The sequence below is a fragment of the Gossypium arboreum genome, chromosome 10 (genome assembly GCF_025698485.1).
Source record: "Gossypium arboreum isolate Shixiya-1 chromosome 10, ASM2569848v2, whole genome shotgun sequence".
Taxonomy (NCBI): domain Eukaryota; kingdom Viridiplantae; phylum Streptophyta; class Magnoliopsida; order Malvales; family Malvaceae; genus Gossypium; species Gossypium arboreum.
In genome coordinates, this window is record NC_069079.1 from 87,960,930 (window position 1) to 88,033,018 (window position 72,089).

General features: G+C 33.6%; 1 protein-coding gene across 1 annotated transcript; it reads right to left on the reverse strand.

Moving 5' to 3' along the window:
• Positions 1 to 30,807: 30,807 nt before the first annotated feature.
• On the reverse strand, positions 30,808 to 31,884 carry LOC108455080 (early nodulin-75-like). The gene has a single exon (XM_017753691.1). The coding sequence runs from the start codon at positions 31,882 to 31,884 to the stop codon at positions 30,808 to 30,810; it is 1,077 nt and encodes a 358-aa protein (XP_017609180.1).
• Positions 31,885 to 72,089: the final 40,205 nt, after the last annotated feature.

Sequence of the window (72,089 nt, forward strand, 5' to 3'; positions counted from 1 at the left end):
TGTTATCTTTCTTCCATTCACGGCAATGGAGGGGGCATGGGTGAGACAATTTTTTTCATCACTCCTCCTTTGCATTACTTTAATCCTAACCCTTTTTTATTCTTTCTAACATAACACACTACACAACATGTTTACAACATGTTTCCACCCATAGCATGGCCGCCACTATGCTTTAATTTTGGGTAATTTGACATGCAAACCCATCATTTTCACAATATGCATTATTAGGCCACTTTACATTTGCCTAGCACATTTCTAAATTTTCTCACATAAGTCCTATTTGATAAAATTCACTTACAATTAACAAAATTCAAACATGAAATTTTCACACATGCATATATACATATAATAAGCATCAACTACGAGGGTTAATTATTTTTATGACTCGGTTTAGTGGTCCCGAAACTGCTTTCCGACTAGGGTCACTTTAGGGGTGTCACAAAAGGATGGTATGATGAATATGCTGATGTGTGAATATTAGTTCAGGGTTGCATGTATGAATCTTATAGGTATAGAGTATGTGATAAATAATCTAAAATTGAAGCTTGACTGTATGCGCATGTTTTGAATATATAGGGTGAATAGTTTGTTAAGTTTAAATGGTGACGATGTATGAAAGGTCTGCTAGTGAGTTTGTATATGTCTCTGCAGAGTCATCTAAAGGGGTCCTCGGGATTTTAATCATGATCTTTGAAAGGAAAAGCCCATGGCTCCATATTGTGTAAAACTATAGTTGATGGGTTATGGCATCATATGCAAAGAAATAAATTAAGGTTATTACCTAAAGGGGTTCTCTGCGTGACCCATGGTGATGAGGGGAAAACCTCACGAAATGTGAGTCTAGGCAAATCCCTATTGTGAAGACACTAGAAAATGGAAACCTTTGTGACAATTTTTAAAATGGAAGCTTCTATAGAAAATCTTAGAGGAAACCTTCGTGGCACACTCTAAAGAATAGGTCTAATGGAAATAATCTAAAAGAAATACCTTTGTAGAGGACCTTAAATAAAAGAAATGATATTTCCGCCAATCTAAAAGAACAGTATATATGGTGAAATCTGAACGAACAATATATGTGGCGAACTCTGAAGGAATGGTAAGTACAATGAACACTGAAGGAAAGGCCTTTGTGGCATATCGTGTTACACTTTTGATAAGGTATCTTCAAAAGATTTTTTGCCTATGGCGAGCTCTATTTGAATAGTTACGGTAGGACCTGCATGGTCCTAAGACAAGAATAGAGAAACTGGAATACGCTAGAGCATGTGAAGAATTCAAACAATGGGTCAAATAGACATGAAGATCAAATATCGGTGAGGGCTATGTCTAGAAAGGCAAGGAATGAAATCTCTATTTGTTTACATGATCTTCATGAATAATTAAAGAAAGATGACTTAGAATATATATGCAAGAATAACTGTATTCTATCTGTATGGATCCTGGAATGGGAATGCTTAAGGAATCGTGAAAGGGAAAAGTGAATAATGTGAGTAAGGTTTTGAAAAGACGTGGGGTAAGGGATAACATTTATGGTACAAAGAATGGAATTCTAAAAAGGTTTTCGCCAGGGAAGGTTGAAGATTAGGAACAAGAAGAGGGTTATATGAGTAACCAAATGTGATGTACAAACACGATTAAGGTAATTGGTGTTTAACTAACTAATTTCTCAAAAAATTACCTCTATGTTTTATGTTATAGGTAAGCTGATTTGGATCTATTCCAAAGGAGTGGTGAGATGGGCTTTTATGCATATAGAATGAACTTGGGTTAGGGTGATCGAGTCTAATTTAACAAATAGAAATAATGTAGTTAATTTATAAGATTCATTTACAATTCCTTGTAGCTGAAATCTCTTGTACAATAATCATAGTTGTCTGTTGCATATTCATTTGTATTTTGTTTGGTAGATTATTTTAAATAATATGTAATGGTTGAAAATATGTATGAGTGTATCAAGTGTAAGTCTGTATTATAATTGTAATAATTGAGATCCAGATCCAATGAATCAGATCCAGTTGAGGGTGTTACAGAGAGAAAGTATAACGCCCTTCAACTTGACCTGATTCGCCATGTCCACATCTCAGGTATTACTACACACAATAATTAACCAAATATCGAACAGTTGACAAACATTCTTTATTTGAAACATTTTTACTTATTAACTTCATTGAGAAATATGATATCTATGAATAAGGGACAATATTAAAAATAAAATTTTAATCCAAACTGGTTACAACTTATGTAACATCCCGAATTAGGCCTTAGTCGAAACAGTGATTTTGAGACCAAAAATTCAAAGTAGAAATAATTATTTTATGATTAGTTGATGATCCATAATATGAATGCATGTTTGTGTGAAATTTTATGAAGAAATTTTATGCCTAAAGTGTCTAATTTAAAGTTAGCGACTAAATTGAATAAGTTGAAAAAATTGAGTTCTAGAAGCTTTAAGCATGAAATTGATATGGGTTGTTAATTAGAGGTCCTTAAATAGTAATTTGACCAAGCTCTAAATTTTGGACAAAAATAGGCATGCATAGGAAAATTTGAAAGAAAGGCATTAAAGGGCATTTTGGTCATTTGGTTAATAAAAGAATAAAAAGGGAAAAATCAAGCAATATTTGCTCATCTTCTCCATGCCATAGCTGAAACTTCTAAGGGTTTCATAGCTAGGGCTTTTCAACTTTTCAAGCTCAATACTAAGTCCATCCTAGCCCCGTTTTTAATGTTCTTTACATTTTTGAAATTGTCATCAATCGATCTAACTATTCCTACCATTATTTTGAGCTAGGGTTCATGTTCAAAAACTTACCCATGTGTGTCATGCAAGCATTTTGATGTTTAATGAAGGAATATGAAAGTTTGATGTGTGTTTAACATCTTTTACTAAGTGATTTTTGATAGAAATGCATGAAAATGACCTATTTGTAAAAGTGGTAAAATGGGTAGTAAAAATGTGAAATAAAGAAAAATGTGGGCTGCTAGGAGTGGAAATATGAATCGATTAGGCTTGGGTAATAAATAAAATGTACGCATTTTATTTTACGAGCTTAAGGACCAATTTGTAAATAAGTGAAAAATTAAGGGTAAAAAGTAATTTTACCAAAGTATGTGTTATGGGTCGATTTGAACAGTGTGTGTATTAAATAAGTTAAATTTGGAATTATAGATCAAGAAAAAAATGATTCGAGTCTTGATCGGGGGAAAAATAAGGTTTACGAAGAATAGGCTCGTTTTCATCATTTTGTACCGAGGTAAGTTCATATACAAATAATGTGATGTTATGTTATATTTTTTATGCTTGAATATTATGTGAATTCAAATTCTTTAATGCTATTATGAGTTATGCTTTGATTGCTCGATGAATAAGTGATTTGGTATTATGGACATTGAGATCGACATTACGAGCAAGCTTGACAGAGAAGTAATATCGAAAATTCCGTTTGAACCTTAGGAATAGTTTAGGATGTGACATGTCACTAGGAATCATGTTATTTATGAGTTCATGAGATATATTTATGTGGTTCCGGGTACTGGTTTTGTACGTCCTCTCGGTGGCTAGATAGTCCGGCATGCATTGTGGATACCTGATAGCTTGTGTGAGCAGCCCATATAGTTACGTCCTGACCGACAGCTTGTGTGAACAAGCCCGTAAGTAGCTTGAAAATCAGAATTTATGTGTTATGTGATATGGGGTAGCTTTAGCTATGAATGCGGCACTTAGGTGCGAGCCTTCCTGTATCCAATAGTATTCCGAGTGTTCAATGGGTAAATTATCGAGTTACTTGACAGAAGACCCAAGACTAAGTCAATAAGAAGAATGATTAAGAGGATATGTTATGAGTTCATACAGGTATGTATACCAAACTCATGAGTAATGCCTTGGTATGTGATGAGTAAGTTTAAATGATTTGAAGAATTATAAATTATATTTATTATGTTAAATCTATGTTAATTACTTGTCTAGATAGCATGTTATTTTCATATGGACTTACTAAGCTTTAATGCTTACTGCCCTTCCTTTCCATCTTTTATAGTGTCGCCAAGCTAGCTCAGGGATCAAAGGACGTTGGAGACTCGATCACACTATCGATTGGACATTTGGGTATAATTAGTCTCAACATTTTGAGTATGACATGTACAGGGGACTTTGTCATTTTGTTATGTGTCATATTGATTAGCCAAATGAGTTGGCTCATAATGGTATTATGATTCATTTTGTCTAAGGCCACGAGATGTAGCTTATATTTGTTTCTCAGGTTGTAACCCTAATTATTTATGCATGCATGCAATGTGTTTACACTTTGTAATGTGGTTGGTGGTTGCTTGTTGGGAATGGATATGATAAATGGCACATATGCTCAATGAATGAATTGGGACTAATAGGTATGAACATGTTCATGGTATAATGAGTAGGTTGAAAGTAAGTTTATAAGGATGAATAAACATGAAATTGGTGTGGAATGCCATATAAAAGAATGATGGTTTGAGCATGTGATATGTTGACATTACAAGGTCATGGATTAATCATGATTGTGAGTATTTGAGTGGCTAAAAGTGCTATGTTGCATGCCATAAAAAATGTATAAGTGAGTGAGCATTTAAGGGTGGCAAATGGCTTGGAAATTATCCTAGAATTTGTCCACACAGGTATGTGTCTAGGCCTTGGTAGACACATGGGCATGTGTCAAAGCCTTCTGTGACACATGGTCTGCTCCATGGGCGTGTAATCCGGCCATATGTCTCAGTCGTGTGAAGGACACAGCCTTAGGATATGGGCGTACACCCAGGCCGTGTGAAGTCTACGCCTAATTTTTGGAATTTAATTCGCCACACGGGCTAAGCACACGGGCATGTGACTTGGCTGTGTGACCCTAATTGTGTGATGACGTCATAAACAGAGAGTTACACAGGCTGAGCACACAGGCATATCCCAAGCCACACGGGCGTGTGTGACCACACGGCCTACCCACACGGGCGTGTGACCCTGTTTCATGAAAATTTTCTAAGTTTTCCCAAAGATTTTTAAAGTTTTCAGTTTAGTCTCGTACTTCTCCCGATGCATGTTATAGGCCTCGTAGGCCCATATAAGGGATAATTTGCATATGTATGAATGAATTTAATTTGAACAAAATTTTATGGCCCAGTTTTGTACGTTTGCTTGCGTTTAAGTCCGGTAATGCCTCATATCCTGTCTCGGTGTCGAACACAGGTAAGGGGTGTTACAACTTATTCCAGTATAAAGTTTGTAAAAGACAGGCTTTTAGGGCGTAACCTTAAACTACAGCACTTCACCATTGTATGCATAATAACCCATTTTGTCGCTACCCTAGCATTGTCCCTCCTAGTGTATTCTGTTACCATACACCTGAAACAACAACAAACATTGTAAGTTCAAAAGAAGTTAGTGTCCTTTATCACAAAAATACCTTGGCAGATAGCTTATAAGATTGGAAGAACATCAGTGCACCAGCTACCCTTTTGAATCACTTACTTCTATTTCAGGCGGATACTATCACAGTTTTGGCATACGCTTCCACACCAACTATTTTACTCTTAACATATCAATTCTTTCTTAACTATCTAACTAAAGATCCTTCTAGACATTTCTTAAATCATGGGTACTTTTCAAAAGAATATACCTTCAAAGCCCAATTTATATAAATCATCTATTAACACACAAACTTACTCCATATAAGTTATTTAAATATATTAATCGCTGATGGATACATACACATTTGGCGAATACTTATACAGATATGAATACCATCAAACTATTAATCAAATCATACATTGGTTCAATACTATAAAAACTCTCACTGATAATGTACTATACAGATCATTCAGATGAATTCCACATTACTTTATTTCAGAAACCCAGATACTCAGAATAATAATAACTCAAATTCCATATTATTTCAGAAGAAGACATTATACAACTCAAATATAAAAGATTCCAGGTAACTCAGGTTCAACCTTTACCTAACTCAAACGAACTTGAATTGGAAATTTTTTATGTTTTTCATGACCATGAATACACTGATTTTCAAAACTAATAGATTACCATGGTGAATACTATTTTTAACATATAGATATACACTTCTTTTCAGAACTTCCTTTATCTAATTCAACCAAACTAACCTTAGACGTTTCATAACCTTGTTATAGAAGTATCTATCATAAAACAATCAAAATTTACTCATAACTTACTAGAAGGGTGGACAAGCATACCTTACCAAACATACTTAGTAGAGTGCGCCTTAAAGGCCAAACAACTAGGCCATAAAGGCATCATATCGATTCATGTGTTTATTGTCTTGACAAACTTTCACAAAAGGTGCCATGGGTGTCTCCCTCATAAACTTCTACATAATTTCATATATCATGATCTGCCAATTCTATTTACACATTATCAAAGGCTACATCATGAACACACATACAAACATTTCCATGGCTCTCAGCCACAAATAGACTTACACATTCATGTATCGTGATCTACCAATTCAGTCTTTACTTTACTGAAGGCTACACCATGAGTATTTTCAAATCATATCAAGATGTCAAGCGTCTAAACCTTATGGCCTTACACTTTTTTTCATATTGTGGTCTACCAATCTAGTTAACAATACAATTGCCCTACCAGAGGCTTCACTAAGGGACATTTCTTATCATTTACTTACCTAAATTTATTTGCATTCCAGACTAACTCATACTTTTCATATCTCAAACTATACCTGCATACTTACCATTCAACATTCATCTCAATAGAACTTTGTACATATCATCATAGAATTTTTCTCCTCTTTACCATTTTTATACACTTACCGATTATTATAGATATCAATATCTTCTATATATATACTTAAGAGAAAGTCAGGGTAGAGAATCACCTTAAACTCACCTACTACAGTTCTAAGCTCCAAACTTAGACATCTTTCTCGAACCAACAACAACAGCTGCTTACAAAACATAGGATCACCATTAAAACTCATTTACATACAAATTACTATCATCTTAATCTCTAATAACCCTCATGCAAAACCTTACTTACAACTTATTGTGATATACCACAAACAGACTTACTCTTTTAAAACATCTAACATGCATAGCTGTAATACTTACCCAGAGATAGAATGATCACTGATTACACTAAGAATCCTCAACTTCCAACTTAATGAGAAAAATATACTATTGGATTTAAAGATAAATAATAAGAAAGTAGCATTGAAGGAAAAAGAATAACCCTCTTCAGAACTCTTCTCACACACACATATATATGACCCAACCTACTTAGTGGAACTTAACAAGTGTTACAACTTTAGAATTTGTCCTTCTTAATGACCTACAATTTTTTAGAGAAACATAAATGAGGCTCTTATATTATAGATATCAAATTAGTCTATCCAGTTGGTTCTTAACAAGATTATTTTACAACCTAACTAGCGCAGTACTTTAGACAAACAAGGCGTACTATACCTTTGGCATTAACTCATACCATAGTTAACTTTTCACTCAACCAAATATTTCTCTTTAAATAGCAAAATAATCTAAAATAAAATCTTCACTTACTCACACGATGATTACTATACGCCCACACCTATGCACCAAAAGAAACATGAGTGGATTACACTTTTCCAAACAAATTATTTTGTTACTATACGTCAAAATCTTAAATCCGCCAGACTTGGGGTGTGACAAAAGGCACCATGAATGTAACAACTCATTTTCAATGATATCGAGAACAGTAGTTTTAGGACCACAATTTCGACCAATAAGTCAGTAATTATTATTTATTTTATATTTACATGAGTGTTATAGTGTTGTAACACCCCTATCCCATCTCCGTCGCTGGATTAGGGTTATAAAGTATTACCAATCAATAGTAGAAAATTGTATACCTCAGAAATGTTTCATGGAGACTTCCAACTCAAAATAGTAGAAATCTTGCTTGGATCAACTCGTATCCCTTTAGCTAAAATTAGATGACCGTGAAATCTGACTTCTTTGAGCAAGAACTCACATTTGTTAAACTTAGCATACAATTATTTTTCACGCAAAATGTGTAACACGATCCTCAAAAGCTGGGCGTGCTCAGATTCATTTCTGGAATAAATCAAAATGCCATCAATAAAAACAACAATGAACTTGTCGATATATGGCTAAAAAACCAATTCGTTAGATCCATAATTGCTACAAGGGCATTAGTCAATCCGAAAGGAATAACTAAAAACTCATAATGTTTGTAACGGGTTCTAAATGTTGTTTTTAGCACATCTACATCTTTAACTCGCAACTGATAGTAGCTAGACCTGAGCTCAATCTATTTTAAAATGATCAAGGAACCCACAAATAAAACAGGACTCGTCTTTCAATCTATACACTCTCGAATGATTTCGGCCACAAATGTTGCATTTAGGTCTACTTACATTCCAAAAACTACTTGTGTTGGCTACCAAAGGCATCGGTGATCTCACACTATTTTGATTCATTCAATCTCTTTTAATAAAACCCTAATGGTGCTGAAAAATGGCTCCTTGATTCATTCATTTTCTTCTGTGGGGAAGTATGTTCTGGGTGTGTTATTCTTATTGGAATCACATGCTTTCATTTTATTCTGCTTTTTGTGGTTGTATACCTCTTACATTTTCTAAGCTTGATCCGACAAAACTACGAACTCCCGAACTTCCGTCACACCAACCAATAGATAAAATGTAACACCCCTATCTCGTAACCATCGCCGAAATAAGTAAGGGGCATTACCAGACAGACAGAATATCACAGATCAATACAGAATCACAGATATCACATAATATTAATTCATAAGCAATTCAACAATTCATCCGTTATAGAGGTTTCCAAGCCCTAAGATATACTTTTAGAAAAGGTCGGGACTAAACTGAACACATTTAGAATTTTTAGAACTTAAAGAAATTTTCAATTCTGTTGAGGTCACACGCCTGTGTGATCAAGCCGTGTGCCTTACACGGGCACCAAACACGCCCATGAGGTCCAGCCGTGCCAAAAAAAAGTATACATACTGACTTTTATACAAGGCCAACAGACACGGCCGTGTGCCATAGCCTTGTGATACTTAGCTGGCTACTGACTTAAGCCTACAGCAATATGACACACCCATGTGTCTTAACCGTGTGATCTTAAGAGGTTACAACTTTGCATACACGGCCACAAGGCACGCCCGTGTTCCCTAACCGTGTAGCACAATGCAGGCTTGGTTTAAGCCAACTTGCCACCCTTTTTTGGGTCATTCCTACAAACAATATTAAACAACATTTATACCAAAATTTTTAGCCAATTCCATGCTCAAAACATGCTTCATTATAACTAAATCATATCATTCAATAACCTATTCAAATTCATACCAAAACACATTAAAATCTTATTACAACAACATGCCAAAATACTCATTTCATATCTCACTTATGGCACCTTCTAACTCATGCTTAAACTTACCATTTCTTCAACTTACCATATTTCAAAATGATCACCATATATAAAGCCATATATCCATTACAAGCATACACAAATTGGCATCACAAACCATTTACCAAAACTAAGCACATACATACCATTTGCTAGCCAACTCTCATGGCATAACATATATACATATCAAAACTTAAATACATAGACATTCTAGCCTATACATGCCATACTTAAAAATATTTACACTTTCAAAAGTACCAAAATGAGTTTGATAGTATGGTGACAATACTCGACTACCCCCAAGCCTTCAGTAGTTACGATAACTATAAAACAGATAGAAATCACACAGAGTAAGCTACAAAGAGTTTTGTAACAGCCTGATTTAGGGTCTAGTCGAAACAGTGGTCTCGAGACCACAAATCTAAAGTTAGAGAATTTATTTCATTACAATTATGAGGTTATAACATGTTTATAATAGTGCATGAAAAAAATTTGGTTAGTCAATTTTAACGTTTGTGAGCCCGATTGCGAAAAAGGACTAAATCGCATAAAAAGGTAAAAGTTACTTTTTAGTACCCAAAAGAGTTAAATACCTAGAGAACTAAAATTAGGGGATTTTAAAGAGTAATTTTACCCCTATAAGCAAGGTGGCCGGCCATAGGAAGCAAATTTAGTCAAAAAGTCTGTTAGGTGACTTGATGACATAATCCTATGATAAAATAATACCTAAGTCGCCTAGCTTTCATCTCTTTCATCCCATTTCTTCTTCTTTGGCTGATTATACCAGTAAAAATAGGGTTTTCAAGCTCTCAAAATTTCAGCAATTTATTCCTCTCATAATGTAAGTGATCTTGATGACTTTCTTGATGATTTTTACATTTTTGGCATGCTTGTTTCATGGGCTTTCATACGAGAGGGCTATTTTGAAAAGTGGTGATAAGTCTAGGGATTTTCCATGAGAGATTTTATGTTGTTTTCTAAAATTTTATGGAAGAAAATAAATCTTAGAAGAGTTCTAAACAACTTTTGTGAAAGGTGTTGGCATGAAAACACCTAAAGGGACAATTTTGCATAAGTTGCAAAATAAGTGGCAAGTGTGTGAAAATAGTGAGGTTTTAGGGCTGTTATAAGAGTAAAAAAAGTTTGGATAGACTTGAAATACGAAGAAATTCGATAAAAATCAATTTTTGAGCATAGGGGTAAAATGGTCATTTTGTCAAGGACTAGGGGAAAATGGTCATTTTACCAAAGATGTGAAACTATGAATGCCTAATTGTAATTAATGACTAAATGAGTACATTTTTTCTATTATAGATCAAGATTTACCAAAACCGAGCCTAGACCGGGGCAAAGCCAAGCAATCCGATTAAGCCGTCTAGTCAAGTACTTTTTGTAAACTGAGGTAATTTGTATGTAAATAATACAACTATATTGTTAAATGCATGTATTTGATGGTTATTGATTTTGATATAGTATGAATTTCTAGATTTTGAACTGAGTATGCATATTTATGATTGAGAAAGTAGAAAGATCCAGTGAGAACCCCAGGGAACAAACCGGATGTTCATGCCATAACATTGGGTTATGTGAGAGCCAGTGTAAGACCATGTCTGGGACATAGCATCGGTATTGAGACGAGAGCTAGTGTAAGACATGTCTGGAACATGCATCAGCCACATTACGATAGCCAATGTAAGACCATGTCTGAGACATGGCATCGTCGTAGAGATGAGTGCTAGTGTAAGACGTGTCTAGGACATGCATCGGCCTCAATGATGGTAACTGGTGTAAGACGTGTCTGGGACATGCCTCTGCTAAGGTTCGTGCTAGTGTAAGAAATGTATGGGACATGCATCAGCACTTATACACGAGAGCTAGTGTAAGACCATGTCTGCGATATAGCATCGACCTCAATGAAGATAGCCAGTGTAAGACTATGTCTGGGACATGGCATCAGCAACTTAACCTATGTTTGAGGCTTATAGAATATCTGGTAGCATTCCCAAAGGTTCAACCTTAAGAGTTAAGAAAAAGATTTAATAAGGAAAGTATGACAATGTTTTGAGTGTTACAGGTACCTATTTTCGTATACATATGTAATGATCTCAATTAGAAAATGTAACTTGAGTGTAATGAGTAAGTCAAGTTATGCTTACCTTTGAGTTATGAGCATGATGATAAATGGTGAAACTGTTGTTGTATATTTATTTATATGTAACTTACTAAGCTTTATGCTTACTTTCTTTCCTTTCTCTTTTCTTTCAGTACTGCCAAATTTCTCAATGATCCCTTAAAGTCAGAGATATCGATCACACTATTAGTCATAATACTCGGCATCGTTGGATTTATATTTTTTATTATGGCATGTATATGGCTAGACTAGGAAGTTGTATTGTTGAGAAAGTATTTATGTATATTAGCTTAAGATAAAAGCACTTCATTTTGTATTAAGCCTAGATAATGGCTATTATTTATTTTGGTAAATGTATGTGATGTTCCTTCTATGAATGAATTGATGTCTTTTGGGATGGAATTAGTATATGGAAATGATCTTGTGCAGGTTGTGCCGCTTGGAAGATAGCCTAGTTTGTCCACATGGGCAAGACATATGGGCGTGTGTCTAGGCCGTGTGTGACACACAGCTCACCCCCATGGGTGTGTGCTATGGCCGTGCGTCCCCTGCACTTAAACTTTTAAGTCAGTATTGTCCATGAGTAGGCCACACGGGCGTGTGTCATAGCCGCGTCTATAAGTCAGTATTGTCCACGAGTACGCCACACGGGCGTGTGTCATGGTCGTGCCCTAAAGTTAGTGTTGCACACGGGCTAAGGGCATGGGCATGTCTCGAGTCACATGGGCGTGTGAAACCCTAAGGCATGAACTTTTCCAAGTTTTTCTTAAGTTCTCAGTTTAAACTTAAATCATCTCGAATGTATGTTTTGGGTCTTGCAAGTCCTATTAAGGGACAGGTTGAGTATGAAATGAAAAGTTTTAAATTGATCAAAATTTTATAGCCTAGTTTTACATGCGTAGGCTTGAGTTAAGTTAGGTGACACCTCGAACCCTGTCCTGGCGTCAGATACGAGAGAGGGGTGTTACAACCTTAGTAAGCCAAATACAATTGGTTTAACTATTAAAGCATATAAAGTAAATATTAATAGCAAGAATTCATAGCCATTTCACAGAATAGTTCATAAGCTTAACTATGCTCATTTGCTTGTATACATGTCATGTTTCATTTCCATGATTTCATACATACTTCGCATTCATTATTTCACAGAAACAGAGTCTTTCATATTCAAAAATTTAGTACGATACAAATGTACCTGTATAGATTATACATTTCATATATTCATTCCCATATGTCGTACTCTATCATCAGACGGTTCAGAAATGATACAGATACTCATAAAAGGGTACAATGCCGACGTCCCAAACGTGGTCTTACATGTAATTCAGTATTGATGCCTCGGTCCCAGACAGGGTCTTACACGAAGTTAGATGCGATGCTGATGTCCCAGACATGGTCTTACACGTAAATCTCAAATTGAGGCCTGTGTCCTAGACACGGTCTTACACGATATCTCAGATCAATGACAATGTTCTTTTAGAAAAATACAGAGCTTTTCAGATACTAGCATATTATCAGAATTTACTTGGAATTCATTCATTAGGCTCTCACAGCCGTCCAATACAAATTATAACTAGTATATACAACATTCAATCAATTTGACACGTAATTGTATTTTGACTTACCTCGTACGAATTTCGGACGGAAACAAGTCGACTATTCAACTATTTTGGACTTCCCTCGATCTAAGTCTGATTTTCTTTGTTCTTGATCTAATACAATTCAAATTCAACCATCCAATCATTCATTTCATTCAAAATAATCCATGAACACATATTTAGGGCACTTTGCATTTTAGCCCTTACATTTTCACACTTTGACAATTTAATCCATTTTTCACAAAATCACAAATATGAAAAATTCACCAAGACTATAGCTTGGCCGAATATACATATCTTCTATACAAGCCCAAATAACATCTTTAATTCACAATTTAGTCCTTCAAAACCTCATTTTTACAAATTAGCCCTAATAACTCTATTCCATCAAAAATTCAAGAACAAAGCATGATAATCTCACCTATATCTTTCATAATCCATATAAAAACATTACAAAGCTCATATAATCATCAATGGCACATTTCATAATCTTCAACAGAAACAGAAATTCAGACATGGGTTTTGAAGAACACGAAGCAACGATCACAGAAAAGTAGAAATTATCAAAAACAGACGAAAATTCATACCTTAATCAAGGATTACTAATGGCGAATATCAAAACCCCATTTTAGCGCTTTTTCTTACTTCATTCGGCCATGAAAATGATAAAATGGCCAGTATTTTATGTTTTCATTTTATTATAACAACTTTAATAAACATTTTCCCATTTTTTCCCTTGACTACAACATTAAAACTTACCAACTACATGTCCATACTTGTCCACCATTAACATAAATGGTAAATTTGACATGCAATGACCCTCACTTAAATAAGCCAAATCAAATAGATACTTTTAACATCTAGCGCACAGCTTTTACACTTTACGCGATTAGATCTTTTTTTCAATATTCAGTATGGAAACAGACAAATTAAATCACAAAAATTTCACAAATGCAAATTCATTCATCATGGACACAGAAAATAATATTAAAATATTTTTTAGACTCAGATTTGTGGTCCCGAAACCACTATTTTGACGAGGGTCACAATCGGACTGTTACATTAATCTCGTCGTTTAATTAATCTTCAAAGTAGATACACATTTCTTCCTCAATAGATACGATTTCACGAGCATGTTTATTGGCCTGTTCAAACTTGCACTCGTACTCCACAACTAATCTATTTCCTTATTTCAACTCGATAAATTCCTTTTTTCTTATTAAGATATTGTTTGCTGATGTATTTCTTTTGAAATTCCATTTTAAAGAATTCCCAGTTAACCCATCCTTTCGGCACAACCGTAATTAGAGTTAACCACCAGTTAAAACCCTATTCTTTTAATAGTGATATTGCACATCTTAAGCAATCTTTAGGACATAACATTTTGTCTAGAACTTTCTCTGTGTGTTCTAACCAATACTCAGATTGATTGGGTCATCACCCACATTGCCACAAAACTCTTCAGCCCCACATTTTTGAACTTTATCAATAGAAAGTCTAGGAATGTCCTAACGTATAGAACTTTGAGGACGCGAGGTGGAGGTTCTTGAGCTGCGAGACTGGCTCTCATATATGCATTAAACGTCGTTCATTATACTAAAAAAGACATTATGAGCCTCTTCTCTAGGCCCTTGAAACTCGGGTACATTATGAGAAACCCCTTGATTGGTGGTTGGAATATTACTCTATGCTTCATCGGAATTTGCTCAATTAGATTCAGTTGACATCTTTGGTCTATAAGAAAACAAGTCAAATTTATCAGGAGTCATCACACTACCACAGGTTATTAAGTGGCATGTATTTCTAGACTGAATACATGCCACGTTCAGTCCTAGAATCGACTAAACCGAAGCTTTTATACCACTGAATGTAACACCCTAAACCCAAAATTTTGAAATCTATCATAATTACATCCCACTAATGCTAGCCAAATTCTCTATGGTCCTTATCCAACCCATATTCATCAAATTTTTACAAGAATTTCATGCCAACTTTACTATTTTAACTTACTCCTTGTTTAGTCCTATTCAATTATCAAATTTATAAATCTATCATAAAACTTCAAAAACATCATAAATTCATCAATGGAATAAATCAAAACATTTAACAGTTTTACAAATTAGTCTCTAGGTTACCTAGATTAAGCTACAACGATCTCAACAAGATAAAAATAATGAGAAACAGGTTGAAAAGTACTTAAATGCAATAGAAACAAGCTTCGACCGAACCTCCCATAAAACTTTAATTTTGTTTTCAGTTAAAAAAGAAAAAAAAAAGAAAGAAGATGATGCTAATGGTCTTTTGTTTTATTCTTCTGTTAATATTTTAACATACATTACCCTTTTAACTTAAACATTTTTTAACTTAAACATTTTAAACACATAAAAATTACATATGTTCCACCCACTGGCCGACCACTATGAATAAATAAGGTGTAGTTGAATTTTAAAATGTTCATTTCATACTTTTATAACCATTTGATACAAATAAACCTATAGCAATTAACTTTTACAATTTTTACAATTTAGTTTTTTTTATTAATTAACTATCTAAACGTTAAAATTTTCTAACCAAATTTTAATACAACACTTGTAACAGCCTGTTTTTCAATGGTAATAGAACAGTGGTTTCGACACCACAAATTTTTGTTGAGTAGACTAATAAATATTAATTATAGAATATTTACAGAGTCATTAGAGTTGTATTAAAATTTGGTTCGGAAATTTTACGTTTTGATAGCTAATTAAAGGAAAAGGACTAAATTGTAAAAGGTGCAAAACTTAGTAATTATTGCATTTAGATGATTAAATAGCTTAATAATTAAATAAGGAAGGAACTAAGTGGTATTTTAGCCCTATTTAGTATGTTGGATGGTAATTGGAATGAAAAATGATAAAAAAAAAATATATGTTTAATGGCAAAATTGTAAATTAGTTAAAATTAAATAAAACAAATTGAAACATTAGACAATTCTTTTTCATTCTTCATCAACTCTTTGTCAAAACCACCATTTGAGACCTAGGGAGCTTTGATCATCTCCTTGGCTTTGCATGGTATGGAAATTGACCCGTTTTCTTATAAATTTTATGTTTTTGAGATCATTGCAACTAGGTCCAACTAGCTCGTACCTTCGTTTTTGAATCTGTTAAAAATTTTAGAAGTTTCCATTGATGAATCTTGAATTTTTTTTTTATGATAACTATGTGTTTGAAGCTTTGATTGTGGTATTTGGTTTTTTTGTGAAGTGATTTTTGTTAGATTTTGATTTAAGGATTAAATTGTTAAAATGTCAAATTTTCAAGATTTAAATGGCGAATAAGAGGTTTTTTTTTTGAACTTTTTAGAAGCATGGAATATTCGGCTGTAAATTTTAACTTGTGAAAATGGTTAATTCGATGATTTTCGATTTAAGGGACAAAATTGTAAAAGTTATAAAAGTTAAGGAAAATGTGTAATTTTAAAAAAATAAAAAAGTAACGTAAATTGGAATATGAAATGTAAACTAATAATTTAGAATTTTATATTTTAGTTCAAGACCCTATTGATTTATGTGGAAAAGGGAAAATTACAGAATTATCCCTAAACTTTTGTAACTATTTCAACTTAATCCAGGTAAGTTCGTACGGTTTATAATTTAATATCTATATGAATTGTTTGATGATATAATATGATATAATGGATATTAATTGTTTTATTGTTGATGTAAAGTTGCTAGAGAAATGTTATTGAATTTCAAAATTTAGATAGGATGAACGCAAGATAGAGTACAATTGAATGACGGCGTGTTATGTGAGGATTGGAGTGGAGATTGATGTGGTGTGATATATATTTGTTTTTCCCGAGTATGCCGAGGTTCAACATTTGTTACGAACTCTCGTGTTATAGTCCTTATTTTGGTGTGTTATCGGGTGGATTAGCTCTTATGAGCATTTGGCGTGTTTTCGGTTGGATTAGCTGTTACGAGTGTTTGGCGTATTATCGAGTGGATTACTGTGCTCGTATCTATAAGTTATTCATTAGATCGTAAATTATTGTATTATACTTGTATAATGACTTTGAATGGCATGACATGCAATTAATATCTAGAATTGATTATATTGTGGATATGTATATTATTCTCGGAGAACTTTGGTTGAGCTTTGAATTGAGAGATGCAATTCACTGGTATGTAGTTGTGGATGATATGAAGCATGTGTTATTGGATCATTTTTTATTGAATTGTTATATTTACTTCGGTAAGATTTATTATTTCTTTTCGTCGAACTTACTAAGCTTCAATAACGATCGGATCAGCACTAGAGTCACACTATCCACCTGTTTTCAATAGTTTTTGGAACATTTATTTTGGATTATATGGCACGTAATAGGTTGTTTTGACCTTACTTTTGTTTTGGTATGTAAATATATAAAGAGTGAATCTAATTGAAAATTTGTAACATGAACACCATTATATGATTTTGATGTTTGCTTGGCAAAATTTTAGATAATGACTTGCTATGGAATATGAATGATGGAATGTATTTTTGATATAAACTTGTAGTTATATGTATGACTAGGAGGATTATTTAATTCTTGTGATTTGAGGTGCCTATAATAGGTATATTGGATAGAAGTTAAATTGTGTGAATTGACATGTTTTGGTTGATGAATCATATTGTTGTATAAGTGTGTATGCTAGTGGTACCAATGAGGCTACATTGGTTAAGCACTTTGGGTGGTTGAGATAACGTGATTTGAGCTTGTTTAATGTCATTTTGAAGAGGTCTAATGGCTGGTAAATAGGTTACTTAGTGTCCAAGAAATCTTAAAATGGTAAACTTGACATTTAAGGTTGATTTAGGTGCACGTGGCTTGAGACATGCTCTTGTCACTTGGCCGTGTGCCACACATGGCTTGCAACATAGCCGTGTGTATTAAGTAAATGTATTACACGGCCTAACACACGACCGTGTGTCACAAGTCAAACAATTACACGATTTGGCACACGACCTGCGACACGATCGTGTGGTCCAACTCTGTGAGTTACACAAATAGGGACACGGGCTGAGACACAGTCGTGTGTCCCCTATTTTTTAAATTTTTCATATTTTTCTATAATTTTCTGATTTATTTCAAATTAGTTCTGATTTGCTTTTAAGCTAATTTTAGGAGCTTGATGGCTCGATTTAGGGACAAACTACATGTGATTAGTTTATTTTTATTAAAGTTAATCTATTTAATATTATGGTGTTAAATGTTCAATGAAGGTGGCTTGAATTGCTAAAAGGCTATGATATGATATTAGACTATTATCTGTGTAAAGCAAATGTCATTGTCGATGCTTTAAACCGGAAATTTTTTTTGAAATTCAATTAATGAATGCTCAACTTAAGTTGGAACATGATGATTCTATTCTAACCAAGTTGAAGGCTAAGCCTTTGTTTTCACAAAAAAAAATGGCAATTACAGCTTCATGATCAAAATTTCTTGGCTAAATAGGAAATGGTTAAAAATGATCAGATAATTGATTTTAGTATTGGTACGAATGGTAGTTTATATTTCTGTAATAGGTTGTATGTACTTAATGACTTTAGATGAAAAAAGACATTTTAAATGAAGCTCACAACAGTGTTTATTTGTTACACCTGAGTAGCACAAAAATGTATTATGATTTGAAAAAGATGTATTGGTGGCTAGGAATGAAAACGAGATCTCTGAGTACATATCAAAATGCCTTGTATGTCAACAAGTAAAAACCTAGCATCAAGTTCCATCCAGGTTATTGCAGCCTATTATGATTCTTGAGTTGAAATGGGAGCTTGTTACCATGGATTTCGTATCAGGGTTATCACAAACGCTGAGAAAGAAAGATGCGATATGGGTTATAGTTGATTGATTAACCAAGTCTGCACATTTCATATCTATACGTACATATTACTCACTTCAAAAGTTTGCAGAATTGTATGTTACTGAGATTATCAAATTGCACGGTGTTTCGTTATCAATAATTTCTGATCGACGAGATTTACCTTCAGGTTTTAGGGTAAGTTACACGAAGCTCTTGGTACCAAGTTGAAATCCATTTTCATTTACTCTGATGCCCAAGACAAGGCTTCTCCCCTACCGAACTTGATAGACAACATATTAGTCTTTCAATCGGTTCACTTATTTTCGATTAGACTAAAGACATGTTTAGGTTCATCAACTAATAAAATTTGAAATTCGTATTACGACCCGACCATGTAATATCGCTTAGTATTAGTTAAACATTAGATAATCAATGAGCTAATATTTACTTCTATTTTTCTTTACATGCAAAAATCATGTGTGGATAATATAAAAAAGGTATTAATGTAATTCATCAAATAATTTTATTAACCAATCTATTCAAAAAAATTTACAAGTGTATATAGATGAAAAATACTACACTTAGGGAACCAAATCCATCAGTTCATGGATCTCATAAACCATATTTTTCAACTTTATTTGATTCAATTTGTGGTGGTCTTTATTGATGGTATTATAATATACTCGAAATCTGAGGAGAAGCATGATAAACATTTGAAAAACGTGTTACAGGAGGACCAAACACATTGATCAGAAGTATAACTTGATACGAGAGGTAGTAGTTGAAGGAATAGTAGATGTGGTGAAAGTAGCTTCTGAAGATAACTTTACTGATCCATTTACTAGGACTCTTGTAACTAGGACTTTTTAAAAACACGTCGAGGATATAAGAATGCGAAACATGACACATTTACTTCACTAGGGCAAGTGAGAGATTGTTGAGGAATATACCCATATTGTAGTAAACATGTAACTATTTTCTATGTATTTGAATGATGAATAAATAGATAAATTTAAATTCACATTTCACTATTATATCTTTTGTGTTTATGTCTTTCATGTTTTGCATACATGGAAAAATTGTGACACACAAATATTAGCTCATTGATTGTCTTTGTTCAAACTGATGATAAGTGGCACTTTAAAAACGCTTGCATTGCGAGAAAGACAACTTACTTCAATATATAATCTAAATGAGTCTGTAATCCCGTAAAATAATCAAAGTGAGCATTTGATTTAAATACTTAAAAGGATTATTATGTCGTCTACAATTCCAATTAGGGAGATGGCTAGTCTTGGCTATCGAAGCAGTTGACTCCACGGGTAGAGACATAGATGTACTTATTGGAAGAATAATACGTTGGACCGGACCCAAGTTTAATTAATTCTGAATTCATTTGTGAATTGATTCACTTGTGACGTTCATGGTGTGATTTACCTAAATCTTGAGTTAGGCACTGACCATGCGTATGTAACTCATGTGCTTTTGATATAAGTGGAGGCTTATACTCTATAAATGATCGAGCTGATAGTCGATATGTTAGGTACATGACTTCTATATGACATGGCTTTACTAGCAACAATGGAATTCATAGCTCAATTAAATATTTAACAATATCCTCTCATTAGCATTATGTAGATTGATAAATATGGAACGTTGGCACGAGTTACTTGTTCTCGAACGAACAATTTATCACAATTGACAACAATCATATTAATCGTTAAGACGATACAATGGTTACAATGAGATAAAATAAAATTGTATTTAGTGAATGAATTTAACTCAAAGGAATCAAGGATATCATATCAAGGTAACACACACATGATGAGGTCATTAGACAAAGCAGATAGATGAATTGATTTCGTAAAGAGTATACAATAAGGAGTTTTCGATCATGGTACTTTCGGTAGACTAACTCCATGATTAAGTAAATTGCAAATTATCAGAATAATGCTTTTGGACATAATTTCAATTACTCGAGCATAATTGTATATGTTGGATTGGTCCCTTCACTAGCTTAAGAAAGCTCGATCGAACTACATTTCAATAAGAAGAAAATTATATGACTTTGGAAATAATGTAATTGAGTTGATTTTTGGTAAACTAAATTAGACTATCATGAGAATTTGTTTAACTAGAGAATTTGATTAAAGAATTTTCTTGAAAAATTAATTGTGAAAAATCTCACTGATTTTTTGGAAAATGAATTTTTATCAAGTAAAATTAAATTAATAAAATTAATTAAAATAAATATGATCTTTTTATCAAATTACATTGAGAGGTAAGGAATGTGAGAGAATGAGATAAAAAGCATTGAGCTTGGAAAAGACACTTATGGGGGAGAGAGGAAACAATGTCATATGTCTAACCATTTCTAGTGTTTGAACTGTTTTTAGCAATATTTTTCTTTGAACTTGTACCGTCCTAAGCCTCATAACAGTACAAGCCTAGAAGACTAATGTGACTTAAGCGTTCTCTATGCATAATCTTCTGGAATTGCTAACAATTATATTTCCTGAATATTTTTTATTCATTGTGTTTGCTACATATCTGTTTGACTTATGTTAAAGGTGATATTGTTAAACATTTGATCATGGGAATTACTTCTAAAGTTGTTAGTAATGTAATTTTGAAAACTGATCTTAATTTACATTAAAAAGTTTTCAAGGTGTCGAACTATCAAGATTAAGTTGCATGTGTGATAAGAATCATTATATATTTAATATTTGACAATCATGTTTTTAATAGTAAATCCAAGGGATGTCTTCTTTTTGCATGTTATATGTCTAGACTGGGTAACTTGATTTCAAATTAACTTTTCAAAAGTAATATTATTTTAATAAATTTAATATCTAATTTAATTTAATAGTTATCTTGATTGTATTTTACTAATTTAATATTAATGTGAGATATTAAATTTGATTTAATATTTATCTTTATAGTATTTTATTAATTTAATATTAATCGAGTAATTTCAATCCTAGTTGAACTCTCTCTAAACTTTCCCTATATAAAGAGAGTCTGGGTCATTATTCTCACACACTTAAATTCAAGAAAAGTTGTAAAGACAAAATTTTGTGGAAAATTTCTAGAGATATTTTTTTATTATTTACAACTTGACCCCAAAAGTTTAGAGAAATTACAAAATTACCTCACTGGTAATTTTGTGAAAAAAAATTCAGATTCGAAGCGAACCCACACTTAGTAGACGTGAGCTTGAAGATAGCGGAGAAAATCATTTGGTCGAAGAGTTCATCTTAGATGAATAAAATATGTATGAATTTTGATTAATTGTTTATTACTTTAGCTAACACAACCAAGATATTGTTTTGGAAAAAAATTTAAAACTCTGGTTTTCGCTTAAACCTACTTTTCATTGCATTTTTCAAACCCAATCTTCTAACAATACCCGTAGAAATGATTGAAGTGCAACTTGATTTGACATTTGAAGAAGAGTCAATAGAAATCTTAGCTTAGGAAGTGAAAGAGTTAAGGAACTAGTGTGTTCCATTAGTAAAAGTCTTATGGCAAAGCCATAACATCAAAGAAGCTACTTGGGAATCAGAAGAGTTTATGCCATCACAATATCTGCCTCGTTTTAAGTAAATTTCGAGGAGGGAGTTTTTTTAAAGAGTGGAGAATTGTAACGATCTGATTTTTGTCGATGTTGAAGAATGTTGTTTCAAAACCCAATTCCATAAATTGAGTCCATGAGATTGTAATAGAAAGATTTGTAAATTTAGTATGAAATATATTAATGAACTATTAAGTAATTAAAACGAGAAAATCATTAATTAAAATTTAGGAATTAAATTCCAAAAGGGCAATCACTAGTGAATTTTAATTTGAAAAAATGCTTGAGGACTTGACTAGCAATTGACCAAATACAATATGGATAGTGGAAAGTGATGGTCATTCACCCACTTTTTAATAAGAAAGATTAGTTATAATATTAAACATGTTTTAAGGTTAAAATTTAAGTTAATTAAGATTAATTAATACCTTAATTTTAGTATAGAAAGAAAAGTTGTGTCGAAACACAATAAACATTCATATTTTCTTCTCAATTAAGTCGTCCCTAGCCTTAAAAAGGAAGAAAAATTTTCCTTTCGTTTGTTTTACATTTTGATCCAAAATTTATCAAGGTAAACATGTGATTTCTTAAAGAATTTTATGTATTTTTTATCATTAGAACTTAAGCTGGAAGATCCATGTAGTACACTATAAAATTATCAAGTGTGTATTATGTTACCATGAAAGAATTTTATTAAATTCAAGTTTTGAAATGATGGAGATGCAATTGTTAAGCTTAGATTTGGTTAAGATTGTATTAGAAGACAGTGAAATTAGCTTTTAATTAAAGGTTTACTTAATTCTGACACTAGAGACTAAATTGAATAAATTGAAAGCTGTTAAGTAATTATGCTATGTATTAGAAGTATAAAATCTCTAATGAAATAATATGAAATTAGAATTTGATTCAATGTTAAGTATCAAAAAATATGAGCATATCAGATATAATGAGTAAAATGAATAAAATGCAAATCATGTTTAATCATGTTTAATCATGTGTTTTTCATGTGATGAGTCCCTAAAACTTATCTAGTCCTACACACCAAACAGTAATTTGCGAGCAAACCTCTTGTAATTATGTGGATGAACCACCACTATATCAGTAGGTTACGGATAAACCACCAATAAAATAGTATATTGATCGATAAACTAATCCAGCATTAAATGCATGCACTTACTCCTTCAAAACTCATACCTCATGCAATAATATGGCATATTAATGATGATAGTAAATGGTAGTAGTTACAGGATTAGTAATAACATGTGAATGATAACAATTTGTTAATTAAGTAATAATAGTGGGCAAGCAATTGTAAAATATATAGAATTAATAGTGAAACAACATCAATCACATGTCAACAATAAAAATTTAGAATCATGGCAGCATATTAAATCCGTACTTTATGGATTTCAGTTGAGATTTCAACCAAACAGTATTTATCGCTTTTAGTAGATTATCATAAGGATTACCCCTTTCAGATCTGATGTTATTAGTCACAATGGAAACCATTAGGCTAGATATTACATTTCTAATAGACAAAATCAGCAATTGAATTGCAAGATAAGCATTACAACTTTTAGACAAACACACACACACCTTCACTCACAAAACCTAGTAGCACTTTCAATAGTTCAATGCACTTCTTTGGTTCAATTCCAATTCAATTCATCCAAATTTGGTTCTTCTAATGACAATATACACAAACGTATTAACATTCGATATTAAAGATGTCAATAAGATTTGAAAGAAATTGATTAAGAATAACGGAAGGAGAAAGTGTAGATCTTACACCTAATTACGTACTAATACCGGATCTAAACAAATAAAGGAACTTACCAATCTAGAGTAACATGAAACAAAAGTAATGGACAACAGATCTAATGCCAACGGAATCCGACGAGCAAGATGGTGATTCAGTAATGAGGGGAAATCAGTAGCTAAGGGAGATGATAGGTGCGATGACAAGAGAAGAAGGAATAAAGAAAAGAAAAAGAAGAAGAAAAGAGAAAAGAAAAGGGAGAAGAAGAGAGGTGTGGTGGAAAGAAGGTAAACAAAGAAAAATAGATATAACTATGGTAGGACAGTAGCAAAACGAGAGGAAAATGCAAAAAAGGGGGGATTGACCATGCTATAATTCATTGAAGCACCCAGCGTTTTTGACACATTAGGATTTACTTCGCAATGATATACGAAGGTATCGATACTGTGGGAAAGGTACCGATACTTAACGATAAATTTTCAGCATTTAACAGACCAAGTCCAAACAGAAAATTAAAACAATCCAACAGGTATATATTAATCCTAGAAATTTTAACCCACATTTTGGGGCACGAGAATACGATTTATCTATCACCTGTTGTGAAATGTCATTAGTGTGGTTCAAAAGATCATTATGGTTCCCAATGTCCGATTCACTATCCACCCAATGATGAAAGTTTCGAAGAAGAACATACATATGACACCAAGCCTATTGAGGAGTCTTCTTTTAGTGTTATCATTGACAATTATGATATGAATAAGTAAGAAACTTTGAGTGACACCATTGGTGAAGATAGTAAGTATGGTTTTTTGCCTATTGTTGAGTCTAGATCTAGCATTGCACCTTGTTCCAAAGTTGATTCCAAAGAAGTTGATAGTAATAGTGCGAACTATGATGATAGTGATAATGAACTTTGTGAACTAGAAAAATTTTATAGTGATAATTTTTTCTTAAAGCTTATGGATTTGGACGAGTTAGACATTTATTGTCCTCTTGAAGAGTTGTATTCTGATGAATTCAATGTTCAAATTTTTTGTCAAGGGTTAAAGGGAAATGAGGTTGATTCATGTAAAAAGACAGAGAGAAACGAGACCTTGAGCGATAAAAGTCAATTCGATGGTCCAACTTTGGGGAGTGAAAATTCCTATGAGGTAAAATTAAAGATTCAATTCAAATTGAAAAATAACATAGAAAGAAAGAGATAATCTATTCGAAAGAGAGGAATCATTATGTTTTCACTAACCTTAACTTAAATTTGTCTAGTGGAATTGTTTCATTCTTTCAGGAATCTGTTGATCATTTGAGAGAAGCTCTATTAAACCGTTTCATCTATAATAAAGATTCTTTCTTGTTTGACCAAATACAATATTTGACGAAGAATCTTTTCGAGAAAAGAGAGAATGATACATGTATGGATGGGGTGAAATTTATTAAATTTCATTCACCAAAGGTGCCAAATTTCAAGTTAGGAAAATCAGTCAACTTACAACGACTTTTTGTAATATCCTGATTTTGGGCCTAGTCGGAATAGTGGTTTTGTGACCATAAAATCTGAGATAGAAATAATTATTTTATGATTATTTTAAGGTCTATGATATGATTGCATGATTGTGTGAAAATTTTGTAAAGAAATTTTATGCATAAAGTACTTAAATTGAAATTAGGGACTAAATCGAATAATTTGCAAAACTTGCATTCTAGAAGTTTCTAGTATGAAATTGTTTTAAAATATTAATTAGGAGGTCTTAGATAGCAATTTTACCAATTTCTAAGTCTATGGACAAAAATTGGACATGGATGGAATTTTTGGAAAGTTTGGTAGTAAGGGCATTTTGGTCATTTAGGGGTAAAATGAATTAAAATACAAAATTTAAAAGCCAATTTTGCTCATCTTCAACCCCATGGCTGAATATAGCAAGGATAAACCATGGCTAGGGTTTTTCAAGCTTCCAAGCTCGATTAGCAAGGAAAACTAAAATTCGGGCTAAAATGGGGTAAATACCAAGTTGTGGACGAAATGGTAAAAGTAGCCATTTTCGCATACGAGGTAAGTTCATATGTAAATGTTGGTAACATAGTTATTATTTTAAATGTTTTAATGTTATTTAAATGATATGATAATTATTATGAAATATCATACTTGTGACAATTGTTTGATAATATGTCAAATTATGTGATATACTTGGAAAATGTGAAATACTACCGAGTATCGGTATCGGCATTCCGTAGAAGATGGTTGAGACACATGATTGGGAAAAAGGTCCCGTTGAACCTTAGGAATGGATTAGGATACAGGTCACATGTCACTAGGATGGTTGAGCATCCGAACTCGTTGAGTTGAGTCCGAGTTCACTTATGGATGCAAATGTCCGAACTCGTTGAGTTGAGTCCGAGTTCGTGAGATGTAACTAGGCATCCGAACTCGTTGAGTTGAGTCTAAGTTCACTCATGGATGCGAACGCCCGAGCTCGTTGAGTTGAGTCCGAGTTCGCTTATGGGCGGGTTACATAGTAGCTTGGCTACATATGTGGCACTTATGTGCAAACTTTCCATGTATCCGAATTATATTCCGATGTATTCAACGGGTAAAGTTCTACTCAAATGGAGGAATACTCAAGATGAAAGGGACGTATTGGTAAGTGTTGTGAAATGGATACTTTGAACAGGTATGTACTTAACCCTCAGGTTGAAAACTCGATATAACAACAATATGGTAAGATGATAAATGAAAATGTGATATGAATGTCTTGGTGATGATTATGCAAATGATGTTTTATGTTTGCTTATATGGTTATGTTACTTGCTATTTGCATGTGAACTTATTAAGCATTTATGCTTACTCCCTCCTTTTCATTCCTTGTAGTTTTGACAAGCCAGCTCAGAAATCGGGAACGGTCGAAGGCTCGCTCACACTATCCGTATACCATCTTGGCATAATGGCTTGTATATTTTGAGTATGGCATGTATAGCATTATAATCATTTTGTATATATGGTCTTATGATATGGTTATTGAGTGGTATGGAAATGCTTGGTAATGATTAGCCATTGGAATGGCTAATCATGATCATATTTGGTGTTATGTATGTCAAATTGCTAGCTAATCCATGGAAACCATGAAATAGGTAAAATTTACCATAAAATAGATTCAGATAAGATAGTGACGTGAATTTGAAAAATCACTAAAATAGTAGAAATTTAATTAAATAATGAATAATTTATGGAATCGAATCTTGATGAGTCTATTTTCATATGGAAGAAGCGAAACAGGTATATGAGCTATATTTTATGAGATGTTTAAATTTTTGTGAAACAGGGCCAGAGCGATTTCTGGATCCCCTTTTCTGATTTTGGAAATTCACTATAAATTTTACAAAGATAATTAGAAGTCATTCTTTATATGTACAGATTCATTATTGAGTCTAGTTTTATTAGAGACAAACGGCATAGTCATTGAAGCTCTGTAAAGGGAGATATCTGATTCGTAATACACAGAGGTCAGAGTAGTCAAACCCTGAAACAGGGGAGACTTTAACTAATAAACTGTACTAATTGGCCCAACCAAAAATTCTAGAAACAAATTAGTAAATAGATATATGAGTCTAGATTTATGGAAAATTTACGGATCTTGATTTCGAGTTTCGTAACTCGAGATATGATTTTGCTTGTAACTGTGACGCGAGTAGCTAGAATGTGAATGTAGAAACAAAAGATTTGAAGTTCTTATTTTGATAAATTATGTTCGGTAACTCCTCAAGCTCGACTCTGGCGACGGTTTCGGGCGTGGGGGCGTCACACTTTTTGGATGGGATCCAAGCATTTCTGAGTTGAGATGTCTTCATAGTGTTCGAATATCTATCTTTTATCTTTGAAACTCACTTCGAATCACTTGATTTCAATTTTGGGAACTCAAGTTATGACCGTTTTAGTGGACACTACACGAGCAAAATTTCTGGATAGGATTATTATGAAAATTACGAGTTTCAGGCTTTTAACTTGAGTTTAAATCCTATTGGCTTCGATTTTTAAACTTACTTTTTATTATATATGAACTCAATATTATATTTATTAGGTTTTATTATTTTATTATTTATTTATTCTTAATTTTATATTTTTAAGTTATTTAGGAGTTTTATGTTTTTATTCAATAAAAAATTAGTTTAAAACTACTTGTTTAGATTAATTAGAGTTTCAGTATACTTGAGAGTTTATTGGATGTACTTAGCTAGCATAGATAAATGTCTCTTCATTGTTCATTAGAGACGCAATTGTTTTCATTAATAAAGTTTTCAACTTTGGGAGTTTGTTTTTTTTTTGTGCAAGATTACTTTCTTGTGATTTTAAGTAGTTTTTTTCTCGATTTTATTTCAAGGAATCGTATGAATTCATTCTTCATTCTTCAATTTGCCAAGAAATTATTTCTTGGAGGGTTGACTAGAGTCACTAATTGAATTTATACCTCAAATGGTTCAATTGGACACTTATCCATCTATTCATCATTTCTATCGGTTTATTCAATCTATCTTCCACTTTTTTATTCTATATTTTCTTCATTTAGTTATTATTTTGAATATTTATTCTTTATTCCTAATTTTTTTCATTTTATTTTTTTTCTTATTTTCTTAAATCTGTTTATTTTCATCTTTTTAGGTCAGATCCGAATCTTTCTTTATCGAGTCGAACAACTTGAATAAAATCTTCTTCTTCCTCCTCCTTTATCAGCTTAGTTCATAAAGACCCCTGTATTATAGCATTTGGCATGTGCTTAAGATATGTTAATTTTGTTAAATCGGTTACTTTGGTTTTAGTTTAGAGCTTCTTAGTTAATTGATTGAATTGTATTTAATGATTTTATTTTATTTTTAAAATTTGTGTGTTTAAATTTATGTTTTACTTTATAATGACTGAGTGATTGATTTAGCAAGTCACTCCGACGATCATGGATTCAACGGCAAGTTGAGTGTTAATTAATTTTATTCCCTCTGCAGAGCAAGTAGCAGATGTTTTGACTAAAACTGTCACTCCTACTTGGTTTCCTACATTTAAGCATAGGCTTGGAGAGTTATCTCCCACTAAAGCAAGAGAAGATTCAAGAAAGTTGGAAGAACCTAGGAAATGTTAGAGCAGATAATTGTTAAAGCTAACCAACTGTTTCAATTAGTCTCTATTAGATTTGTTAAACAGTATTACAGTTGCAACTGAGGCTATGTAGCTAGTTACATTCAACTCTTTGTATTCAATGCACTATAAATATTGTATTGCAGTTCACTAATAATAAGTTTTTCAATTTTATTTCCATAAAAATTTTAATTAACAATTCTAATTATTTTTAGATGTATAATTATCACAACTTCTATTAAATTATAATTATTTTATTTTTTAATTTTATTTCAACTTTTAAATTTTATAATTTTAAATTAAATGTTATAATAATTTTTAAATGTGAAAATAGTAATATGATTAAAAATAAGGATATTTTTATCAATTAAAAAGATTTGTTATAAATTATAGATAATATTTAAGTTTAAAATAAATAATCAATGTATAAATGTATTTAATAATGTAACCAAGAATAAAATTTAAGTGGAATGATAAAGATAATTTTTGTTTGAAAGAAATAAAAATAAAATGAGAGGTAGAAGTATAGTGAGAATCGAACATTTCGTACTTTATTAAAAAATATCGTAAATTTGTTATATATAGAAGATTTTTGGTACGATAACATCAATTCAGTTTTTCTAACCACTTAATGGTTGATAATAGAGACCATACCATTGTTAATAGACAAAAGAAGCTTCAAAATTTCACATTGGATCCAACTACTAATCTATTTTATTGTTATTAGTATCTTAATTCTATTCTTTTCAACACTTCTCATCCATCCCCAAGTGGCATTCTTGAATGGCCAGAAATTAAACCTCCTTTCTTCATATATTGCTATGTAATGATGTGAAAATTTCATCTATAACAACAAGGAATTTGCATGCTCTGCCAAGATTTTAAATAATTGTTTTCATGTTTTCCCAAGCTAATACTACTAATAATTGGCTTTCATAATACTTCACTATTTAAAATAATTTTTTAAGATATTACTTATATAATTTATTCCCATAAAAAAAACTTAAATAGCGATTTGGAATAAATTGACAAAATCACACCAGTTTAAAATATTGTTAGATAGTTCAATAGGTGAAATAAACTTAGAAAGCAAAAGATCCCAAACTAGTTAATATATAGAGTTCATATCATAAAATGTCGAACCATAGATGAGGCTGGAATTTCTAAAACAACATAGTCATGAGGTAGGCACGGCACAGCCTCCAAGCCAGGAACAAAATATACGTAACTAGATAGCTACACAACTAATAAAAGGATAAATCAACATCAACTGTTATTCCTATAGTAAAATAGTCCTACCATACACGCTGATGATGATCTTCTAACTGTAGGTTGATGGGAACCTTAGGATGATTAATGCTTTAATTTTCTATTCCCAGATGGTGCCTTGGGTGGTGTCCATGGTGTGGTTTCTGCTCATGGGGAGGCTTCTCTCCCTTACCTTTGGGTGGTATCACATATTTGTGTGGCTCACTTAAGAGGTGTCTATGAGGAGGTTTAGGTTCATGAGGTACTCCCTTTCCCTTACCCTTGGATGGTTTGTCACCGGGGAATGGTTTTATGGGTGGCTTACCGTCGGGGAATCCTTCAACATGTGGAGGTTTACCCCCTGAGTGTTGTGGAGGCTTATGTGTGTCCTCAACTTCGACATTCAATAGGTGTCTATGAGGAGGTTTTGGTTCATGAGGTGCTCCCTTTCCCTTACCCTTGGATGGTTTGTCACCAGGGAATCCTTCAACATGTGGAGGTTTACCCCCTGAATGTCGTGGAGGTTTACCACCTGATTGTTGTGGAGGTTTATGTATGCCCTCAACTTCCACACTCAATATGTGTCTGTGAGGAGGTTTGGGTTCATGAGGTGCCCCCTTTCCCTTACCCTTGGATGGTTTGTCACCAGGAAATCCTTCAACATGTGGAGGTTTACCCCCTGAATGTCGTGGAGGTTTACCACCTGAGTGTTGTGGAGGTTTATGTGTGCCCTCAACTTCCACACTCAATAAGTGTCTATGAGGAGGTTTAGGTTCATGAGGTGCTCCCTTTTCATTACCCTTAGATGGTTTGTCACCAGGGAATGGCTTCATGGGTGCTTTACCAGCAAGGAACCCCTCAACATGTGGAGGTTTACCTCCCGAGTGTCTTGGAGGTTTACCACCTGAGTATCGTGGAGGTTTATGTGTGCCCTCAACTTCCACATTCAATAAGTGTCTATGAGGAGGTTTTTCTCCATGTGGTGGCTCCTCCCCCTTACCACCAGGTCCACGGTGTATTGGTGGTCGGTGTTCGGGGAATGGCTTGTGTTGTGGTTGCTTCTCACCTGGGAAAGGCTTCCTACCATTACCCTTGGGAAGCTCATTACCATGATGTTGGTTAGCTATAGAAGGAGTGATGATAAAAACCACCACTCCAACGAGAAACAAAAGCAAGCAGGCTTTAGACATGTTTGGGAATATATCTCTCGGTTTTGTTGTGCCTCACAAACTATAACATTTGCTGCCCTTTTATAGTGGACGGAAAGCTAGACTTATGACGTCACCACACATGCAATTTTGTATTTGCCGTTTACATTGTGCGGTGTTGAGTCGCACTTTGGGTCCCATGTGGAGTCGAAATTTTTGACAAATTTGCTACTGTGAAAATCATGACACATTGAAGTTTAACTACTGTGAAAAACTCGTGGCAAGAATTTTGCGACATACATTTTCAATGTGAAATATTGAATCTACATTGCTTTTTGACATTCTAATGGGATCACATGCTATATAGTCAGTTCGTGAGAAGCTAAATACCTTTAACAGGGATGAGTCCAGAAATAATTTTAAGGGGTGAGAATTAAATTATAAAATTTGTGAGGAATTAGAAGTCATGGCATAAGAAAAAACCCAAAGGGGTAAAAAATTTTCCACATTTTTTAAATTGCAATTGGTTAAAGCTGTCGAGAGATGTCGTTGACAAAATGGTATGAACATTTGAAACTGTGGGAAAGTTGCAGAAATTTGTCATAAAATAAGTACAGATTTGAGTCACGAGACATTATCAATATGTGATTATAGATTATGTTAAAAGAATTCCCACTAAGTTTATCTATAAAAACGAAATCCATTGTACTGTAGATATGATGAGCTTCTGAAAATGATAGGTGTTCCTTTTTCATCCGCTGGATGGGGTTATGGGAAAAGGGGAAGAGTACGAAAGAAAGAAAATAACAGTTGGATTTAACACGTGGATATATTATTGTCTACCCCAAATATGAATATATTATTTTGATGAAATTAGTGGATCCATAACGCAAACTTTGAATTTGGAGTATTCATTGTCTAGGCCCATCGGTACTGAGAACACTATTAGAATTTGAACTCTCTAACCCATATCAAGTTTCTTATGTTTTATTTATATAATAGTACTTGCGACTTATTGGACTGCATTCAAGGGATTTAATTTATTGAACAAAACATATAATTCCAGCAAATTATTTCAGCTTTCAAAAGCTACTATTATATATGCGTTTCTCTTTTGTTTTTAGGCTTAGTTTATTTCACTCAAAATAATTTACGAAAAATATTTTTAAATTTTTTATATTTATTTCACAAAAAAATAATTTAGTCAACGAAAAATAATTTTTTTAAAACTAATAATCAAATTGGGCTTCATTAAAATATGAATAAAAATAAAACATATAGTCCAAAACAGATAATAAAACTAAAACAGAAGAGAAGGCCCAAAATTAAAAAATGGCCCGAATTAAAAAGAATTTCTAAAAAGAAAATAAAATAAGAATAGTCTAGAAGCTCATAATTATCACCGCAACTTTGCCCAATCAAAGAACACTGATGCCCGTCTTGTCTATCAATCTCCCATTTCTTCTTAAAGACGGTTAAAGTTTTCCAACGAAAGCTTTTATCACCAAAACCATTGATCTGCTCATTTGAAACTTTCCTTCCTTCCTCTTTTTCTCTATCCATTTTCAATCTGGTTCTCGCACGCTATCAAATTCTTTCTGGTTTTCAGCATATCCAGGGATGCTTTCTAACAGGTACACCTCCTCCTTTTTTAACGATTCAGTTGCTAGTATATGTGCTAAACCATTTGCTGATCTTGGAATATATTCAAACACTAAGTTTCTAGATCTAGACGTTATTTGTTGAATATCATGTATATATGCTCCTACCTGCAATTTATCTTGTTTTTCTGCCTTGCACTTTTTTATTATTGATAATGAGTCGCCTTCTATAACAATCTTTGGCCATCGCATGTCTATTCCCATTTGGGCTACTTCGCGACAAGCGAGTGGTTCAGAGTGAAGGCGGAGGCCACTTCTTGATGAATTTCTAAACAAGATAGAAGAACATTCCCTTCGCTATTTCTAGCCACAATCTCCGAAGCCAATTGAAAATGTTGCCCATCGTATGCTCCATCAAAGTTGATTTTATTTACTGACCAGGTGGGTAATTCCATTTTCTAACTTCCTGCGAAATTTTGGGGGTTCTTTTTTCAACCCCATTTAGTTTTGTAATATAACTATTGACAAAGCTAGCTATTTCTTTCCCAGTTCTGCTTACCTTCTCATGCATTCTAGCGTTCCTTTCTCCCTAAATGGCCCATAGCGCACAACAAAATATTCTACATTGAGAGGGAGTGTTCTGAGTAAAAACCCAGGTGAGCCACTATAGAAACTCCAAATTAGATTCCTGTAAGAAATTCGGGATTGATAATTCTGTCCAAACTTACACTAAAACAGGACATTCGCGAAAAAGGTGATCCATAGTTTCTGCTCATTTTCCACACCGAGGACAAATTACAATATTTGTTAGCCTCCTTTGCTGCACGTTAACCCGTGTAGGCAAATAATTCCATGATATTTTCCAGACTCTAATCTTAATTTTTGAAGGTAGATTTAGGAGCCAGAGTTTTTTTGTAAAACTTCCTGTAGTGCAAAGCATAAGCTCTAGGATCTTCTTCAGAAATTTGTAATAGTTTATAGGTGTTACGAACCGAGTATTCTCCTGAAGGTTCACCGCTCCAGACTAAAAAATCGTCATGAAGTTCTTTCTCCAAAGAAATACGAAAGATCTTTTCAACTTTTTCCTCCGGAAAGGTATTGACAATCAACTCCCGCTTCCATTTTCTGTCATTATTATCAATTAGCTCAGCAACTTTATAATCTCGCATATTATGAGCAAACGACGATAATCTGAAATTTCTTGCATCTGGAATCCAAGCATCATTAATAATTGAAATATTCACTGTCAAGGATTGATGATCTGTTTGACCAGCTTAGAGGAGCTTCTGTTTTTTCCAATATTGACCTTCGATCTGGATATCATCAGTTAAGGGTCAAGGAGGCAGATATCTATAAGACAGAATTCAGGACTTGGTATGGTCATTACGAGTTTCTGGTTATGCCATTTAGACTGATGAACGCTCCTGCAGCGTTTATGGATCTGATGAATTGTGTGTTCCAACCATTTTTAAATCAGTTCGTAGTCGTCTTTATTGACGATATCTTGGTATATTCTGAAACTGAAGCGAAACATGATGAACATCTCCGTATAGTGCTGCGAGTGTTAAGAGAGAAGGAGCTCTTCGTGAAGTTCAGCAAGTATGAATTTTTGTTGAGGGAGGTAATCTTCTTAAGACATGTGGTCTCTGCCGAAGGGATTAAGGTAGACCTTCGAAAGATTGAAGCAATTTTGGAGTGGAAGCCACCTAGGACAGTGTTGGAAATTCGAAGTTTCCTAGGGTTGGCAGGATACTACAGAAGGTTTGTAGAATGTTTTTTTATGATTGCAGCACCTCTGACAAAACTCATAAGGAAAGGAGTACTGTTTGTATAGACTGAGAAGCAGCAGGAAGCTTTTCAGAAGTTGAAGAAAGTTTTGACTGAAGTACCTGTGTTGATTCAGCCGGAGTCTGGGAAGGATTTTAGTATGTACATTGACGCATCACACGTGGGTTTGGGCTGCGTGTTAATGCAAGAGGGTAAGGTGGTTGCATATGCATCACGACAGCTTAACCCTCATGAGGGGAACTATCCGACTCATGATTTAGAGTTGGCAGCAGTGATATTTGTACTTAAGATTTGGGGACATTACTTGTACGGAGAAAGGTGTATTATATATATTGACCATAAGAGTCTTAAGTATTTGTTGACTCAGACGGAGCTGAACCTTAGGCAAAGGAGATGGATTGAGTTACTTAAGGATTATGACTGTTTGATCGAGTATCACCCAGGCAAGGCTAATGTGGTAGCCGATGCTCTAAGTCGTAAAACTGTATCTGATCTAAGAGTAATGTTTGCTCGTCTGAGTCTGTATGATGATGGAAGTCTGCTGGCTGATTTGCAAGTGAGGCCAACCTGGGTGGATCAGATTAAAGAAAAGTAGTTGAACGATGAGTCTTTGGTCGCTCGTTTCCAACAAATTAAGGAAGGGGAAACTTCTGAGTTTGGGTTAAATGGCGAAGGAGTTCTGTGTTTCCGAGGAAGAATTTGTGTTCCGAAGGACTCTAATTTGAGGCAGACAATATTGAAGAAAGCTCATGAAGAACTTTGTGCCATGCATCCTGGAGGGAACAAGTTGTATCACGACTTGCAAGAATTGTACTGGTGGCTTGGACTTAAACGAGAAGTAACGGAGTTTGTAGGGAAATGTCTGACATGCCAGCAAGTGAAAGCTGAGCAACAATTACCTTCTGGACTGATGCAGCCAGTGAAGATACCACTTTAAAAGTGAGAGAGGGTAACCATGGACTTTGTGAGTGGGCTGCCCTTGACACCATCGAAGAAAGACTCGGTGTGGGTGATTGTGGATAGGTTGACCAAATCAGCCCATTTTATACCTGTTCGTACTGACTTTTCACTTCAAAAGTTAGCCAAGTTGTATGTGGCAGAGATTGTGCGACTTCATGGAGTTCTAGTTTCAATTATTTCTGATAGGGATCCCATATTTACGTCTCAGTTTTGGTAAAAGTTGCATGAGGCATTGGGGACGCGATTGAATTTTAGTACGGCTTTCCATCCCCAGACTGATGGTCAATTGGAAAGGGTTATTCAGATTCTGAAGGACATGTTGGGGGGATGCGTGATTGATTTTCGAGGTAGTTGGGAGGATTACTTGCCGTTGGCAGAATTTGCATACAATAACAGCTACCAAGCAAGTATTCAAATGGCTCCATATAAGGCACTTTATGGGCGGAGATGTCATCCGTCTACGTGTTGGACAGAGTTAGGTGAACGACAAGTGCTTGGACCGGAGTTGGTGGCAGATACTGAAAGTAAGGTTAAGTTGATAAGAGATCGATTAAAGGAGGCATCTGATAGACAAAAGTCGTATGCGGACCTAAAGCGCAAAGAGATAGAGTTCGCGGTTTGGGATATGGTTTTCTTAAAGGTTTCACCTTGGAAGAAGATCTTGAGATTCGACAAGAAAGGCAAATTGAGCCCGCGGTTTATAGGGCCTTATCGGGTTCTTAGGCGGGTAGGGCCAGTAGCGTATCAGTTAGAGTTACCACCAGAGTTAGACAGAATCCATAACGCCTTTCATGTGTCTATGTTAAGACGATATCGATCAGATCCCTCATATGTTGTGCCAGTGGAGGAGAATGAAGTAAGGACTGATTTGACCTTTGAGGAAGAACCCATACAAATTTTAGATCAAGAGGTTAAAGTTCTAAGAAGGAAGTCGGTTCCGTTGGTAAAAGTATTGTGGTGTAATCATGGAAGGGAAGAAGCTACTTGGGAATCAGAAGAGACTATGCGTCAACAATACCTTCAACTATTTGGATTAGGTAAATTTCGAGGTCGAAATTTCTTTAAGCGGGGTAGAATTGTAACGCCCCAATTTTCAGGAATTCTGTGAATGTTGGCAAAATTTTATGCTTTAATTTTGTCATTTGTGAGTGAAATTATGAAATAGGACCTATGTGAAAATGTTTGCAAATGCTATAGGCTAAATTGAAGTGGCCAAATAAATAGGAGTTCAAAATAGGAGGATTTGCATGACAAACCTCCCATTTTACATGAAGTGGCCAGCCATCATGTTGTTGTAGACAATATGAGCACTTGATATCCATAATTCATGGTACAAATTGATAATGGGTTAGGTAAATGTTCCATGATAATGGGTTAGGTAAATGCTTCATGATGGAAATTTCATGTCTTTTATATTAAAGAATTAAATGGATGAAATATGAAATTTTATTAAAAGAAAAAAGGGTGAAAAGAACAAAGTTTTGTCCATCTTTGTTCATCATAGCCTAAAGTTAGAGAAGAGAAAGGAGAGGAGAAAGCTCTTGAATGTTCGATCACTTGGGGAAGAAAAATTGAAGGTAAGTTCATGGGAGTTTGTTTTTATTTTGAGGTTCATGAGTTCTTTTTGATTTTACCTTAACTCTTGAAGCATATTTTGGTTTTTAGTTGTGTTGTGAGCATTTAGTCATGAATTAAAACGAAGGAAATGGTTGTTGTTTCATGTTATTTTGATGAAAAATGGAAGATAGGTGAAGTTGAGCCAAACAAATGAGCATGCACGTGCCTTAGATGCTAAGGGGAAATATCGGCTTTAAAATGATGAAATGGAGATTATACTTAAGTCAAATCATAGATATGTGATGATTGATTGGTGATATACATGTTTAAATAACATGCATGCAAGTTATGTGTGAAAGAGTGAATTTGGTAATAAATCTGCTTGGGATAATAAAGAAGAATGTGATTTTGGAAAATCACCATAAATTGTGGGAGATGAATTAGAAGCTGAATAAATTATGGAATTAAAGCTTGTTGAGTCTAGTTTCAAATGAATAAACGAGAACATATTTTTAATTCTGTAAAATGAGAAATTTAATTTGTAATGAAGAGTGGTCAGATTAGTCAAACAGTGAAACATGCGAAAGTTTGAGAAAAATCTGGTATTGATTGGCCAAACCAAAAATTCTGAAAATTTTATGGATGTAAGATATATGAGTCTATTTTTAGGGAAAATTAACGGTACTTAATTTGGAGTTTTGTAGCTCAGGTTATAAATGATTTAGTATTTGTTGCTTAGGAAGGCGACTTGCGGTGAAATTATGATTATGTGATAAACATTGACAAAATTTGTTAATGAGTTACTTATTGATTTCTTATAAGCTTATTATGATCTGTAGGTGTGGTTGGCCGAATATTGTAAGGGGTTAATACGTATTTTGTATTTGAATAGTTAGATTAACGTGTTAGTAATCCAATTGTAGGCGGTTCGTGTGTGGATCTCGTCAGTATATCATCGCAAACGAGTGTGTAACTAACACTCTCTTTCTTAGTCTGGATCGACAAAAGTCGAAATGTCGAAAATCGGTATTTTGTAGATTTGCGAGTGTGCGAATGCTCGTGAGGTAAATCGATTAATGTTTTTGGTAAACTGCAAAATTTGGACTGCAAAGTGCATGATTTCTATGCCCTCGATATTTCTGGGCTTAATGGGCCAAAATTGGAATGATGGGCCAACAGGCCCAATTCGGTAAGAACACTCGGTACGTGATTCTGTTAGTACGTGAAAAGGAGGAATATGCATGAAAAACCCTAAAGTAAATAAATTATTGAAATACCTTTAAAAATGGAAAATTTATAGTTTTACCCCTAGTAGATAAATTATCGAAATACCCCTAGGGTTAAATTGACCTAAATGCATGTTTGACTGTTGTTATTTATTGCATGCCATGTTGTTATTATCTGATGCATGAGATTGGGATATTGACGGAGGAAGCATCGAAAGTGGCTTTTCCACGCATTTAGAGGCTTTACCTCAATTTATCGTTAATCGAAGCAGCAAGGCTACAAGCGTGGAGTGTTGGACTGGGTGGGTTGAGCTATTCCCACATGGAGTGTAAATTTGTACGGTGGAGTGTAGTGGTTGGTGGGTTGAGTAGTCTCCCAAATGGGCTTGCATATATTATTGATGTTACATGTATTTTGAAATGGGCCTATGGGCCATATCTGTTATCTGAATAAGGGCTAAGGCCCGGTTTATTATAATCAAAAGGGCTCGTCCAGCACCATTATTACTGAATGGACTTAGGCCCAATAGGCTTGAGTGACTTGGGCTTTGAATGGGTTTTCCTTACACACGAGTTTCCCTAAACTCACCTCTTTTATTTTCATCCACGCAGGAAATCCCCAACCATAGTGGGCTTGGAGCAGTGAGGAAATTCGGAGTGGCCACCCGTTTTGAAAGTTTGGTTTTCTTCTGGTGAACTGAACATCCTTTTATTTACGTTTGAAGTTTTGGGATTTTTAAATGTAATAAGGTCGCTTCATTATTTTTGATGGTTTTAATATGATTACTAAGATATGTATTACTTATTTTAACTGTTGAAATTGGATAGCTTTAGGACGCGTTTTCAAAAACAACAATTGATTTCAAAATAATACAACAAGAAGCAAAGCTTCTGCAATGAAAATATTTTCCAAAATTAATCACTTTTCCTAAAAATGACTTAATCAAAATCGGTTTTCTAGAAATATCCATGACGTTAAGGTGTGGCAATGGCGATATGCATGTCTAAGATTGGATCCGAAGGGAGCTTGGTACTTAAGCAGTCCGATGGGCTCACCACCTCTTTTCCGGTTTCCTACTTGGTGCACAGCTTCCATTCACTTTAACCTATAATGAAATTATCTTTTAAAACACTAAGTAAGTTTTTTCTGGATCAACAATATAAAATGTTTTGAATGCTTCGATGTAGCATGTCGGATCCGGTCATAACGTCTGGGCCAGGTTTGGGGTGCTACATCTGCCGACCACATTAGGGAGTCTTAAGTACTTTTCCAGATTTGTTGAGCTTTTTACACCTAGAAGTGTCGAGATTTCATCCTTTTTTTTTCTTCTGATGTGTTCGAACTGTAAAAGATTGTAGATTTATTAAAATTCACATATTGGCTTGAGCATTTTTCATATTCCTTCAATATTCCTTTCAATAACATCGCTCCCCAATTTGTTGCTTCACCGAACAAGATACAGTCGTCTGCAACAAGTAAATGTGATATCTCTGGACCTCTTCTACTGGCCTTTGCACCTTTTAACAAACCCTCTCTCAAATTCAATCTCATCAACGATCTAAGTCCCTCACTACATATAAGAAAAAAAAAAGGACTAAGGGGATCTCCTTGTCGCAGCCCTCTAGTACGTTGAAAAATTCTTCCCCTTCCTACATTAATATTTACTGCATAAGAAGCTGTGGTAATGTATTTCATAATTAGTGCCACCTATTCCTTTGTAAAGTCCATCCGTAGCATTACTTCCTTTAGAAAACCCCATTCGGCTCTATCGTAAGCTTTACTCATGTCAAGTTTCACTGCCATAAATTTTTTTTTTCTTGTTCGCTTTTTTCAAAAAAGTGTGCAGAATTTCATAAGCTAAGAGCACATTATCAGAAACTAATCTTCTGGGGACAAAAGCGCTTTGTGTCCTATCAATACATCTCCCAATTACTTCTTGAAGTCGATTTGTTATTGTTTTCGCCACAATTTTGTAAATAACCATACACAAACTAATAGGTCTATAGTTGACAAGATTTATGGGATTTTGAATTTTTGGGATAAGCACAAATCCGTTAGATTAATAGAGTCAAAATTTTGATGATTATTCAAAATTCCCAAACTGAAAGTTGTGACGTCTTTACCTACGTTGTGCCAATATCTTTGAAAAAATAATACTGGAAAACCATCAGATACTGGTACTTTAGTAGGCCCTATTCCTTTCAAAGTCGAATGAATTTCTTCTGCCGTATAGGTTGACAATAATGCTCAATTTATATCAGACAAATATTGTTTTCTATGCCCTTTAAAAGATGAGACAGATCCCCAACTCCATTTGATGTAAATAACTTCTGAAAGAATAAGGTAGCAGGCTCATTGATCTATAAATTTCATCAGTAATCTCTCCTCCTTCATCTAATTCCAACCTAGATATAGTATTTATCTATTTACGGATTGAGGTATACTTGTGAAAAAAGGCTGAGTTCTTATCCCCTAATTTAAGCCAATTTGCCCTTGCCCTTTGTTCCCAGTACATTTCATCTTTTTTAATAACCATGTTAAGGTAAACTTTGGTATAATAATTTTTGTCATCGTGCCATCATCCATTTTTTTCGCCATCAGTATTTCAAGTTCCTTAGTTAGCTTTCTTTTTAATCCCTCTCGACCTTTTTTAATTATGTTTGCTCATCTCTTCAAATTGGACTATAGTCTTTCAAGTTTCTCAATTAATGTGCCTGTTGATGATTCCCATGATACCTTGATTTCTTATTCGACAGACTCCTCTATGGTCCATCATGCCTCATATTTAAACCTTGGACTTCCTATATAAATGTTTCCACTTTTTGTATTTAGAAGAAATGGATAATGATTTGACATCGAATGAGTTACATGTTGAATGCTTCCCGTTGGAAAAAGATGCCTCCATTTTTCATTCGCAACTCCCCTATCAAGTCTTTCCTTGATGTTTGTTTCCGGCAAATTCTCCCTTTCCCAATTAAACCAAACCCCCGAATACCCTAAGTCCTCTAGTTGACATTCCTTTAGAGTCTCACGGAAGGCCTCTATTCTTCTCTCTTCTCTTGGTATACTACTACTTTTTTCAAAAGAATACATGATTTTATTAAAGTCGCCACTTATTAACCAAGGATGATTTTGATCTTGACCCAATTTTCTTAATAGATTCCATGAAATATTCTTGTTGTTTACATAAGGTGAACCGTAGAACCCCGTAAATCTTTATTTTTCTTTGACACTTTCCACCTTAATCATTACATCAATGTGACTTTTTGAGAAACTTCTCAAATTAACCGTAATATCCCCTTTCCATGCCAAACATAATCCACCACTGGAACCTTTTGATTCAACGTCAATCCCGTTCATAAAATCACAACTCCTTTTGACATTTTCCATACATTTCTTATCAATTTTTGTATCTATTAAGAAGCCAATATGGGGATTGTGCTTCTTTAAGAAATATCGTAACCTCCATACCACTTATGGACTCCCCAATCCACGGACATTCCAACATATGTTTTTCATTGCGTTAAGTCGGCTTGCCTTTTGGCAGTCGCCAATCCAATAAAGTTTGGAACATTATTTTGTTCCAAATTTTTAGTCAACACACTTAAGGGAGCTTCACCTCGAGCATCTATTTCTTCATGTTTCAGTGTTTTTGCTCCATCTTCGTATGAAATTTCTGTACAGCAATTTTTGTTTCTTACTTCTTGGGATTTCCTCTTCCTCATAATGCTATATTCCTTTCTTTGATTTGTTATGGCCATTAGAACTATTCTTTTCCAGCTTGTCTTCTTTACTAAATATGAATCATTTTCTAGCATGCTGTTACTTTCATTCTCTTTAACTTTCTTCACTGTAGATCCTTCCTCTTGCTTCTTCCTCACCTCCTTCAATCCTGTCAGTTGTAATTTTTCTTGAAGACTCCAAATCATAGTATCCCCATCTTCAAGGTTTTTAATACAAGTTGGCAACAACTCCGTGACTCTTGTATAAGAGCATTAAGGCACCATCTTTTTTGAAAAAGCATTAAATTTAATATTCTCCTTCCCAATTAAATTTGATTCTGCTTTTAATGCTAAAGGGTATGGTGGATCATCTCTAATTTATTTTTTTCTGCAGGATTTAGCCCAAGATAGTCTTTGAGACCATGCCCTATTCTTCCACATCCAAAACAAAAAATCGATAACTTCTCATATTTAAAAGGAATCCACGATTTATTTTTATTATCAATTGAGACAAAAATACCTCTTCGAATGGGTTTCTGCACATCCAGCTTTATTCTAAGTCGACATGAATCTCCAATAATTTCAGATCTAATTACTCCTCCAAAAGTAACTCTAATGGCATGTAAAAGATCTTTTTTTTTTCGAATTCTGGTAAACACAAACCTATCTTAATCCAAAAAGGTGAAGAATTAAGCCGGATCTGATTCCTTTCCATTGGTTTAATCAACCGATCAAATAATACAAGGTTTTTACGAAACAACCATGGTCGCCCCTCCATAATTGTCTCCAGAACTTCTTCTGAATCACACACAATCAAAAAGAGATTTTGCGCTGCCATCTGGATCTCAAACTTTTTCCTCGTCTTCCATATGCTTTCATCTGTGCCCTAAAACTTTTCAGATTGTAGCGCTTTTCTTTCTCATATTGTACAGATCAGAGTTGGTTTCACACTCGATACCACCATCGAACACTTGATTGATAGTTGTATAAGTTCTTCTGCAAGGATGGAGATCTCATTGCTTCCCCCTTGATCATCGCCACAGCTTTCCTCCAACCCAAGCCGCAGCAGTTACTACTTTCTCTAGGATTCTAAGCAAATCACTCTTGACTTTTGATTTTTGGAATTAATAATTTTAAACTGCGCTAGTAAAGAAAAAAATCTTAACTACCGTAACGGTGGCAATTTTTAGTATCTGGGTTTTTCATTCAAAATAACATAAAAGTCAATAGAAAATAAACTCTTTTTCCTGTAAAATGACTTATTCTTCTAAAAAGCATAAGTCATTTTTCAAAAAGAGCTTATTTATGAGTAATTTTATTTTTTATAAAATTAACTTAAATCAAACTTAACATTATTATATTAATAATAAGATTTATTTTTACTTTTAAAAAATATTATAATATTAATATAAAATATTATAATTTTCAATATGATTAAACATACATATTTAATCATGTAAAAATTATTAATATAATTAATATAATTTATTATTTTAATAATTTATGTAATATTTCAATTTTATTTTAATAATAAATTTTGAAAATAATAATTTTAAATAATATTCTTCACATATTATTGAAAATATTCAATATTAAATATTTTAATAATAAATGTTTTGTAGTATAGAAGTTAAAATATATCATAAGTCTATGTATTCTTCACAAGTTTGAAATTTAGTCTCTATACTTTTGTAACATCTCTCACTCGGTTAGGTTGCTGAACCCTAGTAATAGGATGCCACAACAACTTTCAAAACTTATACGCATGCATACACAGTTTCAATTAAGAGCAATGGTTACTAAAATTAACAGTTAAAGAAGAGTTCATGACTAATTTAAACATTTAAACGTAAATAGAAATTGATTTATTAGCACTTGAGGTTCATTTGATTTAAATTATGTAAAACAACATAGGTGTAACACCCCAAAACCCGACCCAGAAGTTTCAACCTGATCTTAAAGGTCACATTGGCCACTGCAATGGCCCAAAACAAAACACCGTTCAAACCACTCAATTTTTCTTCGAAAACCACATTTGCTCGCATTTTACTAAAACTGATTGTGAGCTTAACTTATGTTTTACAAACATTAATTTGATTGCCACAAAAACCAGCTTAAAGCCAAAATTTAACAGTTTGTATATTTTCTTAGCAAACAGATCAAATTTAAGAATCTTGTAAACTGAAGTTTCAAAATCAACATAGCAGCAAAAAATCTATCCTTTTACTTTTAATCAGAAAACCATAAGTTATTACTTAAGAATCAAGTGATTATTTAAGAAGGCAGCAGATCGGTTGGCTAAAACCCTTGCATGGAATCACAATTAGTTCAAAACCAAAAACCCACAACTTTACGAGGCCAAATTCAAAACTCATACCACAGTTCATATAATCTTACTTACAATCCAATTGAAAATAATTTATTATATATTAGGAAAACTTATTAAACCAAACCAAAGTGACTAACTCCGAGACCTCCAATTCGTTGAGTCTGTATCCTAACCAAATGGATTACCTGAAAAGGGATAAACTAAGAGGGTGAGCTACAAAGCACAGTATGAGTTTTAAACAAAAGTAAATGACACAACAACAAATAGTCAATCAAACTTACAATTACCATAATCAAAACATAAATAGAGATCATATCACATTAGTGTATCATATTATTATATCACTAAATAGATATGCAAATCGTATTCATATGTAATATGGTGCAAAATCCTACCTATCCAACCACTACACACCAACTTCATCATCCATCTCATACCAGTAAGGGTATGCTAAACCCCTTCCAACCTCTGCACACTATTATTGGGTTATGGTGGACCCATCCAACCAAATCACATCTTGAGGTGGTCGTAAGCCAGTTAAATGTGATGCAATCAAGTTGCTAACATTATTGCAGTTTTACCACCAAATTATAACAATACAGTTTAACTACCAAATCGAACTTCCTTCTCTTCAATATCAACCCCAACCATTGCATATGTAAAAATCTCTCAATACATATACATATATATATCAAATCAGACATCCTCATATCCAATTACAAAATAGCAGAATGAACAATGTGCACAATTTTCAATTATCACATCCATACATTTTCATATATTAGGTTTTGTATACAACATCATATCAACAACCTATGCGAGTAACTAGTTTAAAGTTGTGAATACATATGTCTGAAAATGTTCTAACAATAATACACCTTTCATAGACCTACTATAACTAGTAACAGTGTCTCAATCACTCCAACAGAGGCTTAAATACATAATAGATCACTCAGGGACTAAAATGAATCAATTTGCAAAAATAGTGACAAAATTGCAAAAACAAGACTACAAGGTTGTGTGGGAAGGTTCAGATCATGTGGTAGGGGTACACAGCCATGTGAGGAGGTCATGTAACGCACTAAACCCATGTGACAAATTTCAAAATGAAGGAGTAGGGGAGACACGGCTGTATCTTAGGCCATGTGGGAACTCTCTAAGCTGTGTGACAAGAAACTTAACCTATTTTCATAAGTGACAAATGATCGTTTGGACCGTCTGCGTGTAGCACACACCCATGTGGTTCCAAAAACCACCCCCAATCTTGCTGCAAATCCCAAAATTTAACCACAAAATCACCCATATTTACAAATGTTCAAGAAATACACCTGAAACCGCAATTCCCAGCACCAAAGATTAACAGATTCGCCTCTACTCTACCAATTTGAAAATTCAATATCACACACATACAGAACCTTTAAGGATTTCGACCTTACAATTCAAAAAAGAAGGAAGAAACCGATCTACAACTCAAAAGACATCATTTGATTAAAAATTTGACGAATGAAAAAGTGAAAGAACGAGAGAGGCTCTGACGAATCGATAGTAATTAGGGCTTAAGGGCAGAGACAAAATGGCACAAAAAATACTAAAATTTTAGGGTGCATTAATGGGAAATAAAAAAAAAATTGAAAAGCAAAAGAAGAACATGAAAGAAAATTCAATGACAAAGAAGAAAACAAAACCGCCAGCCAAAGAGTGGAAGAAAGGGGAACATTACTATGAGGAATTTTAGGGATTCCTGTTTTCAAAAATTTAAAAAAAATAAAAATAAATAAAATCCTAACCTATCAAGTTTATCAAAGCTAAAATAAAAAATAACTTCCTCTAAGCACACGCAAGGATTTGAACACGAGATCTAAGGGTAAGTTAACACCTTACAGCTAAACTAAGAAACTCATTCTGTCACTAGAACATGTAAACAAACTTAAAAGTCCAAATACACCTACAAACTTATCCTACAAACCTTGATCCTTCTAACCCCAATTTTGGGACGTGACAATGGGTATCGATACTAAATAGCAGGTATCAATTATTTAGTAAATTAGGTATTGATACTAATGTAAAAATTGTATCTTGCCAATTTTGGTTTAAAACGTTTTATCGATACCTTGGCAAGAGTACCAGTATCTTTATAAGAAGTATCGATACTCGTGAGTAGGTATCACTACTGAATTGGGTTTCTGTCATTTTTTTAAAATGTCTCATTTTCATGGTATCAATATTCGTGCCCCGAATATCGGTAGTTTTACTTAAAATGCAAAAAAATTCACAAAATAAAATGCTCTTCATGCTTAAATCAATGGTCTTACTCCACACACAATTATCATCTAATTTGACTGAACTTATTAACATATTTTAAACATTTATCATGCCACATTCATACATTTGCATCGAAATTACCTAACATGCATTATTAACCTTAATCTCAAACATCAAATTATCCATAAACGAAGTCCAAAACAACATCAACATCTCATAAGTGAAATCTTAAATTTGTGATAAATAAAATGATGATAATAACTAGAACTATAACTCTAACCCACAATGCATTTATTCAAAGTGTTCAAAAAATATAAAATGACCTACTTGAAAGTTTATTGCATTGCTAAGATCACTTCCTTGGTCGCTCCACTCACACTGAAAGTGCTACTTATCTACAAAATTGTTGTGTGGAGAGGGTGAGCTTAAACAAGCTCAGTGAATAATTGAAATTACCACAAGGCATACATAACATCATACGTAAAGCAAAAGCAACTAAGCACCATCACAACCATATTTACAACAACGTCTGTAATAGCCCAATTTCAGTGAAATTGAAACAGTGGTTTCGGGACCACAAATCTGATCTGAAAATAAAGTTTATTTTTATTTTATTATATGGTTTGTATTATGATAGACATGTCATACGAAAATTTTGATACGAAAATTTTATCGATTTAGTGTTTAAATTATGAGAAGGACTAAATCGCATAAAATACGAAAGTTGAATTCTAGTAGCTATAAGGATTAAATAGCTATGGAATTCAAAACTAGAGATCCTTATATGGTAATTAGACCGTTAAAGAAAAGTATGTAGGTTTTTGATGACTCAACCACGAAAAAATTAGAAAAGAGTAGGGACCAGATTGGAAATTGAAATAATTAATTAATTAAAAAGATGATAAAAGATATCATCTTATTATTTTGTCATCTTCAACCCCAAAATTATATAAAAACCCTAGGAGAGAGAGAAGAAAATTTCAAGGTTTAATTGGGTAAGAGAAGAAACTTTCAAGGCTTAATTGGGTAAGTTTCCTTGTCCCCTTTTTAGTAATTTTGATATTTTTGAAACCGGGATAGTCTAATCCATCTATTTGGAGGATTAATTTGAAAATTTATCAAGGTATAAAATTTGGGTCATTGATGAATATGCTGAAAATTAGAAATTTATGGTAGAAAATGAAAGGTTGTTGATAGATAAACAACTTTTACAAAGTGATTTTTGATGAAAACATGATTTAGGCACTAAAATGTAAAGTTGTGAAATTTGATGGAAAATTCTGAATTTTTATGAATACGTGCGCAGTAAATTTTGTAATGGGATTTTGGTTAGGCTTGAAATAGGGAGTAAATTGCACAAGTTTCATTTTTCGAGCCTAGGGACGAAATTGGAATTTATGGAAAAGTTAGGGGCAAAATGATAATTTTTCCTAAGACGTAAATTCAGTCCAAATGAGTATGAAATATAAGAAATTGATGATTAAATTTATTTAAATAGATTTGGACAACTCACATTTGAGGTTAGATCGAGGAAAAGAAAAGGTTTCAGATTAGTGGATTTTATACGTGAACAAGTATCGAGGAAAGTTCGTGTAACTTAATCGAGTATGTAATTATGTTAAATTAAATGTTGTGATTGTCTGAAATGTGATTATCATTTATGTGATTTACTTGGATGTTACAAAAATGAAAAATTAATACATGCTTGAAAATGTTGGAAAAAAGGTAAAGTCTCGTATGAATATTGAATTTCAATGGATAAATGTGATTGCCTTATAAAAGAGGTCCTGCATTTGTTGCTGACGGGATTTAGCTCAGACAAGTAATCCTATTGATCTCATTATAGAAAGGATTTAGCCCGAACGGGTAATCCTGATATAATTTCTCTCGAGCATATGTTACAATTAGGATTTAGCTTGGACTAGTAATACTAATTGAGTTCTTCTGAGCATACATTACATAAAGGATTTAGCCCAAACGGGTAATCCTGATATAATTCCTCTCGAGTATATGTTACAATTAGGATTTAACCTGGACTAGTAATACTAATTGAGTTCTTCTGAGCATACGTTACATAAAGGATTTAGCCTGGACTGGTAATCCTATAATACAATATGCGGCTCAAGAGTATGTTCGTTGATTAAGTGCCCTAATGGGTACTCTTGAATAAGAATTGATGGGTTATTAAATTGTACACCTTGAGTGTACTACTTGAGTATCCATCAGAATTTCAATGATTCAACGGACAAAACTCTTGGCATGATGAAAGAATTATGAGATGAAATGATAATGTCTTGAAAGAATATTGCGTGATGAGCTCATCTATGTTTACTTGATTGATATAAAGATTTTGGTGACTAACATGTTTGATTGAATGTATATGTTTAGGAAAATTTTCTAATGGATGGAAAACATGATTTTGTATGCTTAGATTTCATAAACGGGATTGGTAAGTTTAGTTTCCGTTATACGAACTTACTAAGCATGTAATGCTTACTCTGTTTTATTTTCCCTTGTTTTATAGTGCTAGGAAGCTCGCGAAGGTTGGAGATCATTGGAGCATCGTCACACTATCAACTAGCTTATTTTGGGTATACTTAGTGAAATCATTTTGGTATAATGACATGTATAGGATAACTTGGCCAATAGTGGCTTGAAAATGATGTTTTGTAACTAGCCATTGGAATGGCTAGTAATGGCTTATTTTAGTATGATTAAGTAAGCTATTATGATATATTCATATGTGTTATGTTAAGTATATGTGATCAAATGATATTAATGCCTAAGTTAATCCAAGGTAAGTTTATAAACACAAATGTATGTAATGGTATGCCATGGTGAATGATGGAATTTGTTTAATTTGAAAGCTTGGAATGTTTGGTATTGGATGTGTGTTTCAAGTGCAAGTCATGAGTGTGATTTTGGGTGAGAAATGAAGCTAGAAATGGCTTTATTTTGTCCATACGTCCAGACACACGAGGGTGTGTCTAGACTGTGTGTGACACACGACCTGGTACATGGGCATGTGGTTAGGTTGTGTGTCCCCTACACCTTAATTTTGAGAAACAGAATGCTCAGAATTGAGCACACGGGCAAAGACACGGGTGTCTGTGTCAGCCGTGTGTGCTACATTGCTTAGAACACGGGCGTGTGTCTTGGCCGTGTGAAACTTGCACCTAATTTCAAAATTAATTAATTGACCACACGGCCTAGCACACGGGCGTGTGGTATGGCTATGTGCACAAGTCAAAAAGTTACACGGGGTCCAACACGGCCTCCAGCACGGGCCTGTCCCTTAGACCACATTGGCGTGTGGGCCCTGCACCTTGAAAATTTTTTGTAATTTTGCAAAAAACTCCTAGAGTACCCGATTAAGTCCCAACTCGATTCTAATGCTCGTATTGGGCCTCGAGGGTCCTATTAAGAGACGTTTTGAATATTTTTGGTTAATGAATAATAATTTACATATATATTAGTTGAAAAATATTCTGAAAGTTTCAGTAATGCTCTAAAACCCTGTTCCATTGACGGATACGAGTTAGGGGTGTTACAATGTCAAACTAACATATTCATGATTAGTTATGACATACGTCTATCTTATGTACTCACATGCATATACATACAACATATTTTATATATAAATCATTTAATGATAATTTGGCTATAATAACTCGGTTTTAGCTTAAATAGAAACAGTGGTTTTGGAACCATAAATATGATATCGTAAAATTATTTTAATATTATTTTATCTATTTACAGCATGTGAATATGTATGTGTGAAAATTTCGTGAGCTAATTTTATAGTTTAATAGCTAAATTTGAGAAAATGACTAAATCGCGTAAAATGCAAAAGTGGCATTCTATATGTTAAATGTGTCTATTTGCTATGGTTTATTAAACCAAAGGTCCTTATGATGATATTATTCCATTGCTAGTGAGAATGGACATAAATGGGCTTAATATTATGGAATTTGATGGTTTTAATTAAGGTTAAATTGGTAATTTGTTTATTAATGTTATTATTAATAAAAGAAAACAAAATTTAGCTTCATTATCATCATCTTCCACCAAAAATCAAAAGAAAATAAAAGATTGAAGCTCATTTAGGGTTTGGCATTTGTGTGGCTTAATTGAGGAATGTTTCGAGTTCGGTTTTTGATAATTTCTACGTTTTTGTGATTGTTGCTTTGAGTACTAGCTAGCTCATGCCTCAATTTTTGAATTGGTTGATGAATTTGTGAGTTGCCATTGATGATAGCTTGATTTTGTTGAGTGTTGATGATGGAAAATGAATAATTGTTGCTCGATTAATATGTTTTGTTAAGTGATTTTTGGTAAAAATACAAAATGGGGATTAAATTGTGAAAAATGTAAATTGAAGGATTTAAATGTGATATAAATGAAAAATATGGGCTGCTAGGGACCTATAGAGAATTCGGCTAAGTATGGGTCTTATTGAATTTTTTGAATTTGGTGTATTTATGAAATAAGGACTAAATTAATAAATGTGAAAGTCTAGGGGCTAATGGGTAAAAATGCCCAAATGTGTGTTGTGGACTAAATTGGAAGGTTATGTGGTTAAATGAGTTGAATTTGTTATAATATAGATCAAGAAAAGAGGAACCCGGACTTATATTGAGGCAAGAACAAAGTACTCGACTAATCGACTAGTTTCATCATTTTTACGTCGAAGCAAGTTCGTACGTGATAAACATTGTTACAATTATATTTTTAATGCTTTAATATTGCATAAATTATAATATGAGATGATGGTTGTGTACGACGACGAATCGATTATGTTTGGCACTTAGTGTGTGTATCGAGATAACTTCGGCTCGAGAACACGATCAGGGTATTTTATGAGTTATCATGTACTCCAGATGAATGTATCAAGTATGTTGTATCTTTGCTTCGAGACAATGCATACCATTGGTGGAAAATGTTGACATCTGTGGTTCCTAGAGAACGAGTTACCTAGGAGTTCTTCCAATCTGAATTTAGAAAGAAGTACATAAGTCAGTGATTTCTCGATTAGAAACATAAAGAGTTTTTAGAATTGAAACAAGGCCGCATGACTGCAACTGAGTACGAGAGGGAATTTGTACGGTTGAGCAAGTATGCTCGAGAGTATATTTCAACTGAAGAAATAATGTGTAAGCTGTTTATTAATGAGTTGAAGGAAGATATTAAATTTCTGGACGGGATATTAGATTTGAAAGAATTCGTTGTGCTAGTTGAACGGGCATGCAAAGCTGAAGATTTTAGCTGAGAAAAGAGAAAGGCTGATTTAGAGTCAAGAGATTCGAGGAAGAGATTGATGAGTAAATCTTATCATTCCTGTAACAACCCCTACCTCTAACCGCTGCCAAATTAGGGTATGAGGCATTACTACACTCTTATACACTTTTTCGATACATACATTTCAATTATATATTAAAACCTTTTATGAGTACCCTCTATGTCCCTATTATGGGCTTTATGAGCCCAAAACAATCGTTGAAGTTGGTTCGGAACCAAACCAGAACTTTTCAAACACTTATACATTATTCACTAAAACAGGGGTTGTACACCCATGTGACATGGGCCACGCCCGTGTGGGCAGGCCATGTGGTCACACACGCCCGTGTTAAAAACATCGAGCATTCTGTTTATGCACCACGGCCAAACCACACATCCGTATGGTGGCCGTGTCCTAACCCACGGCCGAGCATCTAGCCCATGTGGCACACATTAGGCTATTTTCCAAGCCCTTTTTATGTTCTTAACTCTTTGTACTAATATACGATATATCGACCTTTGTCATACTCTTAGTTATATTTATCTTAACCACATTAAGACATTACTCAGGTAAACATAAAATAGGTTTACTTACTTATAGCCATTATGAGCCATACATCATGGCTTTATACAGTGGGACAGTATAAGCCTATACAATTGGCTAAATTATAATATTACATAGTACCAAAAACTAAATATCTATACATGCCACTCACTTATAGATAAATAAGAATTTTTGTTATTCCAACCTGACAAATTGATAGTGTAATGATACATCCAACGATCTCCAACCCTGAGCCAATCCTGAAAAACACTGAGAGAAATGGGAAAGTAGTGTAAGTTTTATAACTTAGTAAGTTGGCATATAATAATAAGCAATTTAATTAACAATATTAACCCATTCCTCAATAAGCATGCTCAAGAAAGTAGAATCAATATTCACAGGATTTCACCTTTTTACTCAAATTCAGTTTAAACTGTTTTCCTAAGTCACAGTCACTAATTTAATTATTTCATAAGCTACAGAACTCGAAATTAAGTTCTGTAAATTTTCCCTAAAATCAGACTCATATACCTTCTTTCCATAAAATTTCCAAAATTTTTGGCTTAGCCAATTAATACAGTTTATTCATTCAATTTTCCCCTATTTCACTATTTGATGGTTCTGACATCTCTTCACAAAAACTAAGATATTTCATTATACAGAATTCAAATAATGTTCTAGTTTGTTCCAATATAAAATATACTCAATAAGTATTCTAAAAATATAAACCATGCACCATAATTAGTTTTATAAAATTTATAATGATTTTTCCAAGTCGGAGCAGGGGATCACGTAATCATTCTAAACTAGTCTCACAAGAATTTAAATATCTCATAAAGTATAATCCATTTGCTCACACTGTTTTGTTTCCATGAAAATAAACTCAATGACCTTTAATTTCATATCTCATTCAATTATTAATTCAATTCCTACCATTTTTGGTGATTTTTAAAATGTACATGAGTGGTACTATCCAAATTTGCTTTACTTTTAAAATTCACTATTTCATACTTTCTCTATAGTTGCATTAATGGTAACACTTACCTCTTATCAACCTTACCAAAGTACAATCATAAAACGAGCTTATTGCTCATAGTTTACACATATATACCTGCACTTATTCACAAGATTCATATTCACACTTACACATATAAATGCCTCAAACACAATGTTCACTTGTACATTATTATCAGATGATTAAAACCTTTTCACATTTAATCACTTTTCATTATCAATTCAATGCCCGTTGAAACCTATGGAATACTAAAGGATACACGGAATAAGGCACAAAGTACCACACTGTAATATAGCTGAAGCTATCATTGTAACGTAGCCGAAGCACCACTGTATTGTAGCCAAAGCTACCACTGTATTGTAGCCGAAGCTACCACTGAGATGTAGTCGAAGCTACCACTGTATTGTAGCCTATAGATTCCTAAGGTTCAATCGGGATTTGTTTCGGTTTAACTTATTAACACTTATTCAATATTCACTTAATCACTTGTCTCGTAAGAACACTAATTCACAATTTTTTTATAATATGCATAATCATAGAAATCACATTTTAATACAATATTTCAATGCACTTTCTTATACCGTAGACATATTTTTAAATCAATTTATAAACTTGGTATATTAAACATTCAATTCAACACAATTCAATTAATTCACTAATTTAACTTTCAAATATAAATTACAATGTTATTAGATTATTATTAATACACCAACTTACCTTGAATGCCGAAATGACTAACTTTCCCGACTTAGCCGACAACTTCGTTCTTCCTCGATCTTAGTCCAAATTTCATGTTTTCTTGATCTAACATATCAAATAGCACTCATTTAACACCTTTTATCAACACACTAATCAATTCAATTCACATATCAAATTTTGGAAAATTTACAATTTTGCCCTCTAAGTTTTCAAAAATTACACTTTTACCCCTAAGCTCGTAAAATAATTTTTTATTAAATTTTCTTATGTTTCATGACATGCTGAACATTTTTTTCTTCTATGGAAACTTCAAATTCTCACTAATTCACACACTTATGACCAATTTATAACTTTTACAATTTAACCCCTTTTATACGATTTCATCAAAAATCATCTAATAAAACTCGTTTCTCTAATCATAGACATGCATAATCTACCATAATTCATCAAAATATACAATTATTCAACATGGGTCAATTTTTAAAATCAAACTCTAACTCAAAATAATGGTAGAAATAGCTAAACCGAGTTACTAAAATTTCAAAAATACGATGAACATTAAAAACGGGGCTCAAATGCACTTACAGTTGAGCTTTGAAAAGCTTGAAACCCTAACCATGGCTTCTTGAAAATTTCAGCTGCATGGGAAGGGAATGAGTAGATTTTTGGGTTTTAAATTTTGTCTTTTATGCCTTAAAACATCCAAATGACCAAAATGCCCCTTTTTACTAAACCTTCAATTTTACCCTTCCTTGTCTAATTTTTTCCATTCCAAAATATGATGATCTATTTTCCATTTAAATACTTCTAGTTTACACCCCCATTTCAAACAAGGACTTATATTTTAGAACTTATATTTTGCAATTAATGTAATTTAATCCCAATAATAAAATTGCGCATTTTATCGATAAAATTACTTAACAAAATTTGCACACAATCACTCAAACATATCATGGACTCTAAAATAATCATAAAATAAATATTTCTACCTCGGATTTATGGTGTTGTAACCACTGTTCCGACTAGGCCCTATTTCAAGCTGATACAATTCTCCCCCCTTAGGGATTTTCATTCCCGAAAGTCTTACCAGAAGATAAACTTATGATTGATTTCGTAAAGCACTGCCAAATACTCGTATAGCCTCAACATCCTCAATTTCTCACTCCTTAGACTAAGATTCTAAACTACACTTGTGATAGCCCTAATTTGACCCTAGTCGAAAAGTGGTTGCGGGACCACAAAACCGAGTCACAAAATTATTTAAATGCTCTTTTCTATGTTTATTATATGTGAAGTATCATGTGTGAAAGTATCATGTCTTAATTTTGTCATTTGGGTGTGAAATTATTAAAAAGGACTTATGTGTGAAACTTTGAAAATGTGATAGGCTAAATTGTAGTGGTCAAATAATGTATGGTTTAAAAAAATATGGACTTGCATGTCAAATTCCCCACTTTTGAGATAATGGCCGGCCATGATGATATTTATACAAAATATATGTATTTTATATTAATATTATAATAACTAAATGGTTTTATAATATAAAATAAAGATAAGTAAAATAGATAAAGGGTGAAGAAAAAAAAAGTGCTCATCTTTGTTTCTTCTTAGCCGAATTTAAAGAAAGAAAAGGGAGCTAAGCCATTCGGTCACCTTTAAGCTTTAATTAAGGTAAGTAATTCATGTTAGTTCTTGAAATTTTAGCATATTTTAAGCTAGCTACTAAGTCCCTTACTTAGCCCATGTCAAAATTTTGAATTTTGTGGTGATATGAGCAATCGGCCATGGAAGAATTTGAAGGGAATGGTTGTTGTCTTTATGTTTTAATGAGTAATTGTGGATGGGTAAAGTTTGAGCTAGTTAAATGTTCATATAGGTGGATTAGATGATAAGGGGAAATCGACTTGTGTGTATGTGTAGTTGCCGAATGTGAATTTATATAACATTTGAGTAATGTTTGCGTTTTAAAATGATGGAATGGAGATTTAAGCTTGATAAAATTTTGTTAAGAATGAATGAAAGAAATATGTGTATTCGGTTATGGATGATTGGATAATAAATTGGTGTGGATTCTTTGAATGAGATATGCACAATTATAAGTTGAATTTAAGGTTTGTTAAATTTGTCCTTATCATTGCTGAATGAGTTTAATGGTTAAAGAAAATTGTTAAGTGCTTAGTTAATGTGCATTTGGTCATTTAGGATGAGTATACATTTGATAATGTTTTGATGCTTTGAAATGGAATTTAATTATTAAATGAGCTCTAAGCTTGTTGAATTTTGAGATGTGATTGGGAGCAAATTTGACATGAGCATATTTTGCTAATGACATGTCGATAAATGTTGAGTTATGGTACCATGATATTAACTTAGTTATCAAGTTGCGGAATGTGCTTATAAGTAAGTGAAGTTATGTTATAATTGAGCTAAGTGTGGCTAGTAAAGCCTATTTAGTTTTCTTGCTATATTTGACCATAAATATGTTTGAGTGATTTCGATTATAGCTTAACGTTTAGTTAAGCATGATTGATGCTTTTAATTACATAGTTGTATAACTGAATTTGTTTTGGTTGAGTGTTATTTTGTTAAAGGATTGCTATTATTAAGCTTAAAGGCATTCAGTCATGAGATGGATTAAGGTGAATAAATGTTTATTTGTTTGCTTGAATTAAGCTCAAGAGCAAAGGGAGCCAAATTCGGATAGGGGGAAAGCAAAAGTAGTTGATTAATCAACCCGTAATTGTTCAATGACATTCAAGGTAAGCTCTTAAGTGTTTAAGCTTGATTCTTTTTATATGCCTAAGAGTTAAATTAATATGGAAAAGAGAATGTTAATTTTATTTAGTTAATGTGCCGAATATGTAATGATTTAAGGCTATAAGCCGATTATGGCTATTATGCTTAAGTTGAATTGGATTTGGAAATTTGATGCACTAAATGAGTGTTACAATGAATAAACTATGCCGTATATGTACTGGAAGAGATATCACGATTTATGATTATTGAATATCTAAAGGAAACCATGATGTGTATAAAATTATTATTAGTCATATGTGGTAGCCGAATGTGGCTTGGTACTAAAGTGATTAAATGTGAACTTCGATGAGGTAAATGTTAGTGATCGATGATATAAGTTATACAATATAATATATATTCGGGTTTCAAACCTAGCAGGCCTTGTGCCGGTGATAAATTTCGGGCTTTGAGCCTAGCAGGTGTAATGCCGGTGAAATGATATCGGACTTAAAGGTCTAGCAAGCTTTAAGCTGGTGAATATTATCGAGCTCCGAGCCTAGCAGGCGTAATGCCGGTGAAATGATATCGGACTTAAAGGTCTAGCAGGCTTATTGCCAGTGATGAAATCAGGTTATTACCTAGCAGGCAAATTGTCGGTGAACTATTAAAAGTGTGGTGCTATAAGACTATGGGCTAAGACGATATGTGGATTCGTTCCGTAAAGTAAATTATTCAGGTACGAATAACCTAATTATGTACATGTGAATTAAATGAATTTAATGATTGATGTGAATCGAACATATGAGAAATGGTTTCATGTTTATGTTCAACTATGATACCTTGTGTTAGATCAGCAATTGAATTTGTGTAATATGTTAAGTTGACCAGGTATATGTTATATACCTATATATATGTTAGATTGATCGGAATTGAATCATGGATGTGAAATGAGAAGTATATGTGAAGATGTTATATATATCTGAAATAGAATTTATGGTGACCTTGTAATCATAGGTCCATGCTTGTGATGAATAAAAATGTGATGAAATTGAATGGTGATATACATGTTTAAATAATATGAATGCAAAGAATGTGTGAAAGAGTAAATTTGTAATAAATCTGCTTGGGACAGCAGTAGTAATGTGATTTTTAAAAATCACCATAAATTGTGGGAGTTAAGTTAGAGGTTGAATAAATTATTTAATTAAAGCTTAATAAGTCTAGTTTCTTATAAAAGAAACTTTGTAAGCAAAAGAATTTCTGATAATGAGATATTTGAAGTGATGTGGGATAGAGTCAAAATGACTTCTAGATCCCCTTTTCTATATTTATAAAATCATTATAAATTATACAAAAATGTTCATAAGATAAAATTTATATTCTTAGACTCCTTAATGAGTATAGTTTCAAATGAAATAAACAAAAACATATTTTGAATTCTGTACAATGAGAAATTTGATTCGTAGTTAATAGTGGTCAGAATAGTCAAACAGTGAAACAGGGGAAACTTTAAGAAAATCTAGTATTGAATGGCCAAACCAAAAATTCTCAAAATTTTATGGATAGAAGATATATGAATCTATTTTCATGGAAAATTAACGGCACTTGATTTGGAGTTTCGTAGCTCCAATTATAAATAATTTAGTGACTATTACTCAGGAAGATAGATTGTAGTGAATTTGTGATTATGTTGCAAACATTGATAAAACTTGTTAATGAGTTGCTAATTATTTTCTTATGAACTTACTAAGCTTTGAAGCTTACTCCCCGTTCTCTTTCCCCATTTCTTATAGGTCTGTACAATAGCTTGAGTTGGAAGGGCCGGAGATAACACCACACTATCGAGTTATCATGTGAGATGAGAAAGATTGTAAATCATTAAGGTTTAAGGCATGTATAGGGGACTCCATTTTTCTGAGTGTGAGTTATGTATAATGATAATGTGTAATCATATGATATAATTTCATTGTTTATGAAGTTTTGAATGTATGAATAATTGTATGAGTGTTTAGGATTGTTCGGGGTGGCAAATGGCTTGTCATATAGCTTAGAAGTGTCCACATGGATAGACACTGCAGGCGTGTGTCTAGGTAGTGTGTGACACACTGATCACCCATCTGGTGTGTTCTCAGGACATGTGTCCCCTGCAACTTAACCCCCTATTCTGTTTTGGTAACACGGCCGTGTCTATTGTCACATGGGCGTGTGACATAGTTAAATGCTAAATTTCTTAAGTGACTGAAGGGTCTCGGTTTCTCTCCGAACCCACTTATATGTGTGATATGGGCCCGATACGTAAATAAATAAGAAAATTAAAATTAGATGTATTCCGTGAAGGTAATTTTTGAAAAAATTAAAATTAGATGTATTCCGTGAAGGTAATTTTTGAATGCCACAGCCTGAAATAGTGTAAAAGTGTTCGGTAGCACATTGAATCCTATTCCGGCGTCGGGGCTGGGTGAAGGGTGTTACAATACTTTCTTATCCTGGACATAAGAACCACATCATTGAATTTTCTCAAGTTCTGACGAAATACACACTGATAACTAACTGCCTCATTTTATCAATAGTCTTATACTCTTTGATGAACCATAATTCACTTTTTTTCAATTACCAAAATAAAGGATTTTCTGTCACAAAGATACTTTCAACAGCACCTGCCACTATTCTATAAACAAATAATTCTGCCAATTCTGTCGAACCAGGAATTGATACATACTAAGATAATTATGCGAATTTTGTTAAACAATTGGGAACAATCCAGCTAGCATTTTCTCTCATTCAGAATGTGAGGGAAAATCTGATACAAAATTTATAGTAGCCCTCTTTATCAGTATTTCAGTAACATCACTAATGGTATGAACCCTGAATGCACTTGACATTCAACTTAATCCTGTGTCAAATCGAATTTCGAGCACTAAATTAGAAATACTGTGTTCATATCCGTATACCAGAACATTTTCTTCAAATCTCTGTACTTTTTATTACTATTTGAATGGATGGACATCTATAACTTCTGTACAAAATTCTCTGCATAAACATCTTAATTTCGCAATACATGAGGTCTATCTCGGAATAATAGTAACAATAATCAAACTCAATCTGAGGTTCAAAACCAGAAGTTGACCCTTACTATACTCATTTAACCTATCTCTTATTAATACATTTCTGAGTTTATTAAACTTGCAGAGCAAACATCACTCCAGCTTTTTAATTAGCTAAAATCAATCCATCATCAAATAAGGTCAATCGAGTAACCCAATCACACAAGATAAGCAGGGATTTTCCTTATAAGCATTTATAATTACACTTGCCTCCCTACAGGTCAATCAATAATTATTCACAATCTTTCAATAGTTCAAGTCATCAATACTGTCTTAATCTCAGATTTTTCTATGCTACTAGATACCTTCAACTCTTGAGATTAGGGAATATATGACAATCTTCGTCAAACAAACAATGTCATCAGATTCTCAATATAGACATAATAGCGACCATCTCTAAATCACTAGCCGAACAATTCCCTTTTAAGGTAATATTTACTGTATGAAAACATAAACCATCACTTTACATTCTAGCGAAAAAACTCATTCTAATCTGTTCATTAGTGCATCACTGAAAAATTATAAATTCGTTACTTAATTTAAATTAAACTCAAAACTGAAGCTTCGGTTAATAATACCTTCAACCTTGCTAACATGTCCAGACCATTCAAATTTCATAATTGGGATAACATTATCAACAAAACAACTTTAATTCAGAATAACATCACTCGTTTTAAACAAATCCAATAGGTATTTACTCAGACGAAACGTAACATCTTGCTTGAGCTCACTAAAAAAAAATATCAAAATTACCAGAGGAAACAAAATAAATATATCATTTGAATTTGACTGTCCCAAATCCCACTTTTGTCAATCTCGATTCAATGATAAGTCACACTTGATAAGTTAAACAATAAAGATGATGAGAAAACTGAGATAATTAAATCTGAAACACAAAACCATTTTAATTGTATGAAGACACCACTCATACGAAATAATAGAAATCCTGATGATTTCACAAAGAAAACCAGAAGAAAAAGAAATACGAATCATACGTTCTGAAGTCGATTATAATAGGGACAAAGCATACTCCTTACAGATATAAACAGAACAATAACCAGAAGAAATATAAGAACAATTTCACGTAAGCTTACTATCAACTTTTATCTCAGATATAATGGAATTGAATTCTAATAGAAGATAGTGGAATGTCGATCATATATCAATCAGACTAACGATACTTTCATTAGAAAACAAACAATCATAGTTATCTCTGAAAATATATGAACACATACAATACCCAGAAGAGATAGTCGTAAATTGCTCAACTGTGACTGTCATTCTTAAACATCATCACATTTCAAACATCATTCTTCTGACTAATTCTGCCCTCACTAATTTCCACATTATTCTTTTCACTAAAGAAAATCAGTTCAGAAAAATTTCAGTTAATACTTCTTTTCAGTATCTTATCTAAATAAGTCGATTTATCAAAGTTAACTTCTTCACTAATTATGATATTGTATAAACCAAATAATTCTAGGGTCAATCTAATATCTTTCTAACTCTGTCCTTCACTTGTCAACCATTCACAGTCTCTGATCATATCTACCGTTATTCTATCACTGAACTCTTTAATTCCACAGTTAGGAATTTAATCAACATGATTCTCATGAATTTCTGTTATAAACACTTTATCGATAAGGAGGTGAGGTCGTACAACCTCTAACTCGATTCTCACATATATGCACACATATGACATAACACTAATCAGAATCATATATCATCGTAGTTTTACTATTCACTTAAGACAATTTGACATTCACATTCGTGGTACACGAAATTTCTAATTACTTCATTCAAACATGCGCACTCATTCATACATTCTATGCATTTTGTATACCCTTACTTATCACATTTACTAAATCATTTTTGTCAAGCATGCAACATCATATGAAAGCCAAACAAATACGTACAAGCATATCACCATATAAACTTTCATATCACACATTATTACATATAATTTACAAATTCTTATTCATACCTTTTCAAATTTTGACTTATTATAACTGCACTTTCTTCAAATACTTTAGTATCATTATCAAATAGTCGGATATAGCTCGGTTGGAGAGTACTTTTGTTTTAACAAGATGGTCTTCAATCGCGTCGGAAGACATCACACTATCACATAGTGGTGGCATGTATAACTAGACTCTCACACTTGCTATGTTATTCCGAGAGCCGACTAAACCATAGCTCTGATACCACTAAATGTAACAACCCTTACCTCTAACTGCCATCAGATCAGGGTATGAGGCATTACTACACTTTTATACACTTTTCCGATACATACATTTCAATTATATATTAAAACCTTTCATGAGTACCCTCTATGTCCCTATTATGGGCTTTATGAGCCCAAAACTCTTTGCACTAATATACGATATATCGACCTTTGTCATACTCTTAGTTATATTTATCTTAACCACATCAAGACATTACTCAGGTAAACATAAAATAGGTTTACTTACTTATAGCCATTATGAGCCATACATCATGGCTTTATACAGTGGGACAGTATAAGCCTATACAATTGGCTAAATTATAGTATTACATAGTACCAAAAACTAAATATCTATACATGCCACTCACTTATAGATAAATAAGAATTTTTGTTATTCGAACCTGACAAATTGATAGTGTAATGATACATCCAACGATCTCCAACCCTGAGCCAATCCTGAAAAACACTGAGAGAAATGGGAAAGTAGTGTAAGTTTTATAACTTAGTAAGTTGGCATATAATAATAAGAAACTTAATTAACAATATTAGCCCATTCCTCAATAAGTATGCTCAAGAAAATAGAATCAATATTCACATGATTTCACCTCTTTACTCAAATTTAGTTTAAACTATTTTCCCGAGTCACAGCCACTAATTTAATTATTTCATAAGCTACAGAACTCGAAATTAAGTTCTGTAAATTTTCCCTAAAATCTGACTCATATACCTTCTTACCATAAAATTTTAAGAATTTTTGGATTAGCCAATTAATATAGTTTATTCATTAAATTTTTCCATATTTCACTGTTTAACAGTTCTGACATCTCTTCACAAAAACTAAGAAATTTCATTATATAGAATTCAAATAATGTTCTCATTTGTTCCAATATAAAATAAAATCAATAAGGATTCTAAAAATAGAAACCATGAGCCATAATTGTTTTTATACAATTTATGATAATTTTTCCAAGTCAGAACAGGGGATCACGTAATCATTCTAAACCAGTCTCACAAGAATTTAAATATCTCATAAAGTATAATCCATTTGCTCACACCATTTTGTTTCTATGAAAATAGACACAATGAAATTTAATTTCATATCTCATTCAATTATTAATTCAATTCGTACCATTTTTGGTTATTTTTCAAATGTACATGAATGGTACTGTCCAAATCTGCTTTACTTTTAAAATTCACTATTTCATGCTTTCTCTATAGTTGCATTAATGGTAGCACTTACCTCTTATCAACCTCACCAATGTACAATCATAAAATGAGCTTATTGCTCATAGATTACACATATATACCTACACTTATCCACAAGATTCATTTTTACGCTTACACATATAAATGCCTCAAACACAATGTTCACTTGCACATTATTATCACATGATTAAAACCTTTTCACATTTAATCACTTTTCATTATATCAATTCAATACCCGTTGAACCCTATGGAATACTAAAGGATACACGGAATAAGGACAAAGTGCCACACTGTAATATAGCTGAAGCTATCACTGTAACGTAGCCGAAGCTACCACTGTATTGTAGCCAAAGCTACCACTGTATTGCAGCCGAAGCTACCACTGAGATGTAGCCAAAGCTACCACTGAGATGTAGCCAAAGCTACCACTGTATTGTAGCCGAAGCTACCACTGAGATGTAGCTGAAGGTACCACTATATTGTAGCCGAAGCTACCACTGAGATGTAGCCGAAGCTACCACTGTATTGTAGCCTATAGATTCCTAAGGTTCAATCGGGATTTGTTTCGGTTTAACTCATTAACACTTATTCAACATTCACTTAATCACTTGTCTCGTAAGAACACTAATTCACAATTTTTTTATAATATGCATAATCATAGAAATCACATTTAAATACAACATTTCAATGCACTTTCTTATACTGTAGACATATTTTTAAATCGATTTATTAACTTGGCATATTAAACACTTAATTCAACACAATTCAATTAATTCACTAATTTAGCTTTCTAATATAAATTACAATGTTATTACATTATTATTATCACACCAACTTACCTCGAATGCTGAAACGACTAATTTTTCTGACTTAGCCCACAACTTCGTTCTTCCCCGATCTTAGTCCAAATTTCATGTTTTCTTGATCTAACATGTCAAATAGCACTCATTTAACACCTTTTATCAACACACTAATCAATTCAATTCACATATCAAATTTTGGAAAATTTACAATTTTGCCCTCTAAGTTTTCAAAAATTACACTTTTACCCCTAAGCTCGTAAAATAATTTTTATTAAATTTTCTCATGTTTCATGACATCTTGAACATTTTTTTCTTCTATGGAAACTTCAAATTCTCACTAATTCACACACTTATGACCAATTTATAACTTTTACAATTTAACCCCTTTTATACGATTTCATCAAAAATCATCTAATAAAACTCGTTTCTCTGATCATATACATGCATAATCTACCATAATTCATTAAAATACACAATTATTCAACATGGGTCAATTTTTAAAATCAAACTCTAACTCAAAATAATGGTAGAAATAGCTAAACCGAGTTACTGGAATTTCAAAAATACGATGAACATTAAAAACGGGGCTCAAATGCACTTACAATTGAGCTTTGAAAAGCTTGAAACCCTAACCATGGCTTCTTGAAAATTTCGGCAGCATGGGAAAGAGAATGAGTAGATTTTTGGGTTTTAAATTGTCTTTTATGCCTTAAAACATCCAAAAGACCAAAATGCCCATTTTTAGTAAACCTTCAATTTTACCCTTCCATGTCTAATTTTGTCCATTCCAAAATATGATGATCTATTTTCCATTTAAATACTTCTAGTTTACACCCCCATTTCAATCAAGTACTTATATTTTAGAACTCATATTTTGCAATTAATGCAATTTAATCCCAATAATAAAATTGCGCATTTTATCGATAAAATTACTTAACAAAATTTGCACACAATAACTCAAACATATCATGGACTCTAAAATAATCATAAAATAAATATTTCTACCTCGGATTTGTGGTGTCGTAACCACTGTTCCGACTAGGCCCTATTTCAAGCTGTTACAATTCCTCGTTGAAAAAATCTAGAGACTATTTTAATCGATCGACAGCTTTAATGGGATATCAGAGTAGAGATCGTGAAAAGCAATACACCAGCCCTAAAGCTCAAGCCACATCAGTATCGAGTGTTGGTAACGTAAAAGATGTTAAACCCAAGTGCCAACAATTTGGAAGAAGGCATTTTGGAAATTGCTAGGTGAAAAAATAATAATAGAACTTGTTACAGTTGTGGTTCAGAGATCATTTTATTAGAGATTGACCTGAGTTAATTGAAAAAGATAAATCTTAAAATGTAAAATCGAGGAACACAGCTACTCGAGGGTGGCCGGCAAGAAATATGGGAAATGCAAGCGATAATCGTGGTACAACGAGAGATTCTACTGCGAGATCTAATGCTAGAGCACCTGCACGGGCCTACGCTATTCGCGCTCGCGAAGAAGCGTCATCTCTAGATGTTAATACCGGTACTTTTACTCTCTATGATACTAAAGTTATTGCATTGATAGATCCAGGATCAACTCATTCGTATATATGTGTGAATTTAGTATCCAGTAAGACTTTGCCTATAGAGTCTACTAAATTTGTGATTAAAGTATCGAACCCCTTAGGCAAGTATGTGTTGGTTGATAAAGTGTGTAAGAACTATCTGTTGATGATTAGAGATATTTGTTTTCCGGCTGATCTGATGTTGTTACCATTTGATGAATTTGATATAATTCTGGGTATGGATTGGTTAACGCTGCATGATGCTGTTGTGAATTACAAACAAAGGTGATTGATTTGAGATTTCATAATAATGAGATTATCCAGATTGAATCAGATGATCTGAATGGCTTGCCAACAGTGATTTCATCGATGTTAACTAAAAAATATGTGAGAAAGGGTTATGAAGCTTACTTTTCTTATGTGCTAGGTACGAAAATGACTCAAAAGAAGATCGAATCAGTACTAGTGGTGTGTGAGTATCCAGATGTGTTTCCTGAAGAGTTATCAGGTTTACCATTGATACGAGAGCTTGACTTTCACATTCAGTTAATGCCAGGAATTACGTCGATATTGATAGCTCTGTATAGAATGGCACCAATAGAGTTAAAAGAATTGAAAGCTCAATTGCAAGAATTGACCAACAAAGGATTTGCAAGACCGAGTTTCTCGCCTTGGGGTGCTCTTGTGTTATTTGTGAAAAAGAAAGATGGCACGATGAGAATGTGTATTGACTATAGACAGCTGAATAAATTGAAAATCAAGAACAAATATCCTCTACCGTGGATTGATGATTTGTTTGATCAATTAAAAGGGGGTACAATGTTTTCAAAGATAGATTTGAGATCGGGTTATTATCAGTTGCGAGTTAGAGACTTTGGTGTGCCGAAGATTGCATTCAGAACGAGGTATGGTCACTATGAATTTTTAGTTATGCCTTTTGGACTAACGATTACACATGCTATTTTTATGGACTTAATGAACCAGATTTTCAGACTGTATCTAGATCAATTTGTTGTTGTGTTCATAGATGATATTTGGATATATTCACAAGATGAATTTGAGCATGTCGAGCATTTAAGAATTGTATTGTAGACTCTGCGTGATAAGCAATTATATGCAAAGTTCAGTAAATGTGATTTCTAGTTACGTAAGGTTGGTTTTCTGGGGCATATTGTGTCAGCATTAGGTATTCGAGTCGATCCAGGCAAGATTCCTACAATAATGGATTGGAAGCCTCCGAGAAATGTATCCAAAGTCCGCAGTTTTCTGGGACTAGCTGGTTATTATAGATGATTTGTGAAAGGCTTTTCGATAATTGCAACTCTATTGATGAAATTACTTCAAAAAGAGGTAACGTTTGAATAGTTCGAGAAATGGCAGAAAAGTTTTGAATAGTTGAAAGCTCTTTTGACTGAAGCTCCAGTGTTAGTACAGCCAGAATCGGGTAAAGAATTTGTAATCTATAGTGATGCATCGTTGAATTGTAACACCCCGTACCCGAGCCCGTTACCGGAGTCGAACACAAGGTGCACACAAACTCAACTAAATTGTTTTCACACTCCATAAAAATTTTCCAGACTAGCTGGTTACTGCATCACTGTCGCTTCAAAAATCATATCTTGAGTTTTAAAGCTTGAAAATCAGTTTCGTAATTTTTCCCCGAAACTAGACTCATAATTCCAACAACATATTTTTTTCTAGAATTTTTGGTCGGGCCAATTAGTACAGTTTATTAGTTAAAGTCTCCCCTGTTGCAGGGATTGACTACACTGACCTTCGTGCGTTACGAATTGGATAACTCCCTGTACAGGGATTCAATGCTGATGTTGTTTATTTCTATAGAAACTAGACTCAGAGAGGAATCTATACATATATGGAATGACTCATAACTATCTCTGGTTAATTTACAATGAATTTCTAAAGTCGGAACAGGGGATCCAGAAACCGTTCCGGCCCTGTTTCACGAGAACTTTAATATCTCTTAACATATAATTCATATGACCGTTTCGTTTCTTCCATATGAAAGTAGATTCATCAAGGTTCATTTACATAATTTATTAACTATTTAATTCCATTCCTAAAATTTTTAGTGATTTTTCAAATCCACACCACTGCTGCTGTCAGTATCTGTTTTTCAGGTAAACCTTACCTATTTCGTGGTTTCTATGGACCAACTAAAGTTTTGTCATACATAGGTCCACATATAATCATTTTTAGCCATTCTAATGGCTGATCATTTGCTCACACTTCCATTCAGTCCGTAGTCACATCATAAAACCATACATATATACATAAGCACAAATGGTCTAATGCCATACTCAATTTTTACGAGCCATTTTCGCATGGTCGTACACACATACATCACAAAAGTACTTAAAATGCAACAAAAGGGTAGTCCTATACATGCCATTTCAAAATCCAACCAAAATATATACCGAAAGGGACTTTGATAGTGTGGGAGACTTGACTTCCAGAAATCCACGAGTCCGATGGTGACGAGCCAAAATCTATAGACAGAGAAACAGAGAAACGGAGTAAGCAATTTATGCTTAGTAAGTTAGAGCAAGGATTCCAGCACAACAAAAGCATAACATTCATATAGCTAACGGATAATTTCATATGCACAAATTCTCAATATCATACTTATTTCACATTCCAACCCCTATATTCATACATAAGGGTTCATCTTAGCCAAATGCCGAAAGCTCATTTCTCAATTGAGCGAATATTATTCGAAGGGAATCAACTATTCCAAAGCACATACGAACATACCTCGTTGCTGGAATTTTCAAGCGTATTAGCTGAAATTTTACAGCAGGTTCATTCATTCTTGAATCATGTATCTTCGGAGTTTAACCAGATATGGCTACACATTCAAATGCCTTCGGGACATAGCCCGGTTATAGTAACTCGCACGAATGCCTTCGGGACTCAACCCGGATTTAGTAGCTTGCTCGAAAGCCTTCGGATCTTAGTCCGGATTTAGTAACTCGCACGTATGCCGTCGGATCTTAGTCCGGATTTAGTCACTTAGCACAAAGCCTTCGGGACTTAGCCCGGATATCATTCGAATAACCATGTACATTTATCAATAAACCATAACACATTCACATTTCATTTTCATTAGCAAAATTCAGACACAAGTCACTTATCACATTTGTAATTTCGGCTCAATAGCCACACACAAAGAGCATGATTTTAATTTGCTTTAAACATGATCTAATCAATTCGAATTTAAGCTCTATTGCTCAAGAACTTACCTCGGACGTGGTCGAACGATTTCGACGGCTATTCCACGACTTTTTCCTTCCCCTTATCGGATTTAGCTCCCCTTTGCTCTTGAGCTTAATTTAACAAATAAATTGGTTTTATCATGTGAGCATCGAAAGAGGAATTCAAGATACTTAGCCAATATATATACTCATTAGGCATCAAAGTCGCATATGTACAAAATCATGAATCGAACTCAACACATTAGTTAATATTCCTCTTAGCGAATTTTCTAAGCCAAGAATAGGCATCAATATGCTTGCCTCTAACCGAATGCATGCACACCAATTTCCCTCATGTGGCGAATATACATGTCCAATTTGAGGCCAATTATACACTTAATACCACACAAAAACAGCATACATTTTACTACTAACGCATTACATATCGTAACTCATTGTACATCTCTCATTTACTTCATAATCGAAACATCATCACAAGCAAATATACACCTTGAAATAGCATATATGTCATACCAATACATCGTAATGCGAACATATATACATATATATATGCTAGAGCCAATTCTCAAGTGGCTTATATCCAAATATATACACATATCCAAAGCTTAAATCTTACTTACCATGCAACATGCATGAATCATACTTATGGATATAACATGGCGAATACCACAACACCATACCATTTCAATTTGGTCATGGTAAAACAAAGAACTTAGTATCTCATTCAAAAAAATGCTAAAAGAAAATCTAAGAATCCTCAATCCTCCATCACATGTATCATTATCAAGCTTGATATTTAGCATGCAATGGCATTAACACCATATTCACTTTGGCCGAATTTCATTCCCATGGCATAACAAAGATTTGAACCATGGGCTAACAAGAACATCAAGCTAGCAACTAAAAACATGCATGAATCTCATGGCACAACCTCAAACATACCTTAATCTTGATGCAAGTATAGCCAACCTCTTCCTAATCCTCTTCCAAACCAAGTATGAAGCAAAACTCCCTCCTTATCCTTAGTATTTTTGGCCAAAAAGAGAGTGAAAATGGATGAACAAAATTTTTTGTTTTCTTTCCTACCTACACGGCAATGGGGAGGGAGAAGCCTTCACACACACACATTTTTTTTTATTCCATACTCCTTATTTTATTTATTCCAACATAACCCACTTACCAAACATGTTTCATGACATGATTTTTGCCCATAATTCCTTGTCATGGCCGGCCACTAGCTATTGGGGGAATTTGACATGCAAGTCCATTGTTTTGCATGCATGCTTTAATTAGTCATCACACATTTCCCCATCATACCTTCAAAGTTTACTACTAGGTCCTTTCTAGTGAAATTCACATTTACAACTCTAAATCAAAGCATAAAAAATGTCACACATGGGTTAACACACATTATAGGCAATAAAATAAATATTAAATTATTTTTATGCCTCGGTTTTGTGGTCCCGAAACCACATTTCGACTAGGGTCGTTTTAAGGTGTCACAACTCTCCCCACTTTAGAAATTTTCGTCCCGAAAATCTTACCGTAAATAGGTTTGGATATCGCTCTTTCATAGAGTTCTCGGGTTCCCAAGTAGCTTCTTCTATCCGTGTTTGAGCCATAACACTTTCACTAGCGGAACCCTTTTGTTTCGCAACTCTTTCACTTCACGAGCTAGGATACGAATCGGTTCTTCTTCATAACTCATATCGGCTTGAATTTCAACCTCGATGGACTAATTACGTGCGACGGTCGATCTATAGCGTCGAAGCATTGAAACATGGAAGACGTTGTGAATCTTTTCGAGTTCGGGGCAAAATCAAACGATACATAATCGGGCCAACTCGTTCGGATATTTAAAGCGGCCCAATAAATCTCGGGCTCAACTTGCCCTTATGGCGAATCTGAGTATCTTTTCCACGGCGAAACTTTAAGAAACACTTTATCTCCCACCGATACTCAATGTCCTTTCGTTTCAAATCCGGTACGATTTACGACGATCTGTGGCGCCTTTAGACTTTCACGGATTACCTTTACCTTCATTCAGCATCTTTAATCAAATCCACTCGAAAATTTTGTTTTCACCGAGCTCGGTCCAAAACAATGGTGTACGGCATTTACGCCCGTACAAAGCCTCGTAAGGCGCCATCTTAATACTTGATTGAAAACTATTGTTGTAAGCAAATTCAATCAAAGGTAGGTACCGTTCCATGAACCATCGAACTCAAGATGCAACATCTCAACATATCCTCAAGTATCCGAATTATCCGCTCGGATTGACCATCGGTTTGGGGTGAAAAGCGGTCTTTGAAATGCAACTTGGTACCCAAAGCTTCTTGCAATTTCTTCCAAAATCGCGAGGTGAACCTCGGATCTCTATCCGACACAATGTAAATCGGTACCCGTGTAATCTCAC

What these genes read in the sequence shown, in the direction of transcription:
- LOC108455080 (XM_017753691.1), bottom strand. Translation starts at nt 31,884, where the DNA reads ATGTCTAAAGCCTGCTTGCTTTTGTTTCTCGTTGGAGTGGTGGTTTTT.